The sequence below is a fragment of the Bufo gargarizans genome, chromosome 2 (assembly GCF_014858855.1).
Source record: "Bufo gargarizans isolate SCDJY-AF-19 chromosome 2, ASM1485885v1, whole genome shotgun sequence".
Classification (NCBI taxonomy): Eukaryota; Metazoa; Chordata; class Amphibia; order Anura; family Bufonidae; genus Bufo; species Bufo gargarizans.
This window is the reverse complement of record NC_058081.1, coordinates 523,515,421-523,566,314: the sequence shown is the minus strand read 5'-3', so window position 1 is coordinate 523,566,314 and position 50,894 is coordinate 523,515,421. Positions and strand designations below refer to the sequence as shown.

The following is a 50,894-nucleotide window of genomic DNA, read 5'->3' as shown; positions in this document are numbered from 1 at the left end:
CCTTCCCAGAGTGGGAGGGCTCTCTGAGTCGGTCCAGAGAACCCTGTTGCATTCCAGAGCAGAGTCTACGAAGAAGGCCTACTCCCGGATTATGAGGATCTTCACGTCATGGTGTAGTTCCAACCAGGTGGCGTCTGCAGATCCGCCCCTTCCTGCGATATTTCAGTTCCTTCAGGATGGACTAGATAAAGGTCTCTCCCCATCTACCCTGAAGGTTTAAGTCTTTGCCATCTCGGCCTGTCTCAACAGACCATACTCTCGGGACCCGCTCATCAAACACTTCCTTAAGGAAGCTGAAAGATTGAAGCCTACAATACTGAAACCCGTTCCCCAATGGGACCTATCAGTAGTTCTCAAGGTGTTAGCATCTCCCCCCTTCGAACCTTTGGAGGAGGCAAACTTTAAATTCTTAACTTTTAAAGTGGTCTTTCTTCTGGCTATAACCTCAGCCAAGAGAATCTCTGAGCTGCAAGCTTTTTCTGCAATGCATCCATATATCATTTTTCTACAGGACAGAGTCCTTCTGAAATTTCTACCTTATTTTAGACCTAAGGTTCCAACTTTTCAAAATGTTAACCAGGTAATCTCTCTACCTGTGTTATTCTCCGCCTCCTCCTCTGATGCTCCGGTTAGACATCCACTGGACATCTCAAGATGCCTCCAGAGGCTACCGGTTCCCTCCCAGACTCCGATGGAAGTTGCCGCCCCTGCTGACAGACCCAATCTATATGGATTGATCCAGGGAGTTCAGGATAGATGAGAACCTCTTCATCCTGTTTGCCGGTAAGTCTAAAGGCCGTAAAGCGTCTAAAGCTACTATTAGTCGCTGGGTCAGGGAAGCCATCAGGGAGGCTTTTATGTCCCAATCTTTAGATCCTTCTGGAGTTTGTGAAGGGCCCATTCTACTAGGGCCGTTGCAACCTCTGTTGCGGAGAGAAGCCTTTTCCTCTTAGAGTTGATCTGTAAGGCGGCTTCCTGGAGCTCTGAATCAACTTTCATCTCTCATTATACAGGGTGGGCTATTTATATGGATACACCTTAATAAAATGGGAATGGTTGGTGATATTAACTTCCTGTTTGTGGCACATTAGTATATGTGAGGGGGGGAACTTTTCAAGATGGGTGGTGACCATGGTGGCTATTTTGAATCCAACTTTAGTTTTTTCAATAGGAAGAGGGTCATGTGACAAATCAAACTTATTGGGAATTTCACAAGAAAAACAATGGTGTGCTTGGTTTTAATGTAACTTTATTCTTTCATGAGTTATTTGCACGTTTCTGACCACTTATAAAATGTGTTCAATGTGCTGCCCATTGTGTTGGATTGTCAATGCAACCCTTTTCTCCCACTCTTCACACACTGATGATGTGTTTCCATCTTTATGCTCTGAAGCTGGCACGTTCCCTGAGTTTTTCCAGCAAGATGGTGCACCACCACATTATAGGTGTCAGGTCCAAGCATTCCTAGATGAGCAGTTTCCTGGAAAGTGGATTGGTCGTCGTGGGCCAGTTGAATGGCCCCCAAGGTCTCCCGATCTGACCCCCTTAGACTTGTATCTTTGGGGTCATCTGAAGGCAATTGTCTATGCTGTGAAGATACGAGATGTGCAGCACCTGAAACTACGGATACTGGAAGCCTGTGCTAGCATTTCTCCTGCGGTGTTGCTATCAGTGTGTGAAGAGTGAAAGAAGAGGGTTGCATTGACAATCCAACACAATGGGCAGCACATTGAACACATTTTATAAGTGGTCAGAAACGTGTAAATAACTCATGAAAGAATAAAGTAACGTTAAAACCAAGCACACCATTGTTTTTCTTGTGAAATTCCCAATAAGTTTCATGTGTCACATGACCCTCTTCCTATTGAAAAAACAAAAGTTGGATTCAAAATGGCCAACTTCAAAATGGCCGCCATGGTCACCACCCATCTTGAAAAGTTTCCCCCCTCACATATACTAATGTGCCACAAACAGGAAGTTAATATCACCAACCATTCCTATTTTATTAAGGTGTATCCATATAAATGGCCCACCCTGTAGAATAGATGCTAAGGTAGCAGAGTTTTCGGCCTTCGGGCAGACAGTTCTTACTTCTGCCAGGCATGAGGACCCTCCCTAGGGGATTCTTCTTGCTATCTCCCCATCTGTGCTGCTGGTAGGACGTAAGGGAATCGTTAATTTCTAACGATAATTTGTTTTCCCTTAGTCCTAACAGCAGCACACAAATTTTCCCACCCTAAGTACATTCTTGTTATAGACACGGTGGGATGGGGGGTGATCCCCTCCCTTTATGGGAGCTGGAGTTTGTTCATTGGTTCTTTTGGGCTCATTAAAATTCCGCCGGCCCTACCAGTCCACAGGGGGCAGTTAACGCCATCTGTGCTGCTGTTAGGACTAGGGAAAACAAATTATCGTTAGAAATTAACGATTTTAAACCTCTTAAGAACACAGGAGTAGAGGTGGAGTATTCCTGAAACATCACATCCGGCAGAGCAGGTTGTATGGACTCCGTATTCTTAAATGTTTCCATGTAAAGGAACTTGTTTGTTTATTCAATAAAAAGCCAATGGGAGAGATTATTATTTTATTTTTTTCTCCACTGTCCCGAAAGCACCTAAAAGGGACAATGACAGGCCCTATAAACATATTTAGTTATTCCTATGCAGTCATAGATCTATTAAAGTGTATTCCAATGATATAAGAGTACCCCCTGTCCGCATTGTAAACCATGTAAAAATACATTTATATTCATCTGTCAATCACATTTCTTTATGCCCAAGGGGTGTTTTTTCTCATACCTTTGTGCCTTGCCGCACCTCAACTGTCAATTCCTACCGCCGCCCAGCTCATTATTAATCACTGTGCTGGGCGGCTCTTACATTCCTATGACTGCATAGGAATAACTAAATATGTTTATAGAGCCTGTCAGTGTCCCTTTAATCAGTGTGAGGAGACTTAAAATAAGCCTTGAGACACGACTTGGATATTAAATAAGCCAGCACCTCATCTGCAGACAGCTGTTTCGTGGTGATTGCTCCTCATCAGTGCATAGCAGAGAGCACTGGCTTAACTGAGTGAGAGGCCTGTGTCCGGGTCAGGGGGAACTAACTCTCCTTAGGGAGAGGCACCTTAATCAGTGTGAGGAGACTTATAGGCCATACATGCTCCTCTGGAATTCTGGGAGGGAAGGATGCAAATGAGCTCTTAACAAGCTCTGCCTCTAATGCCATCAGATGTAAGGGCCGCTTCACACGAGCGGATGCCGTGCGTGGCATCCGCTCCGTGAAAGAGTGCCAAGACCCGCTGCAGACTGCAGAGGCACGGAGCAGTAACATGACTGTTAATGCTCAGTGCCTCTCTGTGATCTCTTTACTTCGAAATCACAGTGACAACTGTGATTTCGTAGTAAAGAGATCACAGAGAGGCACGGAGCATTAACAGTCATGTTACTGCTCCGTGCCTCTGCAGTCTGCAGCGGGTCTTGGCACTCTTTCACGGAGCGGATGCCACGCACGGCATCCGCTCGTGTGAAGTGGCCCTAAGGCAGCTATCCTATAAGGCTCCTTTTACATCACCGTTTCTCCTTTCTGTTCTCCAGCTTCGTTGAGGAGCAGAACGGAAAGGATGAATTCTGCAGGTAACCGAGACCTAACTGAGCGTAACGGAGCCTAAAGACCCCATAGACTGTAATGGGGTCCATTCGGTGTCCACTCAGAATATGATTTTTGAGCCATGCCGGACTTTCATCTCCACTCAAAAATCATATTCTGAGCAGACACGAACAGACCCCATTATAGTCTATGGGGTCTTTAGGCTCCGTTACACTCAGTTATCTGTAAAATCCATACTTTCCATTCTCCAGCTCTTCAACAGAGCTGGACAACAGAAAGGAGAAACAGTGATGTGAAAGGAGCTTAAGTCAATGTTCAGCTCTTAAAATAAGCCTTGAGACATAGACATGACTTGGATATTAAATAAGCCAGCACCTCATCTGCAGACAGCACTTCAGGGTGATTGCTCCTCATCAGTGCATAGCAGAGAGTACTGGCTTAACTGAGTGAGAGGCCTGTGTCCAGGTCAGGGGGGGAACTCATTCTCCTTAGGGCTCATTCAGACGGCCGTATGCCGTCCGCAAAAATACTGAATGCTATCCGTTTTTTTGCGGATCCGCAAAAAAACGGATAGCATTCAGTATTTTTGCTGACCCATAGACTTCAATAGGGCCATGTCCTGATTTTCACGGACAAGTATAGGACATGTTTCATTTATTTTACGGAACCTTGGAATAGAAAAGGGCCCCATAGAAGTGAATAGGTCAGCATCTAATCCGCAAAAAAACAGATCCGCATTTTTGCGGATAGCATACGGCCATCTGAATGAGCCCTTAGGGAGAGGCACCTTAAGACAGTGTGAGGAGACTTATTGGCCATACATGCTCCTCTGGAATTCTGGGAGGGAAGGGATGCAAATGAGCTCTTAACAAGCTCTGCCTCTAATGCCACCAGATGTAAGGCAGCTATCCTATAAATCAATGTTCAGCTCTTAAAATAAGCCTTGAAACATGACTTGGATATTAAATAAGCCAGCACCTCATCTGCAGACAGCTGTTTTAGGGTGATTGCTTCTCTTCAGTGCAATGCAGAGAGTACTGGGTAAGAGGCCTGTGTTCAGGTCAGAGGGGAACTCACTCTCCTTAGGGAGAGAGCACCTTAATCAGTGTGAGTAGACTTATAGACCATTTATGCTCCACTGGAATTCTGGGAGAGAAGGGATGCAAACAAGCTCTTAACAAACTCTGCCTCCAATGCCACCAGATGTAAGGCAGCTATCCTATAAGTCAGTGGTTAGCTCTTAAAAGAAGCCTTGAGACATGACTTGGCTATTAAATAAGCCAGCACCTCATCTGCAGACAGCTGATTCAGAAGCATCAGAGTGATTGCCCCTCATCAGTGCAGAGCAGAGAGTACTGGCTTAACTGGGTGAGAGGCAAGTGTCCGTGAGGGGGGAACTAACTCTCCTTAGGGAGAGAACACCTTAATCAGTGTGAGGAGACTTATAGGCCATACATGCTCCTCTTGAATTCTGGCAGGGAAGTGATGCAAATGAGCTCTGAACAAGCTCTGCCTCTAATGCCACCAGATGTAAGGCAGCTATCCTATAAGTCAATGTTCAGCTCTTAAATTAAGCCTATATTGAAAGCACACTTCTTAAATTCCTCCCAGGTGGCAGCATTTTGTTCCACACCACCGCCTTCAACTTCATGCCTTTCTTTGATGCTAAGGATGTCGATCAAGTTTTCTCAACAGTATGGAGCTTTGTCAAGGACTTTATCTAATAGACATATAATGAAGGTTAATGGTGATTAATCATTACTGAGCCGGTAAGCTGCTCCACTGCCGCTTATCACATGCCCCTGCAAACACCTGGTCACAGAGATTACAACTTGTTTTCGTGAGGTTATAAAACCCAGGTCTCGGTGAGCATTATGACCAGTGGACTCTTCTAGCAAAAATGGTGGGGTATATTTTCCTATTGGCCTTGATCGGGGTCTGCAGGGGACAGTCACGATTGGGTGAGAACAGGATGCCTCTCTCTTTACGATGTGTTGCAAAGTGTTTTTCTTTGCTTTATGTTACATATTACTACGAGCTTATTGTGAATATCAGTCATAATATTTTATCCCGGAGCTATAATATCTCTGGTGAGGGGCTTTAGCGAGGGAACGGTCCACTTCCGTTCTGCAGGCCACTATATGGGGTGTACATAAATGTGATTTTCTATGTAATCTATACATTGGCTTTTGTGGGTGAAATACATGTAAACCTCTCCACCTTCCTCACTGCTATGACCCCCTATTCATCATTGGGCCAAAGTACATAAGTTACCCTAGGCCCAAACTTCTACTATGATTCTTATTAGAAAAGAGAAAATAAGTAAAAAAAAAAACTCACCTTGTCCATATTCTGCCATTGTTAGGATTTTCTGCTGAGGGCCCAGGTTTGCTGCATATAAGGCAATAGAGGAGGCTGAACTGCTGGAATATGAATTTGTGTTTCCATCTTATGGGCCAGAAATATGGCTCCATAATACAATGTTTGCATAACGGGCAAATGCAGAAAAGGCACACTTTTGCTGATTTGTTCCTTTCTAGTAGTAATAATAATGTTAATCATATTTTTTTTGTATTTTTCATAATTAACATTTTTGTTATTTATCTTGTCATTTTATTATTTGTATTATGTAGTATAATTTTATCTTACTGTATCATTTCCATTTTTATAAGGATTTTTATGATAGTATTTCTAGAATTTTTTGGGCATTGTTACCTGTATTTTATTTCTTTTTTACCATTATTAGTTGCAGTATATGCATTTTCTTATTCTTGTGGTGGCCTAGTTTATTATGATTTTGATTAATATTATATTTGTACTGATTTTATTGTAAACCACATTTCTGACTCTTTCCCACAGGCTCCTACAACCTGGAAAGTTCAGTGTCTGTTTCAGGTATATCCTCTGGGGCTTACATGGCCAACCAGTTCCATGTCTCACATTCTGGCAGAGTTGTGGGGGCAGCAATGTTTGCAGGAGGTAATGGGGCCGGCGGGCCCTTTTTATATTAAACATATTTAAAGGGGAACTTTGCATTGCAGTGCCATATGACACTTTACCATTCTTTGCTATTTCTTACAGGACCATATTACTGTGCCATTGGAAATGCACTGACAGCAACAAACGCTTGCATGAAATTTCCTTCCAGCATCAGCCTTCTCTCCCTAAAAGCCTATACCGACACCTGCGCCAGTACAGGGTTAATAGATCCTTTGTCAAATCTGGCACGTGGCCGAGTCTTTATCTTCTCGGGAACTCAAGACTCTGTTGTTGTCCAGGGTGAGATCCAAACCTATGATCTGTGTGCACTGCTGAATCTAAACCTACCATGTGTCATACTGTCTGCTTAGCCAGCGTATCTAAGCCTATCCTCAAATATAGCCGTAGGGCGCAGGTAGATGGGGTTTTATCCTCCGAAGTCTCAGTGCACTTCAAGCTACAGGAATGATATTAAAGTCAATCTTTATTTGGAAGTACCGGGGTAAGAAATACTTTGAAGTAAGTCACGTTGTTCAATAATTTACTCTGCAAGCAAATAGGCTAAGGGTACTCTCACACTTGCGGCAGAAGATTCTGGCAGGCAGTTCCGTCACCGGAACTGCCTGCCGGAACCGGCAATCCGGACGCAAACTGATGGCATTTGTCCGATGGATCCGGATGCGGATCCGTCTGACAAATGCATTAATATACCGGATCCGTCTCTCCAGTGTCATCCGGAAAAACGGATCCAGTATTATTTTTTTGCATTTTTAAAGGTCTGCGCATGTGCAGACCGGAAAGCCGGATCAATTTTGCCAGAACACTTAATGCCAGATCTGGCACGAATACACTTCAATGTAAATTTATTCTGGATCCGGCATTCCGGCAAATGATCAGTATTTTTGGCCAGACAGAAAACTGCAGCATACTGCAGTATTTTCTCCGTCCACAAAAACGTAAGAGGGACTGAACTGATGCATCCTGAACGGAATGCTCTACACTCTGAATGCATTAGGATAAAACTGATCCTTTTTTTTCCGGTATTGAGCCTCTGTGACGGAACTCAACGCCGGAAAACAAAAATGCTAGTGTGAAAGTACCCTTAGATTCAGAAAGAGCAGTGCCTCTAAGTGTAATGGCAACGCCCCTGTTGCTCCTAGAGGCTCATTTGCATTTATAAAAAAAATCTTTTTTTCCCCAGCAATGGGGGCACCTATGAACATGGGACCAACATAGATTCAGCTGCCAAGCGCACATGTAACAGGTCAGCCAGTGTCATAGGTACAAATCTGCTGACAGATGCCATTTTTAGCAATAAGGATGATGAAGGAAGTTACAGGATCAACCAGTGTAATCAGTAGAAATGTAATCAGAACCCTAATAGTAAGCGCTCATGGGAAAGGAATCGTACAATAATAAAGCTTAAAAGGGTTTTCGGAGATTTTTATACTGATGACCTATCGTCAGGAATAAACAAGCTGAAAAGGAATCTGGTGAGTGCCGCAAGTTTATTTCTTCTTTACATCGCATATGAACTTGGTCTGTTTTGCTGAGCACCACCTATGAATCACACGAGAAGCGCATGAACTCCAATTCCTAAGTATACCCCAAAAAGAGGCAGCAGTGCCGACGCCAAAATTACCCTTTAAAATACTATAATTAAAAATAGGAGGCATGAATGGGTAAGCGATGGAGGCAGAGGGAAGAATCTGAAAGAGAGAACTGGTAATAGGTGACAGAAAAGGGAGAAGCAGGGGACTGGATAAGGGAAGGGAGCAGGGTTAAGAGGGGCATACCTCCTCGATGCTGCCATATGCTGAACATATTAACTACTCTGAAATGAAAAAATAAATATGCATAAAATGATCAAGTGAGAAGATTTTACAGTTTAGTCCCATAGACGTTTCACTGCAATAAAGTGTTGTGGGATGGAAGCCACATCTGATAGTGGACTTGTGGCTTTATATACTGACACGGATATGCTGCGTAGTTCCCACTGGCGTAACTATATGGGTCGCGGTTGCGACCGGGTTCCTAAGCCAGGGGACGCTGCAGGAGGTCAGCTGACTGCAGCGCGGGCCCTGAGAAGAGAAGACAGCCAGGACAAGGAGAGTGGCGACAGGAGAGGTGAGTTACTTTATTATTTTACAGTCTGATCTGAGGTCTGATATGGAGGTCTAATGGGGGGGGGGGGGTCTGAAGAGGTCTAATGGGAGTCTGGAGTGGTCTATGGGGGGTCTGGAGGTCTGACTTGGGGTCTGAAATGGTCTAATGGAGGGTCTGGAGAGGTCTGACTGGGGGACAGGAGGTCTAATAGGGCTCTGATTGGGGGTCTGGAGGTCTGATTGAGAGTCTGGAGGTCTAATGGGGGTCAGACATGGGGGTTCTGGAGGTCTAGTGGGAAGTATAATCTAAGGTCTAAAACTGGGGTCTTATATGGGGTCTGACAGAGGTCTAAAGGGGGTTTGGTATGAGATGGAGGGATCTCATTTAGGGTTTCATATGGGGGTCTGATCTGAAAGGAAGGGGGTATTTTTTTGTACTAGTGCACAATATAAAGGGGTGTTTCTGTGTGGTACCAGTATTTTCAGGGGGACTGTTTCTGCAATTTGCATGTACATCAGAGAAGTCACTGGATGTAAGAGGTACATATGTGGCCAGGGGCGTAGCTAAAGGCTCATGGGCCCTGGTGCAAGAGTTAGGCTTGGGCCCCCCTTCCCTCAGTGCTTTGTGTGTCTTCTTATGCAGCACAAGGGTCTTTGGGCCCCCTCAGGCTCCTGGGCCCGGTAGCGACTGCTACCTCTGCACTCCCTATAGCTACGCCCCTGTATGTGGCGCTTTATTACCCTGTATGTTCTGTAGTGCTGTATGTAGTTTTCCCAAGTATGTCTTTAAAGGGGTTGTCTGCTTTTTGTTTGTTTTTGTTTGTATGAGCGCTGCCTTCTCTGCTCTGTTTACCTGCTCATCACTGCAAATGCTACGGCGAGCTGGTGAACAGAACAGAGTAAGCTGCTCTCATATGAGTGCTGCCCTCTCTTCAAATAGCTGATCGGGGGTGCCGGAGGACCCCGGTTGATCTGATATTGATGACCTATCCTGAGGATAGGTCATCAGTAGTAAAGAGAGAACAACCCCTTTAACAGTAGGAATGGGGGGGGGGGGGGGGGCATTTCAATATTTCTGCCTTGGGCAGCAGAAAAGCTAGGTGCACCAGCGCTGAGTGAAGGGGGGGGGGGCCTGGGCCCAAGCCCAAGCCCAAGCCCAAGCTGAACTCTTGCACCAGGGACCATGAGCCTTTAGCTACGCCCCTGGTAGTTCCCCTATGGAAATGTGTCCACATTTATGCCTCATGCACACAGCCGTGGTTTCTATGATGCCGTGCGCTTCATACATCCGCCGCTTCACTACAGTAATACACTCATATAGAGTAACCAATGACGCCGTGCGCTCCTGCTCTCAGCAGGATGATAGGCCGGGATACCGCGGACTGCTGACGGCCGTGTGCATGAGGCCTTAATGAGAGGCAACATTTGTGGATTCAGAGAAGATGTTTGCTGAATAAGATTTCCCACTGCATGGGAAGCGAATGTGACTCCCTTTATAATTAATCATGTGTGATGGTGTCTGAGGCATATCCCAGCTTATGTATATTGTGTCTACTGAGTATATAAGGCATTTGTGTCAGTAATCCAGTTTTTTTCATTCTGTTTTTTGCTTTCTCTTGTATTATAGGTGTATCTAAAAAACTGCAGGACTATTATGCCTCATATATTTCTTCTGGAGCAATTAAAACCGTATACACTGTCGCAGCAGAGCATTCGATGGTGAGTGGCGCTGGATCTACCTACTGACTGTAGAACACTGAGCAATCATATCTTCTACTCCAGTCACACACACAGCTACATTCAGAATTTAGCTATATCCCCATCCACACGGTCACCTCTCAGCTTACAGCTGTTGTCTGAAATCCCACAGTGCTCATTGCTACATAGAGCAGCAGCCCAGCTTTGGTTGTAACTGGAGATGTGAGATATCTCTAGATGATCAAAAGATAAGTAAAGCAAGCATTGAAGATTCAGATGTAAAGTGTACCTTAACCCCTTAAGGACCAGGCAATTTTTTGCAAATCTGACCAGTGTCACATTGTGTGAATAACTTTAAAACGCTTTTACTTATCCAGGCCATTGTGAGATAGTTTTTTTTCGTCATATAATGTACTTTATGATGTTACAAGGATTAGAAGTTTAGAAGAAAATTTTTCAGATATTTTTCAAAACCCACTTTTTAAGGACCAGTTCAGGTCTGACATCCCTTTGTGAGGCTTACATAATAGAAACCACCCAAAAATGACCCCAGTTTGGAAACTGCACCCCTCAAGGTATTAAAAACTGATTTTACAAACGTTGTTAACCCTTTAGGTGTTTCACAAGAATTAATGGAAAATGGAGATTAAATTTCAGAATTTAAATTTTTGGGCAGATTTTCCATTTTAATCTTTTTTTTTTCCGCTAACAAATCAAGGACTAACAGCCCAACTAAACTCAATATTTATTGCCCTGATTCTGTAGTTTACAGAAACACCCCATATGTGGTCGTAAACTGATGTATGGGCACACAGCAGGGCGCAGAAGGAAAGGAATGCATACGGTTTTTGGAAGGCAGATTTCACTGAGATAATTGCCATGTCCCATTTGAAGACCCCCCTGATACACCCCTAGAGTAGAAACTCCAAAAAAGTGACCCCATTTTGGAAACTATGGGATAAGGTTGCAGTTCTGTTGGTACTATTTTAGGGTACAGATGATTTTTGGTTGCTCTATATTACACTTTTTGTGAGGCAAGGTGACAAGAAAATAGCTGTTTTAGTACAGTTTATTTTTTATTTTTTGTTATTTACAACGTTCATCTGACAGGTTAGATCATGAGCTATTTTTATTGTTACGGACACGACAATACCAAATATGACTACTTTTTTGTTGTTTGTTTCAGTATTATAAAATAAAGCATTTAAAAAAAAAACAACTTTTTTTTTTGTCTCCATATTCTGAAAGTCATTTTTTTATTTTTTTGGCGACTGTCTTATGTAGGGGCTCTTTTTTTTTTTTTTTGTATGAGATGACAGTTTGATTAGTACTATGTTAGGGTGCATATGACTTTTTGATTGCTTGGTATTACACTTTTTGTGATGTAAAGTGACAAAAAAATGGCTTTTTTTACACAGTCTTTTTTTTATTATTATTTTACTTCACCTGAGTGGTTGGATCATGTGATATTTTTATAAAGAAGGTTTTTACGGACACGGCGATACCTAATATGTTTTACGATACCTAAATTCATGTTTTAGTGTCTCAATAGTCTGAGAGCCATAGTTTTTTTTGGGGGGGGGGGGGGGATTGTCCTATGTAGGGGCTCGTTTTTGTGGGATGAGGTGACGGTTAGATTGGTACTATTGGGGGGCATGCGCCATTTTGATTGCTTAGTGTTGCACTTTTAGAGATGTAAGGTGACAAAAAATAAAAAAATTATCGGATGGGGTGGACATGTGATATATTTATAGAGCCGGCCTTTACGGAAGCGGCAATATCTAATATATGTGTGTGTTTTTCTTTTTTTCTTTTTTCTATTTATTATAAAATTAGGGGAAAGGTGTGTTGTTGTTTTTTTTTTTCTTGAAACTTTTTTTTTATTAAACATATTTTTTTACTTAAAATTTTTTTTTTTAAACTTTATTACTTCAACTTTTGGGGTCTGATCCCCTCTGCAATGCATTACAATACATCTGTATTGTAATGCATTGCCTGTTAATGTATAACGCTGAGTCATACACTATTAGGTTGCCTAGGAGACGGGCCTGAGGCTGGATCTCCTCGGCTCCCGTAGAAGGCAGGTCCCGATGCCATGCAAGGCATTGGGCAGCCTCTGCACGGCATCGGGCTGCCTTGCCACACATCGATTCCCCGCCACAGCAGTGCGGGGACTCAATGCGATCACTCAACCACAAACAACTTCTATGTTGCGGTCAGCGCAGGCCGCAGCATAGAAGGGGTTAATCTGCAGCGATAGCCGATACAGGGGGGTTACAGGATCCCCCCTCGGCATTGTCACAGGGTGGTTGCTGAATTATTTCAGCAGGCACCCTGTTCCGATCACCGCCCACCGTGCGGCGGTGATCGGAAATCCACAGGGCATACCTGTACGTCCTGTGTCCTTAAGGACTCGGACATCAGGGTGTACAGGTACACCCTGTGTCCGCAAGAGGTTAAAGGGGTTGTCACGTCAGCTAATGGCATTTATCATGTACAGAAATGTAATACAAGCCACTTACTAATGTATTGTGATTAGACAGATTGCCTCCTTTGCTGGCTTGATAAAAAAAAAATTTCATCACATTATACACTGCTCATTTCCATGGTTACGACCATCTTGTAATCCAGAATTGGTCCTCGTGCTTGCACACTATAGGATAAAAGCAATGGCCTATGTGAGCTCCCATGGTCCCGTCCACCAGAAAGGCCAGTGCTTTTTCCTATTGTGTGCAAACAGGACCACAAATGATGGATAGCATGGTGGTCGTAACCATGTAAATGAGCAGTGTATCATGTGATGGAAAAATGAATCCAGCCAGCAAAGGCAGCAATATGGACAATCACAATACATTAGTAAGTGCCTTGTATTAACTTTCTCTACATGATAAATGCTGTTTGCTGAAGTGATACATCCCCTTTAAGCTCTTCTCTCCTCTCTTACTGCATTGACTAAATATGATCTGCGAGTCTCCGCCCGCGAGGAGCATTGGATAAAGGATTCAAAGTAGTCTAATCACTGATGTATGTCCCTTCACAGCCCACTGACAGCTATGGTGGAGCCTGCGGATCACTGAACAAAGAATATATTAACAACTGCAACTATAATGGGGCTTATGAAGCTCTGAACCACATCCATGGAGGTCTGCAGGTAAGAACTTGTGGACTGGGTGATGCTTGAATTCTCATACATTTATTAATGCTTTTAGGTAAAAATGTATAAATTTTTATTTTATTTTTTTAGAAACCAAGCAGCAATGCAGTGCAATCTGGACAGGTAGTATTATGAGGCTTTAAACGTTAAGTTCAATGCTAATGTATACCTTGTTTTCCAGAGAGGACATATGATCCATTAGGGGTCTGCTCTTCAACATTCTTGCCAACAGTTCTGTTTTTTGCAGGACTAAACTGCAAATTGGTTCACAAAAGGGGTGGGTTATGTAAACTGTAATGAAGAGTCGTTTCTGGTGGATTTATGGGTGTTCATGTGTAGATCAGGGTTATGGGCATGGCTTACAAATGTACTGTGATTTGTGATTCAAATGTTGGCCTGAGATTGCCGCTTCCTTGAGACTTCGCCTGCAGGGAAAACAAAACGTTGCAGGGCTTGCATTGACATCAATGCTTGTCGACCACAAATTTCTTCCCTGGTCCACTAGAGATTAAACTTTTAAGATCTCCGCTATCTGCTAGTGAACAGAAACCTGTATAGTTTGAATCCATAGGCTGTCTTTGTGAAGCTCTGTCGCTTTGACTCAATCAGGGTGGGTTTTTCAGCGTCTAGCTGTAAACAAGGAATGTTCTCATTTATTGACAGTAAGCTGTCAAGATCTTAAAAAAAAAAAAAGAAGAGTTTAAACCAAAAGTTATGTGTTGCTAATGAGCAAGTGAATAGGTACATTGCAGATCTCAAGGAGGCTGAACCCGGGGTCACCAATCTGTTGGTGCAGTAATGGTGGACATTTTGGTTGTTGTCAATCTTGACTTAAAATATGTCCTCTGCTTTGTTCTCAGCTGATTTTGTTTGATCAAACGGAATTCTTCAATTTGGCCCCTGCCATTACTTACGGAATGGATACCGCAGGCTACATATATGTTCCCACAGCTTGTAGGGATGGAGCGAGTAAGTGCCATAGTCATTGTGACAGATAAACATCATGTTAAAGGGATAGTCACCTTTAAATGTAAGAATGTTGTCCAAGATTAGGAAAACATGAATGCTTTCTTCTTGAAACCGCTCCACAACTGTCCATGGGATGTGTCTGGTATTCTAGGTCAGCCCCACTGAAGGGAATAGGGGCCGACCTACAATACCAGACTCAACCTGTGGACAGGTGTGGTGCTGTAATAAAAAAAAGTCATGTTTTTTAAATCTTGGACAACCCCCTTAGAAGTAACCAATTCCCTTTTAAGAAATTCCAATGTTTAATGAAATATTTTGTCTGTATAATTTACTTCATGTGATATCCATTGCAGGATGCAGGCTCCATATTGCATTCCATGGCTGTCTCCAGGGCAGGTAATATCCCCCTCTATGCTTTCAAACCTTAATATGAGAATGGGGGGGAGGGTCCTCAGAAACCAGAGAAACCTAATTTCCCTCATGTACCGTGACTGCTACCTCTGCACCCATGTATCTATACTGTTAACCAACAGTAATCATCAATGCACATGGTTTATACAACCATTTCCTATTTTCCTCCATTTCATCAAATGAAGCCTGGTTTAAGGGGAGGGGGAGGGGGGGGGGTCTGTTTTATGTTTCCATTTTAGTGAATAGGTTCAATAAGTCAAAAATTCTAATTTGAGAATACCTTGTGCTTGCTCTGGGGTTGTCATAGCAGCATCGGCATAGGCTTCTGTGTGTGAACTTCCTGTCATGTGACCTCCTTTCCGAAGAACACATTCATAAAGGTAGAGGTCATGTGACACAGGAGGTCCCTGCACAGATGTGTTATCATTACTGACTGCAGCAAGGAAAAGCAAAATAACCCTATTAACCAGTGTTCTAGAGTTCAGAGACACTGGTTCTTAAAGGGTTAAGATATCTGCAGTAGAATTCTTTCTCCACATGTACTGTAAGATTTTTCCCTTGTAACTGATGAAAGAGGTTTTCAGGATTAGAAAAACATGGCTGCTTTCATCCCCAAACGGTGCCCATCTGTGCTTAGGTTGTGCCTGTTATTGTAGCTGGGCTGCATTAACTTCTATATAACTGAGCTGCAATATAGAGCACAACCCATGGACTGGTGAGCTTCCCTGTTTCTAGAACCAAGCGGCCATGTTTTTCTAATCCTGGAGAAACCCCAAGGGATTGTCTGAGAGCTGAAGAAATAGGCTATCGGGAATATTATTAAATAAAAACATGATAAAAATTACTCCGCCTGTTAAGTCCATCACCAGTTGGAGCACCATCACCAGTGCTCCATTGGTCCCTACCAGTCCCATTATTCTGGTGCAACGATGTGTTGTAGAGGAACATGACTGCTGCAGCCAATTACAGACCTCAACAGGGATACAAGAGTGTATGGCACATCACCGCTGAGGCAAGCGATTGGCTGTAGTGGTTTTGTGAACAAAGACTGGAGGAGACCACTGGGGCATTGGCACTGATGCAGCAGGGGAAGTTTCCTGCAGCTACATTCATTTCTTCAACTACAGTATTTTCTCGCTCATATCATTGGGGGACACAGGACCGTGGGTATAGCTGCTTGTTGCCACTAGAAGGCGACACTAGACTAGAAAGTAATAGCTCCTCCCCTGCCAGCTATACCCTCCCCAGTCAGGAGAGAGCATATCAGTTTTTAGCTTAGTGTCATAGGAGGCAGACCTCCCTGCATATTTCAGGGCGGCTTTTCATATATTTATTTTTCTTTTTCTTTCTTCTCCTTGGGTGAAAAACAGAGTTACTTAGCCCCTCTGTTCTCCCGGGGTGTGTAACCAGTGTCTGTTTCCTTCACCGACCATCCTCCCCCTAAGAAATCAATGTGGACCAGGGCAGCCTCGCTCCCCTGCTTTACCCCAGCCTAAGGGTCACCCATATCTCCAAGCCCTCAGTTCCAGCTTCCTGCCACTTAGGTGCCAGTGGCTGAAGGGCCGCGGCTAAAATTTAGGCCCCTCAATTTAGGCAGCCGCACAGGCCGCAGGCTTCTCTCACTGCAGCCGCATCTCAGAGGAAGCACAGGACCTGGGTATCCTTGGTAACTGGTAGGTTGTATCCTTACACCCTCCCCAGCCCTGAGTTGGTCATTCAGCCCTAGTCAGCCATGTCTGATCCTACTAATGACCCCCGCCTGCCTATTGTTACGCACTTTGTATGTACTGTATGCAGTCTAAAGCTCCCTCATGGTCAGTCAGACCCTGTGTGCTCCGCATGCTCTCAGTCTTGGGTAACATTGCCCCCCCCCCCCCCAACCTATGTAGCCCCATGACCACTCTGATTCTGTGGCTCCCGGCTGGGCGCGTTCCCTATCCCGGGCGGTGGAGGACCTCGCTAAAATATCCCAATCCACCCTATCATTCATGGGTCGCTTGGTTGATAAGTCCCCACCAGAGCAGTCCTCGCCTTCCTTGGGTGAACCCCTCAGGAGCAGGTCGTCACAGAAGTGGACCAGAGCAGGATGCCATTCCTCCTTTGATGTCTCTGCTTCATCACCCCACCTTGAATCTCGCTCGGACATATCCTTTGTTCGTGGGGAAGCCCTGTCCGAAAGGGAGATTGTTCCGAATCTATGTCAGATAGTGAGTCACTAATCTTCTAAGATTGCTTCCATGGTGGATAGCCTAGTAACTGCAGTCCGGGACACCTTCCAGGTGAAAGTCGACCGTCCCTCAACTAGCCAGGGAGTGTCCTTCCTTCGCTCCAGACAAAATCCGAAGGAGTTTCACTTACATGACGACTTTACTGTTGTCATTGCCAAGGCCTGGGACCACCCAGATCATCACTTTGCTCCACATAAGCGACTTGATTTACTATATCGCTTCCCGGCGGAGTCTTTGGCAAAATGGGCTTCCCCTCCCAAGGTGGATCCTCCGGTGGCACGTCTGGCCAAAAATACCGCCATTCCGGTAGCCAACAGCTCCTCCCTCCCAGGATCCAATAGACCGTTGGATGGAGACTGTGACTAAGTGCCTGTTTGCCACTAGTGGCTCTGCCCTGCATCCCATTTTCGCCTCCGCTTGGGTGGCTAAGGCGGTCTCGGAATGGGCACTTAGTTTACATCGCGGTATGGCGTCAGACCTTCTACTGGCGGAGCTCCAGTCTCAGGCTTTGCTGATTGCTCAGGCAGGAAAGTACCTCTGTGAAGCGTACTTTGGTAGCCCACTCTTCAGCCCTCGCCATCACCTTGCGGTGGGAGCTCTGGCTCAAGGTATGGGCGGCAGATGCCTCTTCCAAATGCTCCCTTTCAGGCTTGCCCTGTGCTGGGTCCCGCTTGTTCGGTACCCGGCTGGATAAGATAATCTTAGAGGCCACGGGTGGGAAGAGTACACTCCTTCCCCAGACCAAGTCCAAGCGTGCCCCTCGTGCTAGGTCCTTGTTTGCATGGGGCCATTCCTTTGGCAGTGCCTCGGTACACGGCCAGTGTCAGGGGAGCCTCCTGCTGCTATCGCACAGGAACAGCAGAAAAGGCCGTTCTTTAAGTCTCAGTCGGCCTGGCGCCCTAAGTCCCAATCCTCCCATTCCTCGGCCACCAAACAGGCCCCTGCATGAAGTTGCACCCCCGCTTCTTCCGGTCCCAAGTTCCCAAAACAACGGACAAAACAATTTACAGGGTTTTATTCAAACCTGTTTGTAGTTCCAAAAAAGGAGGGTTCCATCTGGCCTATCTTGGACCTCAAATTGTTGAACCGGTTCCTCCGAGTTCAACACTTCCGGATGGAGTTCCTTCGGTTGCTCACTGGCCCAGAGAGAATTCCATTCCTCCATAGACATTCAGGACGCGTACCTACACGTCCCCATTGCCCAGGCGCACCAGCGCTTTCTCCGCTTCGCCTTAGGGCCCCATCACTTTCAGTTTGTCGCCCTCCCCTTTGGGCTGGCAACAGCACCTTGAGTCTTCACAAAGATCCTTGCTCCCCTACTTGCCCTACTTCTTTCCAGGGGCATCACTCTGATTCCCTACCTGGACGACATTCTGGTCAAGGTGGCAACCCTGGCCCAGAACGAGGCCAGCCTTCGTATCACTCTGGATACCCTAACTCAGTTCGGCTGGCTGGGGAATTTCCAGAAGTCCTCCCTGGCCCCGACCAGACGACTCACGTTCTTAGGGACACAGAGGAGGTGTTGGTCTGCCTCCCTGTGGACAAGCAGCTGGCACGCCAGAGGTTAGTTTGCCTACTTCTCCATCGCAGGCGCCCATCTATCCGTTGCTGTATGCAAGTCTTAGGGGCTCTGGTTGCTTCCTTCGAAGCGATTTCATTTGCACAATTCTACTCCCGCCTGTTCCAACGGGTGATCTTGACTCAGTTGGACAAATCTCCACTGTCCCTGGACCGTCACAGGAGTCTGCCCATACAGGTGCATCTAGCTTTCAGGTGGTGGATCCAGATGCCGACCTTGCAGTCGGGAAAGTCTTTTTTTCTCCCGGTCTTGTGGATGATCATTACCACCGACGCCAGCCTTCAAGGCTGGGGAGGAGTCTTCCCTCCCAGGACGGTCCAGGGCTTATGGTCTCAATTGGAGTCCAGACTGCCGAACAACATCTTGGAAATTCAGGCCATTCGGCTCTCCCTTCTCCATTCCCCTCTCCTGAAGGGCCGGCCAGTACGGATTGTATCCGACAATGCCACGGCAGTGACTTATATCAACCACCAGGGGGGTACCCGCAGCCCTGCGTTGATGAGGGAGTCGGCAAAAATCCTGAGGTGGGTGGAGTTACATGTCCCAGCTCTTTGTGGCAGATTTTCTCAGCCGGACGACTCTGGACCCCGGGGAATGGTCCCTGCACCCGGAGGTGTTCGAACAGATCTGTCTCCGGTAGGGTCGTCCAGAAGTGGACTTGATGGCGTCCATGTTCAACCACAAACTTTCCACCTTCTTCTCTCGCACAAGAGATCCCAAGGCGCACGCCGCAGACACTCTGGTAGCACAGTGGAACGAGTTCTCCCTAGTGTATGTGTTCCCGCCTCTTCCTCTACTGCCCCGTGTCCTGCGCAGGATCAAGACTGAGGGCATTCAGGCGATCCTCATTGCACCAGACTGGCCCCGCTGGGCGTGCTACTCCGATGTCATCCTCCTCCTAGCAGACTCACCATGGCCCCATCCTCTCAGGGCCGATCTGCTCTCTCAGGGACCTGCCTTCCATCAGCATTTAGATTCGCTTTGTTTGACGGCATGGCTGTTGAAACCGCCATTTTAAAACGGCGAGGTATCCCTGTTTATTCACACCATGATCAGAGCCAGGAAGACAGCCTCATCCAAAATCTCTGCTTCTGTGAGAAACGTAATCTCCCTCCTCTACGCTTCTCTTTCTAGGATTCTCTCCTTCCTACAATCCGGTCTGGAATTGGGACTAGCCCTTAGCTCCTTAAAGGGTCAGTGTTGGCGCTGTCTATGCTTCAGCGCCCTCTGGCCTCGAAAGGCCCGGTTAAAACCTTCCTCCAAGGGGTGGCTCATATTGTTCCACCCTATTGGCCTCCCGTGCCTTCCTGGGAACTGAACCTCATTCTACGTTTACTCCAATCGGCTCCGTTTAAACTGCTTTTTCTGGAAGGTGGCATTCCTGGTGGCTATCACATCCATCAGGCGTGTCTCAGAGTTGGCAGCCCTTTCCTGTAGGGAACCCTTTTTAGTCCTTCATCAGGATGCCTTCTTTTCAACCGAAGGTAGACTTGGCTTTCCACGTTAACGAGGACATGTCCTCCCTTCCTTTTCCCCAGCTCCCTCGCATCCTAGGGAGCATTCTCTTCACAAGCTGGACGTAGTTTGTGCTCTGACAATTTATCTGGCCGTCTCTAGCTCTTTCCGCCGCACGGATTCGTTATTCGTGCTTCCTGACGGTCCTAGTAAGGAATGCGCTGCTTCTAAGGTGATGATTGCCAGGTGGATACCTTTGGCAATCATGGAGGCATACCGTTCCCGGGGCAGGGCTCCGCCCCCTGAAATCACGGCCGAATCAACCAGAGCAGTTGGCGCTTCCTGGGCTCGCTTCAATCATGCATCAGCTGTCCAGTTGTGTAAGGTGGCAACATGGTCTTCCTTACACACGGTCACAAAATTCTTCCAGGTGCACTCCCTGGTGTTGGCAGATGCTGCCCTGGGCTGTAAAGTCTTGCAGGCAGCAGTGTCCTGAATGTCCACAAGGGTAGTTTTTCCATGGGCGAGTATTGTTTGTTCTCTCCCCGTGGAATGCTTTGGAACGTCCCATGGTCCTGTGTCCCCCAATGATATGAGTGAGAAAAGGCGATTTTTTTTTTTTTTTTTTTTTTTTTTGTGTGTGGACTCTCCTGTAAAATCTTTCTCGCTGAGTTCAATGGTGGACACAGCTCCCACCCATTGTTTTTTTCCATTGTTACTGCACATGGCGGTGATTGGTTATTTGTTGGGTTTCAGTTTTAGTTCATACCTACTGATGTAGGTAATGTTCTGACTGTTATCAGTTCTTTTTTGCAACTCCTACTGCTTGGGCACAAACTGATATGCTCTCTCCTGGGAGGGTATAGCTGGCAGGGAAGGAGCTATCACTTTCTAGCCTAGCATCCCCTCCTAGTGGCAGCAAGCAGCTATACCCACGGTCCTGTGTCCCCCAATGAACTCGGCGAGAGATTTTGCAGGGGAGTCCACAAAAATCTCCTTTTTAACTGTTGTTATTAGGGATGAGTGAATCGACTTCGGATGAAACATCCGAAGTTGATTTGCATAAAACTTTGTTCTAATACTGTACTGAGCATGAGCTCTGTACAGTATTAGAATGTATTCTAATATAATATATTCCAATGAGCCGAAGTTATTGTACTGTAAAAAATAAATTCCCAAACTCTGGTTCGGTTCTAAGTGGTACCTTGGAACCGAACCGGAGTTTGGGAAATGTTTTTTTTTTTTACAGTACAAATTAATTTAATTTATGAATTTATTGCGTGAAGTATCGCAAGACTTCGCAAAGCAATAACTTTGGCTCATCGGAACCAATACATTCTAATACTGTACAGTGCTCCTACTTCATACAGTATTGGAACAAGGTTTTATACGAATCGACTTCGGGTGTTTCATCCGTCGATGAAAAAAGTCGATTCGCTCATCCCTACTTGTGATCACAATGTTTAATCGGTGATGAACAAAACCTGTTAAGACCATAGAACATTTTGTGGTCACATCATCTCAACCTATCAACTAATTTCCTTTTGTTTCGTAGGGAGAAAATTGTAGACAAGTTTGCCCGATACGCTGGATACAACCAGGTGGCCGACCTCAATAACTTTATCATTCTGTATCCTCAAGCCAGAACTATCATCACTAACCCCAATGGATGCTGGGACTGGTAAGTCCATTGTATGCCAAATAGTATGTTAGACCTGGGGTAGGCAGACTTCGAACCCTGATGGCAGCCTCATTTTCAGTTTTCTCATCACCTTCCTCATGACTTACATTCCTTATTTTTTTTCTTCAGCGCCTTGTTTTTCCTCCTCACTTCCTTTTTCCACCTTGTCTTCCTCCTCCTCGTCTTCCATCTTCTCCTTGTCTTCATGTTCTTTCTCATTGTCTTCTATCTTCTTAAAATCCTTCCTTTTTTTTGTCTTCTGCTTCTTTTAATAGTCTTCTTCCTCATCGTCTTTTTGACTGTCTTTTCTCTTTTTTTTTCTGTTGGCTTCTGGGTATTCTTTCATATTTCTTGGTGCCTATGGCCACCTGGAAGGATTGTTCCACAAGTTGCTCTTGTTAAAATTTAAAATTGAAGGTTGATTAGCGACTTAAGTAAAAATGTGCTTTTTTTTTTTTTTTTAATTCTTAGGTGGGGATACACTGGTTTGGCCTACGGTAAGATGACAGATTATACTCTCTATTTTAGTGACTACTAAGAAAAGATAGATATGGGATAAATATCAGATAGATGGGCAGATATGAGATACCATACAGAGATGGATACGATACATCCTGTTAAGTAATTGGGAATAATCTAGGTGTTCTTATATATTTTATAATTGTATACATTTCTGCCATGTTTTTCTCCAGCCACCAAGAATTCCTTCCAGGTGTCAGGGGTGCAAAGAATGATGCTAAGAGCTATGGGGCAATATTGAGGAACCAACGCTATGACCTCATTGGGATAAAAAAAAGAACATAACACCTGATTGTAAAATCTACGTGTCATATGACTGTAGAGAATCTGTGATTGCTTTTTTGATCTAACTTAATGTATTTTATGTCCATGTACATTTATTGCTGTAATATGCTTAGATAATAATGTCCCTAATCTGGACCTATCCTGCATCTGTACGATAGCTCTCATTTACCATGACGTCTTTGCTGTAAGCACTTTACTTACTTTTTTTTGTACTTTACAACAATAAAATGCTCATACCCTGATATGTACAGAGTCATTCATGAAATATGTACACTCTAAAAAAACATTAAATTCTAGGATTCGGGGTCGTGCACATAATAATTTTCCAGAGTTTGTCCTGTATTTGATCTTATTGATACCTGCTATCTACCAGAAGTTATTGAAAGAACATTTTCATCCAGACATTACTGCTTTACCTGCATGTTGGTGTGATATCACGCTCCATCTGCATCATTTCATGTTTTGTACATTAAACATCGCATGCAATAAAATATACATAATTCGAAATGGTGTCAAAATTTTTGGAGTGATGTTGTTGCTGTTTTCATTTATCCCAATCATGCATCATACATTGCAGAAATTAGTATTTAATGGTAGTAGAATCATAGAGGATTTAGCCACTGAAGGAGCAAGTCAAAAGCTCCGAAATGCATCTGGTCTGGATTATCTCTATGCACAAGTACCCCAGTTTGGACTTTTAAACAAGTTAATGTATGGAGCGCTCCAAAATTATCCAGGTTATCTAAAGAAACGCAGCTGAGAGGATAAGGTAAAGGATCCACTAAACACTTTGGACGCCGACCTCACCCCTGTACCACATACAAGATGCTGACCTCACTCCTGCACTACACACTAAATAACCGCAACGCCGCAGTACTCGATGATCAGAGGAGACACGGGAGTAAGAACTATTTGTGCTGAATACCACATGGGACGCCACGGTAGGCACTCCACTACGTTCCCGTACATCAAACAGTGAGTAACTGGCAGATACACTGCGCAATTGTGTGTAAGTTTACAGGGCACATTACAAGTCCGGCACCCATATATTTGTGGACACCTAAACAGCGTGTATTTATCCACCCAACAGCGATAACATTGGGATAACTAACAATAGATGCGCATGGCTATGAACAGAGATTGCACAATCCGAAGTAAACGTACATAATCTATATTGGTGTTTGTTCTCCACACTATCATTATTGGGACATTATTTAAGATATCCTATATATTAAGCTACTATGGTACAAAAACTGTGATTTAGTATATCAAGTTATCAGTGATAAATGAGAAAAGGTGGACATAACAGTGGATTAGATATATTTTAAGTGTTTGTCACCGTACAATTTGAGAATATGTGGATTAAGCATGTGTTGGTAGTCTCTCAAGAGAAATATTGTTGCAACTAGCTACAAGTTGGGTGTGAAATCACCCCTATAGATGTGACCGTACCCAAAGAGTAGACTTCCAATCACATGCGATCAATAATTTTTAGGGGTTTAATTTTTTTTATATAATTGTATATTTATTAAAGATTATAAAATGACAAAGCACATCTACAATAGATTCATGCACATTAGTACAAAGGAAAGGGTAAAACATGTAAAGCATCACATTGACTGAGCACCAATGACATTTAATAATACAAAGTGAAAAGTCGAGTAACAATATAACAATAAATTTTACAGAGACAAACTGCGTTTGTCTTTAATCAGTCCAATATAGGACCACTGAGCAGCATATCCTAGAACAGAGAGACATCAAGTAGTAGGGGGGGCACCTCAGGGACGCGAGAGCCCAGTGCCTCTCAAGAAGAAATGCTTCATCAAACTAATATCAAAGAGGCAACACAAATAACAAAGAGAGTGACACAATGGGGGGGGGGGGGAGACACATCATTCTCACAAGATCGTTAAGGCTGCCTCGTAGCTCAATAATCCTCCCAGGAGTCCCATATGGCGTTGAAGAGTACAATTTTGTCCTGAAACATAGCTGTGGAGTATTCCAGGGTTTGGACCTCCGTCATCCTAGCATACAAATTGGAAACCCCTGGCGGTTCTGGCTTTTCGCCGTTAGTATCAATAGTAATAACTTAAGTAAGTGTTTTTTAACTTGAATGGGGACCACATTAAGCAGGAAGGACAGAGGGTCGGTTTGGATTTCCACTGCAAAAATATCACTCAGGAGGGTGCCTACTCCAGTCCAGTAGGGGCGTATCTTGGGGCAGTCCCAGAAGATATGAAGCAATGTACTCCTATGAAACCTGCACCTTCAGCACTCTCCCGGGACTACTGGGTTCATTCTATGGAGGAGGTCAGGAGGGTGATACCAGTAACATAACATTTTTATATTGGTTCTCCTGGTATATTACCGACATAGAGGATTTTGCTGCCCTCCTCCATATAAGGCGCCAAAGTGCATCCAGTAAGGCCTTCCCTAAGTATTCCTCCCACCGTACCATGTAGGAATGCCTTTGGACCCGATCAGGGAAGGGGGTCAGCAATATGGAGTAGATCTCAGAAATTAGACCCTTCGCGTGTACCCCTTCCCTACAAAGGCATTCAAAGGCAGTCGGGAGGGAGAGGGGGTTTAATTTTAATTAAATTTTATTGTATTTACGTGTATGACATGTTTTAATAAAAGTGTATGTTCATAGTGGTTCCAGATGAAGAGTGCCTATCATTTATGGTGAATTAGAAGACCACCTATGCTTCTATTCAGTAGGTGCTTTTCTAATGAAGGGAAATTTATTTGTAGTTCTAATATTTTGTCATGTGTAAAGACAGTCTGCAGGATTTATTAAAGCCAGATAAATATTCTATAGAAAATGACAAAACAAGGCAAGAGAGCTGCTGTTTTTCCCTCAGAGAAGTAATCGCATCTAATGGGATCCATGTATATTGAAGCGGATTTGTTATATAAAAGTCTTATACCCAGGGGCAGACTGGCCATAGACTCTACAGGGAGATTTCCCAGCCCTCCTCATGGCCATCGTTTGGGTACATAACAATCTGATGCTCTCAACATTCATTAATGCAGTGGCCGCAGATCCTCCCCCTGAATTCAACTGTATCACTGTCCTCAGTATGACAATACAGTGGAATATTGCAGCGGAGGTGGCAATATTTTGTGCTGCACTGTGGTATTTGGTTTTGTTGGGGCAGTATTTTGAATTGCACTATGGTATTGCTGGTCCCATCTACTTTTGTTGTCCCTACTTACTTGTCTTGTGCACTTTCTGTAAAGTTGGACCTTCCTACAACAAGGGGCCACTTTAATTTTTTTTTTTTCCAGGGCCACTTTAAGTACCCAGTGCACCCTTGCTTATACCTCACCTTTGGTGGCCAGTAAAAACCTCCCTGAATGCTTTTCTAAGACAAGGGTACTGCGAATCTGTCTGAGCTAATTGTGTTAAACTGTGTAACAGGGGTGTCTAGGGGGATTCTACAGAACCTACCCTTGCAGAAGTCCGCACTTAAGTTCCTCTGTGGTGTTCCTATGGTCATTAAGAAACTTCTGAATTCTTGTCAGAGTAGCTATTAAGGGTACATGGAGGATAACATACAATGGGGTATTTTACTCAGCTATGTGATGATGGCATTACTTTTCTCAGGGGGGAGTGTCCCTTGAAACATTTTGGATAGCAAGGGTGGTATGCTGCTCTGAACGCTCGTGAATTTCTCAACCTATAGGACAAGCTGAGTGCATGGTGGACGTTGACTGCTTGACGAAGCGATCCATATGGTCTTCAATCATTCTACTAATGTAAGATCTCTTTTACTATTGTTTATGGTGACTGTATTTTTCACAACACCTAGTGAATAAAGATGGAAGAATATATGTTCTGTGTGAACACAGCTGATTAATGGACTGCTGATGTATGGTACCATCCAAGACTCATTTCTGAAACCTGCTGCGGGACCCAGGTACAGAGAATTTCTTCCAGATTACTTTTTCCCCCAAACAATCAGGAATCCAGTTCTTCAGCTACTCAAGGGATTGTTGGAAAAGGCAATATTAGAAGAAGTGCCATCTTCAGAAAATCCAAAATGAGGCCTATTCATTCAGTCTTCAGTTTTCTGGCCACAGTATATCTCATGGATGTATACTTGCACATTCTCATATTGCATGCTTAATCTGCAATTCACTTGTCTTTTACTCTTCAGCATTTCTTCAACCAGGGTGTTTCCATGAGCGCAGTCTTTGTGACAGGCTCCCAAAGGATGCAAGGTGTGAATGACATCCCCTGCTTAGATGATTGGCAGGTAAGGCATCCTCCATCAACAGCTTCTGAGGGATTTGCACATGACAATGCAGCTGTTACAAGATAATGGCTCCCTGATCAATTACAGGGAGTCACAGCAAGTCCCATCTTAGGAGCTGAAAAACCTGGTTTCATCATAAACTCTCCTCAGCAAATGATAAACGTTTTCAGAGATGAGAGACACAAGCATGAAGTGGACAAATCACCTCTTTCCTCACCCCAAAGTATCCATTTGCTATCTCATAAAAGTGTTGCATCTCCTTTCTTTAGAGATTTAATATTAGGGGCTATATCTCATGTCCAATTCCCCAAGTCATATACACTCTTGGAACAGATGTCACAGGAGCCTAGTTAAGGAAACTTTGGCTGTATCCTTTAATTTACCAAGGGCCAAAGTGGAGGCTAAAACCCAAGCATCCTCTAAGTGGCAATTTCCTTATTCCCTAGCCTCAGCAAAGTCCTCACTAAGGATTCATCCACCTGTGACTCCAGTACACATGGTAACAGATTGTGAGTCCACAAAATGTGGCATAAGAAGAAGTTGTCATCCAACTGGAAATATCTCAGGGCTGTCAGACTAGACTTCTCACTTCCAACTAACCCTTACAACCACCAAATGCTTGTTCAGTGAAGCTAATTTACTAAATGGTTTATAACTGTAAACAAGCTGCATAGAGCTTTATTCAGAAGAGTGGAACCTCAGGGCTACAATCTTCTCTCAGATAGTGAAGAAGTTGGATAAAAAAGGCAAATGATTTATCAAGCAGCTGGGAGAAAAAGTGGGTGTATATAGGAAAAGTCAGGAGAAGCAAACAGAAGGCATAGCCAGTTTCCCATGATGGCCTTGCATGGTCTGGTTCCCGTTTTTGTGGTCACACTCAAAGAACAATTACAGAAACCATCAGACATTTTGGACCTTATCTTCCAAAATCTCAGGGTGTGGACACTGGCAAGGACAACCTGTTATACCTAGAATTTCCGCTGAGGTTGTTAACACTATGTTAGATGCCTAAAGGCTCAGGATATTTTTGTATCATTTTTTTTTTTTTTAATCACTCAGAATGCAATTCACCATCATCAAGATGCTTTAAAAGCAAGGTTTATAACTGCCATCTTGTCAAGTTTTTTTCTCCCATTTCTCCCATGTGACGTTTTCACATCCCAGATACCTTCCACATCCCAAATACTGTACGTGTGACATACTTTCAAGCATATATAAAATTTAATATAAAGAAGGCGAGCAGTAAGGGACAGGCAAGTGGCTGTGATCCTGATGGTGCACGCAGAGGCCGTGGCCCTGGGTGCGTTGAAACTGTGCCTGCTGCCAGAGCACAAGATCATCAAGAACAATCATCCACGATTCCTAGCTTCATGTCCCAGTTTGCAGGGCAGCGCAGGACAACGCTATCGAAGTCAGACCACTGCGACTAGGTGGTCGGTTGTATTGCAACAGATAATGCTTCCAGTCGGCTAAGCACCACCCTGTCTTCCACCAAGTCCAGTCTCAGTAGCCAAGAGTCTGGTCAACACAATCCTCACCCTGATCCTCCTTCCTCCCACCATGGAGAGTCTTGCCAAATAAGTGATCCCACACTCGGATATTCCGAGGAGCTCTTTTCAGCACCATTCCTTAATTTAGGCCTCTAAACAAGCCCGCTTGAGGAGGGACATGAGATCTGGTGCCCTGATTCCCAAACTATTGAGCATCCACAGTCACCAGAACATGACAGTGGGGAATGGAAATTAGTGTTTCACGAGGTGGATGATGATGATGAGACACAGTTGCCAATAAGTCAATGGCAATTGGTGTCTCAAGAGGTTGATGATGAGGATGAGACACAGTTGTCAATAACTGAGGTTGTTGTTAGGTCAACAAGTCAGAAGGATGAGCAGAGTGAGGAAGCGGAAGAGGAGGTGGTGGACGATGAAGCCACTGACCCAACCTGGGAAGGTGGAAAGCCGAGCGAGAACAGCAGTACAGAGGGGGAGGGATCCGCAGCACTGCAACAGGCTGGAAGAGGCAGTGGGGTGGCAGAAGGGAGAAGGTGGGTCACACCAAACAGGCCCGCAACTGTTCCCCGGAGCACACCCTTGCGGAATTCTCCCTTGCCAAGGGGTAGGTGTTCCGCAGTCTGGCACTTTTTTGAGGAAAGTGCAGACGACAAAAGAATTGCAATTTGCAACCTGTTCCATACAAAAATGAGCAGGGGCATGAACACTAGCAAACTCGCCACCACCAGCATTATCCTCCACATGGCATCAAAGCACCGTAATAGATGGGCCGAACGCCTGGGTCCACAATCTGTGTCTACGGATCACACCACTGCCTCCTCTTCCCCTGTGTTACGTGCTGGCTAATCCCCTGTCGAAGGCTCAGGCCAGGATGCCTCCAGCCCTGCAAGCACCATCAGCGACCACATCGACTTCCGTGTACCAGCGCAGCGTACAAATGTCTTTACCCCAGGCATTTGAACGCAAGTACAAATACCCAGCCACCCACCCACAGGCCATAGCACTAAATGCACAACTTTCCAAATTAATGGCCCTGGAAATGTTGCCATTTAGGCTTGAGGATACTTAGGTCTTCCGCAGCCTGATGTCGGCGGCCGTCCCTCATTACGCAGACCCCAGCCACCGCTATTTTTCACGGTGTGCCGTGCCCGCCTTACACCAGCATGTGTCCTGTAACATCACCCGTGCCCTGACCAATGCAGTTACTGGGAAGGTCCACTTAACCACGGACACATGGACAAGTGCTTTCAGCCAGGGATGCTACATTTTCCTGACAGCACACTGGGTGAGCGTTGTGGAGGCCGAAAGCGATTCGTACCCTGGCATAGCACAGGTGCTACCGACGCCAAGGATTGCGGGCCCTAATTCCATCAGGGTTTCCGCCACCACCTATGTTAGTGGCTCCAACCCCCACTTTTCCTCCTCCTCCTCCTCCTCCACTTCCACCTCAGAATTATCCTCTTGCAGCACAAGTCAGCCATCAGTAGGTAGATGGAAGCAGTGTAGCACTGCAGTGGGGAAGCGTCAACAGGCTGCGCTAAAGCTGATCTGCTTAGGTGACAAACAGCACCCTGCTGGAGAGCTGTGGCAGGGGATAAGAGACCAGACTGAACAGTGGCTCTCGCCACTCAACCTAGAAATAGGCATGGTTGTGTCTGAAAATGGCCGTAACTTGGTGGGGGCTTTGGAGCTTGGGAAGCTCACACACATCCCATTCCTAGCCCACGGCTTCAACTTAGTTGTTTAGCGGTTTCTCAAAACCTACCCCAATTTGCCTGAGCTACTGGTGTGTGCCCATTTCCGCAAGTTATCGACAGCTTCCGCCGGTCTGTCAACTCTGCAGCAGCGCTTACAATTGCCAGCTCACTGACTGTTGTGCGACGTTAGCACGCGCTGGAACTCGACGTTCCACATGTCGGCCAGGCTTTGTGAGCTGCAGAGGGCAGTAGTGGAATACCAGCTGCAACATGGTTGTCGCCTTTCCAGTCAGCTTCCACTATTCACAAGCGAGGAGTGGGCATGGATGTCTGACCTCTGTGAGGTTTTAAGAAACTTTGAGGAATCAACACAGATGGTGAGCAGCGATAATGCTATTATCAGCGTCACCATCCCACTTCTGTGTCTACTCAAACGCTCGCTGCTCACAATTAAGGCCGACATTTTGCATGTGGAAGAGGTGGAAATGGGGGAAGACATTACACAGGGTGATAGCTAGACAACCCTTAGTTCGTCTTCCCAGATTGAGAGTCATCCTCCTGATGACGACAGCAGTCTTGCCCGTTGGGACTCTGGCACACATAGCTGACTTTATGTTAGGCTGCCTTTCCAGTGACCCAGGCGTTTTACGCATTTTGGACAACACCGATTACTGGTTGTTCACCCTTCTCGACCGCCGCTACAAAGAACTTCTCATCTCTCATTTCTGTGGTGGAGAGGATGAGTAAAATGGTGCAATACCAGAAGGTCCTTATGGAAAAATTGCCCCAAAAATTTCCAGCTAACAATGCTGGCAGCAGAGTACGTAGTTTCTTTGGGCAAACGAGGATGGGAGACGAGGGGAACACACAGCAGTTCCAACAGAGGCAAGGCAACACTCTCCAAGGCCTGGGACAGTTTCAGCACCCTGATGCGCGGCCTAGTGTCACAAGGAGAGAAAAGTTTTGGAAGATGATGAAGGAGTACGGAGCAGACCGTGTCAGCGTCCTCAATAATCCCTCTGTGCCTTACAACTACTGGGTGTCCAAGCTGGACACGTGGCACAAACTGGCGCTCTACGCCTTGGAGGTGCTGGCCTGCCCTGCCACCAGCATTTTTTCAGAGCGGGTATTTAGTGCTGCTGGGGGCATAATAACTGATAAGCGCATCTGCCTGTCAACTGAAAATGATGACAGGTTGACTCTTATAAAATTTAGGAAGGCCTGGATTGCCCCTGACTTCTCTACTCCACCAGAGGTAAGGGGCTGAACATAAAGGCACTTTAAATATGTTTTTTATAATGTACTGAATACACTGTATTCCCATGCACCCCTTCCACCACAGAAAATGGTATATGGTTCAATCTTCCTTTTCTCGTCCTCCTCCTCTTCCATCATATCAACATGCTTATTAGTCTTCCCTCGCTCCTAATGTTGTAGAGGGTCAGCTCCCCTGCAGGCCCTTGCATGTAATGTTTTAGAGGGTCAGCTCACCAGCAGGCCCTCACCTACAATCTTTTAGAGGGTCAGCTCACCTGCAGGCCCTTGCATATAATGTTTTAGAGGGTCAGATCACCAGCAGGCCCTCACCTACAATCTTTTAGAGGGTCAAATCACCTGCAGGCCCTCGCATATAATGTTTTAGAGGGTCAGCTCCCCTGCAGGCCCTCGCATGTAATGTTTTAGAGAGTCAGCTCACCAGCACGCCCTCACCTATAATCTTTTAGAGGGACAGCTCACCTGCAGGCCCTCGCATATAATGTTTTATAGGGTCAGCTTACCAGCAGGCCCTCTCCTACAATCTTTTAGAGGGTCAGCTCACCTGCAGTCCCTCACATATAATGTTTTAGAGGGTCAGATCACCAGGAGGCCCTCACCTACAATCTTTAGAGGGTCAGCTCACCTGCAGGCCCTCACATGTAATGTTTTAGAGGGTCATTTCACCTGCAGGCCCTTGCATATAATGTTTTAGAGGGTCAGCTCACCAGCAGGCCCTCACATATAATGTTTTAGTGGGTCAGCTCAACAGCAGGCCCTCGCCTACAATATTTTAGAGGGTCAGCTCACCTGCAGGCCCTCGCATATAATATTTTCGAGGGTCAGCTCACCGGCAGGCCCTCACCTACAATCTTTTAGAGGGTCAGCTCACCTGCAGGCCCTCGCATGTTATCTTTTAGAGGGTCAGTTCACCAGCAGGCCCTCACCTACAATCATTCAGATGGTCAGCTCACCTTCAGGCCCTCGCATATAATGTTTTAGAGGGTCAGATCACCAGCAGGCCCTCACCTACAATCTTTTTAAGGGTCAGCTCACCTGCAGGCCATCGCATGTAATGTTCTCCTACAATCTTTTAGAGGGTCAGTTCACCAGCAGGCCCTCACCTACAATCATTCAGAGGGTCAGCTCACCTGCAGGCCCTCGCATATAATGTTTTAGAGGGTCAGATCACCAGCAGGCCCTCACCTACAATCTTTTTCAGGGTCAGCTCACCTGCAGGCCCTTGCATGTAATGTTTTATAGGGTCAGCTCACCAGCAGGCCCTCTCCTACAATCTTTTAGAGGGTCAGCTCATCTGCAGGCCCTCGTATATAATGTTTTAGAGGGTCATCTCACCAACAGGCCCTCACCTACAATCTTTTAGAGAGTCAAATCTCCTGCAGGCCCTCGCATATAATGTTTTAGAGGGTCAGCTCACCAGCAGGCCCTCACCTACAATCTCTTAGTGGGTCAGCTCATCTGCAGGCCCTCGTATGCAATGTTTTAGAGGGTCAGCTCACCAACAGGTCCTCACCTACAATCTTTTAGAGAGTCAAATCTCCTGCAGGCCCTCGCATATAATGTTTTTAGAGGGTCAGCTCACCAGCAGGCCCTCACCTACAATCTTTTAGAGGGACAGCTCACCAGCAGGCCCTCGCATATAACGTTTTAGAGGGTCAGCTCACCAGAAGGCCTTCAACCATAATGTTTTAGTGGGTCAGCTCACCTGCAGGCCCTTGCCCATAATTTTTTCAATGGTCAGCTCAGCAGCAGGCACTCGCCCATAATTTTTTCAATGCTCAGATCAGCAGCAGGCACTCGCCCCTAATGTTTTAGGGAGTCAGCTCTGTAGCAGACCCTCACCCCTAATGTTTTAGATGGTCAGCTCAGCAGCAGGCCCTCACCTACAATCTCTTAGAGGGTCAGCTCACCTGCAGGCCCTTGCATGTTATATTTTAGAAGGTCAGTTCACCAGCAGGCCCTTACCTACAATCATTCAGAGGGTCAGCTCACCTGCAGGTCTTCGCATATAATGTTTTAGAGGGTCAGATCATTAGCAGGCCCTCACCTACAATCTTTTCAAGGGTCAGCTCACCTGCAGTCCCTCGCATGTAATGTTTTATAGAGTCAGCTCACCAGCAGGCCCTCTCCTACATACTTTTAGAGGGTCAGCTCACCTGCAGTCCCTCATATATAATGTTTTAGAGGGTCAGATCACCAACTGGCCCTCACCTACAATATTTTAGTGGGTCAGCTCATCTGCAGGCCGAAGTATGCAATGTTTTAGAGGGTCAGCTCACCAACAGGTCCTCACCTACAATCTTTTAGAGAGTCAAATCTCCTGCAGGCCCTCGCATATAATGTTTTTAGAGGGTCAGCTCACCGGCAGGCCCTCACCTACAATCTTTTAGAGGGACAGCTCACCAGCAGGCCCTCGCATATAACGTTTTAGAGGGTCAGCTCAACAGCAGGCCCTCACCTACAATCTTTTAGAGGGTGAAATCACCTGCAGGCCCTCTCATGTAATGTTTTAGAGGGTCAGCTCACCAGCAGGCCTTCAACCATAATGTTTTAGAGGGTCAGCTCACCTGCAGGCCCTCGCCCATAATTTTTTCAATGGTCAGCTCAGCAGCAGGCACTCGCCCATAATTTTTTCAATGCTCAGATCAGCAGCAGGCACTCTCCCCTAATGTTTTAGGGAGTCAGCTCTGTAGCAGACCCTCACCCCTAATGTTTTAGATGGTCAGCTCAGCAGCAGGCCCTCACCTACAATCTCTTAGAGGGTCAGCTCACCTGCAGGCCCTTGCATGTTATATTTTAGAGGGTCAGTTCACCAGCAGGCCCTTACCTACAATCATTCAGAGGGTCAGCTCACCTGCAGGTCTTTGCATATAATGTTTTAGAGGGTCAGATCACCAGCAGGCCCTCACCTACAATCTTTTTGAGAGTCAGCTCACCTGCAGGCCCTTGCATGTAATGTTTTATAGAGTCAGCTCACCAGAAGGCCCTCTCCTACAATGTTTTAGAGGGTCAGCTCACCTGCAGGCCCTCACATGCTATGTTTTAGAGGGTCAGTTCACCAGCAGACCCTTACCTACAATCATTCAGAGGGTCAGCTCACCTGCAGGTCTTCGCATATAATCTTTTCGAGGGTCAGCTCACCTGCAGGCCCTCGCATGTAATGTTTTATAGAGTCAGCTCACCAGCAGGCCCTCTCCTACAATGTTTTAGAGGGTCAGATCACCAACAGGCCCTCACCTACAATATTTTAGAGGGTCAGCTCATCTGCAGGCCCTCGTATGCAATATTTTAGAGGGTCAGCTCACCAACAGGCCCTCACCTACAATCTTTTAGAGAGTCAAATCTCCTGCAGCTCTGTAGCAGACCCTCACCCCTAATGTTTTATATCGTCAGCTCAGCAGCAGGCCCTCACCTGTAATGTTTTAGAGGGTCACCAGCAGGCCCTTGCTCCTAATGTTTTTGAGGGTCACCAGCAGGCCATCAATCATAATTTTTCAAGCGTGTATGATGCCCTACTTTATGTGTAGTAAAGTGTGTATTGGAGTGCCGATTCCTTGTAATTTATGAAAGTAAATATACAGGAAATAATGTTTCCTAACAATTTTTCCTCTAAAATCGATTTTATCTTTGGTTTTGTGAATATTAGTGTCAGTCTGTAAAAGTGGCGAGTCCAAGATGCATCCAAACATCCTCCCGATGCTTTTCCTGAACCATTTTGGTGGTGTTTCCATCAATTTCTGACCTTTACCTATGAACCAGACACCCTACCCTCTTCACAGCAGGGGGTGCCTGGTTTAATGCTTGGGTTCTCCCATTGACTTCCATTGTGCTCGGGTGCTCAGTAGAGTATCCCAAGGTGTTCTATCTAAGCACCCGAACACCCGAGCACTTTGGTGTAATGTTTTAGAGGGTCAGATCACCAGCAGGCCCTCACCTACAATCTTTTTAAGGGTCAGCTCACCTGCAGGCCATCGCATGTAATGTTCTCCTACAATCTTTTAGAGGGTCAGTTCACCAGCAGGCCCTCACCTACAATCATTCAGAGGGTCAGCTCACCTGCAGGCCCTCGCATATAATGTTTTAGAGGGTCAGATCACCAGCAGGCCCTCACCTACAATCTTTTTCAGGGTCAGCTCACCTGCAGGCCCTTGCATGTAATGTTTTATAGGGTCAGCTCACCAGCAGGCCCTCTCCTACAATCTTTTAGAGGGTCAGCTCATCTGCAGGCCCTCGTATATAATGTTTTAGAGGGTCATCTCACCAACAGGCCCTCACCTACAATCTTTTAGAGAGTCAAATCTCCTGCAGGCCCTCGCATATAATGTTTTAGAGGGTCAGCTCACCAGCAGGCCCTCACCTACAATCTGTTAGTGGGTCAGCTCATCTGCAGGCCCTCGTATGCAATGTTTTAGAGGGTCAGCTCACCAACAGGTCCTCACCTACAATCTTTTAGAGAGTCAAATCTCCTGCAGGCCCTCGCATATAATGTTTTTAGAGGGTCAGCTCACCAGCAGGCCCTCACCTACAATCTTTTAGAGGGACAGCTCACCAGCAGGCCCTCGCATATAACGTTTTAGAGGGTCAGCTCACCAGCAGGCCTTCAACCATAATGTTTTAGTGGGTCAGCTCACCTGCAGGCCCTTGCCCATAATTTTTTCAATGGTCAGCTCAGCAGCAGGCACTCGCCCATAATTTTTTCAATGCTCAGATCAGCAGCAGGCACTCGCCCCTAATGTTTTAGGGAGTCAGCTCTGTAGCAGACCCTCACCCCTAATGTTTTAGATGGTCAGCTCAGCAGCAGGCCCTCACCTACAATCTCTTAGAGGGTCAGCTCACCTGCAGGCCCTTGCATGTTATATTTTAGAAGGTCAGTTCACCAGCAGGCCCTTACCTACAATCATTCAGAGGGTCAGCTCACCTGCAGGTCTTCGCATATAATGTTTTAGAGGGTCAGATCATTAGCAGGCCCTCACCTACAATCTTTTCAAGGGTCAGCTCACCTGCAGTCCCTCGCATGTAATGTTTTATAGAGTCAGCTCACCAGCAGGCCCTCTCCTACATACTTTTAGAGGGTCAGCTCACCTGCAGTCCCTCATATATAATGTTTTAGAGGGTCAGATCACCAACTGGCCCTCACCTACAATATTTTAGTGGGTCAGCTCATCTGCAGGCCGAAGTATGCAATGTTTTAGAGGGTCAGCTCACCAACAGGTCCTCACCTACAATCTTTTAGAGAGTCAAATCTCCTGCAGGCCCTCGCATATAATGTTTTTAGAGGGTCAGCTCACCAGCAGGCCCTCACCTACAATCTTTTAGAGGGACAGCTCACCAGCAGGCCCTCGCATATAACGTTTTAGAGGGTCAGCTCAACAGCAGGCCCTCACCTACAATCTTTTAGAGGGTGAAATCACCTGCAGGCCCTCTCATGTAATGTTTTAGAGGGTCAGCTCACCAGCAGGCCTTCAACCATAATGTTTTAGAGGGTCAGCTCACCTGCAGGCCCTCGCCCATAATTTTTTCAATGGTCAGCTCAGCAGCAGGCACTCGCCCATAATTTTTTCAATGCTCAGATCAGCAGCAGGCACTCTCCCCTAATGTTTTAGGGAGTCAGCTCTGTAGCAGACCCTCACCCCTAATGTTTTAGATGGTCAGCTCAGCAGCAGGCCCTCACCTACAATCTCTTAGAGGGTCAGCTCACCTGCAGGCCCTTGCATGTTATATTTTAGAGGGTCAGTTCACCAGCAGGCCCTTACCTACAATCATTCAGAGGGTCAGCTCACCTGCAGGTCTTTGCATATAATGTTTTAGAGGGTCAGATCACCAGCAGGCCCTCACCTACAATCTTTTTGAGGGTCAGCTCACCTGCAGGCCCTTGCATGTAATGTTTTATAGAGTCAGCTCACCAGAAGGCCCTCTCCTACAATGTTTTAGAGGGTCAGCTCACCTGCAGGCCCTCACATGCTATGTTTTAGAGGGTCAGTTCACCAGCAGACCCTTACCTACAATCATTCAGAGGGTCAGCTCACCTGCAGGTCTTCGCATATAATCTTTTCGAGGGTCAGCTCACCTGCAGGCCCTCGCATGTAATGTTTTATAGAGTCAGCTCACCAGCAGGCCCTCTCCTACAATGTTTTAGAGGGTCAGATCACCAACAGGCCCTCACCTACAATATTTTAGAGGGTCAGCTCATCTGCAGGCCCTCGTATGCAATATTTTAGAGGGTCAGCTCACCAACAGGCCCTCACCTACAATCTTTTAGAGAGTCAAATCTCCTGCAGCTCTGTAGCAGACCCTCACCCCTAATGTTTTATATCGTCAGCTCAGCAGCAGGCCCTCACCTGTAATGTTTTAGAGGGTCACCAGCAGGCCCTTGCTCCTAATGTTTTTGAGGGTCACCAGCAGGCCATCAATCATAATTTTTCAAGCGTGTATGATGCCCTACTTTATGTGTAGTAAAGTGTGTATTGGAGTGCCGATTCCTTGTAATTTATGAAAGTAAATATACAGGAAATAATGTTTCCTAACAATTTTTCCTCTAAAATCGATTTTATCTTTGGTTTTGTGAATATTAGTGTCAGTCTGTAAAAGTGGCGAGTCCAAGATGCATCCAAACATCCTCCCGATGCTTTTCCTGAACCATTTTGGTGGTGTTTCCATCAATTTCTGACCTTTACCTATGAACCAGACACCCTACCCTCTTCACAGCAGGGGGTGCCTGGTTTAATGCTTGGGTTCTCCCATTGACTTCCATTGTGCTCGGGTGCTCAGTAGAGTATCCCAAGGTGTTCTATCTAAGCACCCGAACACCCGAGCACTTTGGTGCTCGATCAACACTAGTCATTACCTCTACAAGGCATATTGGTGATCTACAGGGTTTGTCATACAAGGGACCTCAGAGATCTGATATCTCAGAGACCTAAGATCCACAAGGTAAGGAAAAGAGAAATGGCACAGCCTTGATGTCAGAAGGACTGTTAATATACATCCAAAGGTCAGATATCTGCAGCCCTGTTTCTTCAGCATCGAGGTCCCAATAAGGGTCAGAGTGGTGAATCAGGAGAGCTATTGAGAAGTGCTACCGGTTTCATCAGTCACTCCACTCCATTGCCATCTCCTGCACTGAATTGGGGCCCATATCACTGGAACAAATCTGCAATGGTCAACATTTTCACTCTTAATGAGAAATTATAGGCTAGACATTCTTACTCCATAAACCTCTATTTACACAAGAATATTTGAATGTAACCTTTTGTCCCACCCACTTGATCACTGCTTTCTAAATCCCATTCGTTACTGTGCCCGGAAACGAAAATGTATTTACCTGAAATTTTAATTTCCTGTAGTCCGTAGACAGCACAGCTTTCCCTTCTTTTTAATAAATGTAATATTGCTTTATATACATACACTGGCACTGGTTAATGGATCATTATTGCTTACTAACCTGTATTAATCTGTGCTGCCTACAGGAAATAAAAATTTCAGGTAAATACATTTTCGTTTTATCCAACTACAGAAGATTTCTCATTATCGTAATATGCACAAATTCAGACATTCTTTATCTGCAATTCATTTGCCTGACCTTTGGCTTTTCATCTGCTCCCAGAGTTTTTCCCAAGATTACAGGAATTCTAACAGGGTCCCTAAGGATGCCAGGTGTGACTGTCATCTATGCTTCAACGGTTAGTGGTTAAAGTTGTTCTCCAAACGACAACTTCTAATGGAACTGCAGGAAACTATGCAGCTGTTATAAGATCAAGGTTTCCACTGTCAGTGACAGCCGGGGACCGAAGACAAGACAGAAGTGTTTTATTATGGCTTCTGCCTTCTCCTCACATTAGATGTATAGTGCTCAATGAACACTATGCCACTTCCTGTGGTGGACATGCTGATAACATGATTACCTGGTGTTTTGGGAGCACAGCAGAGATGCAGAGTCTTACCGGACCCTGATCAGCTCTGCCTGTGTATAGTGTCCCCACAGGGGGCTGTTTTCTCCTGTAACTGGGGCTCCTTCGGATGCCCCAGTTACAGTGGAAATAGTGCACTTTTTTTTTTTTTTTATGTTTGCTGTCCCCAAGAGGTCATTTAAAGGGCTTCTGTCACCCCACTAAACTCTTTTTTTTATTTTTTTTTGTGTAGTTATAATCCCTATCCTGCAATATTGCCATACATTATGTTATTAATAATTTTCGTTCAGTAGATTTAGCAAAAAACATACTTTTAAGATATGCTAATTACCTGTCTACCAGCAAGTAGGGCGTTTACTTGCTGGTTGCAGCCACAGAAAACCGCCCCCTCCTTCTGTTGATTGACAGGGCCAGCCGCGATCTCCTCCTCCGGCCGGCCCTGTCAGCATTTCAAAAATCGCGCGCCTGTGTTGATTCGGCGCAGGCGCTCTGAGATAAGCAGGCTCGCCTCCTCAGCACTCCCTCAGTGCGCCTGCGCCGATGATGTCTTCTCTTTTGGTGACGTCATCGGCGCAGGCGCACTGAGGGAGTGCTGAGGAGGCGAGCCTCCTTATCTCAGAGCACCTGCGCCGAATCAACACAGGCGCGCGATTTTTGAAATGCAGACAGGGCCAGCCGGAGGAGGAGATCGCCCTGTCAATCAACAGAAGGAAGGGCGGTTTTCTGCGGCTGCTACCAGCAAGTAGACGCCCTACTTGCTGGTAGACAGGTAATTAGCATATTATAAAAGTACGTTTTTTGCTAAATCTACTGAACGAAAATTATTAATAACATAATGTATGGCAATATCGCAGTATAGGGATTATAAGTACAGAAAAAAAAATAATAGTTTAGTGGGGTGACAGAAGCCCTTTAATGCGAAGCTTATTAATGAGTTACATGCTTTCTTTCAAACATGCAGACTTGTGTCTTCTTTTTATCTCTTTGTGCCGATATTGTATGTAAGTGAGCAATAGAAGTCATACTCACAAGTTGCTGGTGCAAAACTTTTTGTTTCTTTTTATTTCTTGGAAACAAACAAAAGATTTTGTACCAGCAACCTGTGACTATGACTTCTATTGCTCACTCACATACAATATTGGCATAATGAGGTAAAACTAAGAAACAAGTCTGCATGTTTCAACGACAGTGCCAGTGTTGGGTTAAGCATAGCTCCCGCTGTGGACTTGTAGTTGCTACAGGTGGCTGAAGTGCTTCATATTATATGAGCTACATGCTTTGTCATACAAGGAACCTAATCTCAGAGATCTAAGGGATTGTCTAATTTTTTATAAACTATGCCTGGTTTCCTCCCTAAAGCTACATGAACTAAGAACATTACCCAGAAGATTTCTGTTTTTGTTTCTAGATCCACAAGCTCAGGAACAGGATGAATGGCACTCTCTTTATGTCAGAAAGCCTGTCTTAACATACGGTACTTCCAAAAGAGAGATACCTTCAGAAAATCAAGAGAACTGTTCAGTAGCACTACGATGCTAGTCATCTTTAGTTTCCTCTTCTTGTAAAAACCTGTTCCATTGCCACTTCCTTGGCCGAACTGGGCCATATGCCACTAGAACAAATTTGAAGGCAGGACTTTTTTTCCTTCTAAGATAATGGATCTCAGACAGAAAAGGCTAAAATGGATGCCAAATGGGCATGAATGAGCATAATGGATGCTTAAAATACAGGATTTGTTTTTTCTTTATTTTTCAGTTCTTCTGACAGATTAGAAGAATGGAAAAACAAATGGTGAAGTAAACCTAGCCTAATCCGTAGGCAGCACATCTTTCCCTCCCTTTAATAAATTAAATTTTGCTGCAAAAAAATATATACTGGCTCCTTCTTTCTGTTCAGCTGTATAGGTTTCAAGGAGATCAGTGATTAGATTTGTCTTTACTGCTTATGAACATGTCTGGATATAACTAGAGGCTTTAACTCGTTTGTTCTTGTGATGTCTACAGACCAGGGCCAGCCTCAGGGCTTTGCAATCTGTGCCACCACACAGGGCTCACTATCCTGGACTCCTAAATGGGGTGCCAGATGGTCCCCTTTGCCAGTCACTGTCAGGATCAGGGACTTAGATTAAGGACGGGAGCCTACAGAGTCACACTGGACCCCCCTCTGTCAGTACTCCGTCATCAGAAACTAATTAATCTTAGCTGCCACCACTCATCATATCAGGCTGACGAAACACCTTGCATTAAATAACGCCCCAGTACACTCTACAGTTCACTATATGGGCTAGCATTCACAGGTTACTAAAGCAATATAGGTAACACAAGGTAACAAGGTCATGGAATCATTATAACACAAGAAAGCTCTTATTAAAGTTAAGTTTTAATATAAAAAAAGGACAGTACTTACAAATAATGGTGTTATCATAGAAAATAAAACATCAAATATACAGACATAAACACACTAGTGCAAAATAAAAGTTTGTAAAATAAAAGGTATAAAAAACAGAACTTAATACGTGATGTGACAGTTAAGTCCGGTTGCCTGTGGAAGCAGAAATATTGGTCAGTCCATCAAGCTAGTGATCCCCAAAGAAATGACAGCTTGCTTTTCTCCATGCATGTGTTAAAAAGGGTCGGTATCTTCCACCCTTAACCCCCTCGCCCCGGCCTGTGATGTCACAGGAGGCCAGGGAGTATAGTAATGTCCTTTTTATGACAGTTTTTACTACCACTTGCTGGAAACCAGGTCTGCCTCAAAATTGTATTGAAATATATTTTTGGGTATTCACCTTAGCAATTTCATATTACCTTTGGGTAGGGGACATGGACGAGGTTATGACCCAATCCTGGAATGTCATCATTGGGATGATCCACACAGTTTCCAGATGCCCTTGTATTCAAATGTATCTGCATCCACAGGAGGCAGGTACAGTCAGTGGCGGATCCAGAGCCTGGACTCGGGAGGGGCACTTCCAGATTATTTTCTGTCTGCTGCCACAAAACAATGGTGCTTATAGAACAGACTACACAGTGTAGAGGTATACTGTATATTGTGTGGCACAGTATATGCTATATGTGTATAACAAACATATTTCACATGAAAACTTACAGTTACTTTGCTTGGCCCTTGGGGATCTTGGACGCCACTTCCACACTTTGGCCGGGGGCTCGGTGGAGCTGGTGTTTTATTCTAATGAGAAAGATTTCATAATAAGGATTTGTAGAAGGGGCAGAGGAATAGTAGAGCAGGGAGAGGTTGGTGCTGCTACTAAGGGGTCATACCATGGGGGAGTAATAAAGCCCACTATAATGCCCCCCCCCCCCCCCCGTAGAAATAATTCTCATTATAATGTGACTGTGCAAAAAATACCCCCTTGTAATGCCCCCAGGTGAGCTAATGTCCCCATCGGGCCCCCATAATGTGCCAGTATAAAATACCCCTATAAAGTGCCCCCAGTAAATACCCCCATAGTGCTCCTCTCCCCCTTCCCTATAGTGCCCCCTATAATGTACCAGTATAAAATGCCCCATATATAGTGCCCCAGTAGATGCCCTCTGTGTCCCTCATAATTTGCAAGTATAAAATGCCCCTTCTTAGTGCCTCCCATAGATGTACTCCTCTCCCCCCCTTCCTCATAGTACCCACCATAATGTGTCCCAGTATAAAATGCTACTGTACAGAGCCCCCCATATAAAACACCTCTTTTTAGTGGCCTCAGTAGATGCCCCTATAGTGCCCACCAATGAAGTGCCAGTAATAAGTGCCCCCAATAATGTGCCAGTAAAATGTGCCTCCAATCATGTGCCAGTAAAATATGCCCCCATAGATGCCCCCGATCATGTGCCAGTAATAGGAGCCCCCATCATGTGCCAGTAATAAGAGGCCCCCCATCATGTGCCAGTAATAAGAGCCCCCCATCATGTGCCAGTAATAAGAGGCCCCTCTATTATGTTCCAGTAACAAGAGCCCCCCAATGTGCACCCAATGTGCCAGTAACAAGAGTCCCCCCAATGTGCCCCCAATGTGCCAGTAACAAGAGGCCCCCCCAATGTGCCAGCAAAAAGAGACCCCCCCAAGGTGCCAGTAACAAGAGGCCCCCCAATGTGCCAGTAACAAGAGACCCCCCAATGTGCCAGTAACAAGAGACCCCCCCATGTGCCAGTAACAAGAGGTTCCCCCAATGTGCCAGTAAAACTATTGTACATATAAAAAATAAATAAAAACCACTTATACTTACCTCCATGTCAGCGATGCGATGCAGGCCTCTTCTGGCCTGTGTCCCGCGCTGTACGGCTCTGATAAGCTGATGGCCTAGTGCCTGCAGTCTATCAGAGGTAGGGGAACGGACACACCTCTCCCTCCCCTGCCTCAGCACAGCCATCTGTATCGCTGTCCTGAGGACGGCGATACAGATGACTATGGAGATGAGCGCTTCCACAATGGAAGCGTTCATCGCCCTGTGCCCTGCCGCCCCCCCCCCCACGTCGGTTTCCTATAAAGGTCCGTAGAGACCCGCCGATCCCCTTCCTTACTGATCAAAATATCAAGAAACTCTATCCTTGTTTGGCTATAATGCCATGTCAGTCTGTTGTTAAGGGTATTATCATTAAGTCACTGGAGGAAGGCAAGGAGCTGCCGTTCCGTGCCCTGCCAGATGAACAAAACATTGTCAATATACCGCGACCACGAGACCACAGAGCTATAGTCAGGAAGATTCTGGACTATTTCCCTCTCCCACAGCCCCAGGAACAGATTAGCGTAAGAGGGCGCACAAGTCGCCCCCATCGCTGTTCACCAAAGCTGTAGGAAGAGGCGGTCCTTAAATATATAGTAATTGTGTCGCAAAATAAAGTCCAGAAACTCAATAACAAAATCAACCACATCTGCATCCAAATTTGCCATCTGCATAAAATACTGGAAAGCTCTGGTCTCGTGGTCATGGCATATTGACGTGTAAAGGGCCTCCACGTCACAAGAGACAAACCACATGTCCCCCTCCAGCGAAACCCCATTGAACTTCCTCAACACATCAGAAGTATCTCTAATATAGAATGGTAGCGTCTCCTCGCACCCCCTGAAGGTAGAAATCAACTTACCTACTCACACGTTCACACAAGCTTCCTACCCCAGACACTATGGGGTGCCCCGGGGGGGCTAGTGAGCTGTTTGTGAACTTTAGGCAGGGTGATCAACCATCAAGCCCTCCTTGAGTCGTGGTCAGAGTATATGTCTTTCAACCCCAGATTCCAAAATCTGATCAAGTTCTATTTTAAACCTAACGATGGGATTGCTCTCTAAGCGTCTATAGCATTCCTTATGACCCAATTGTCTAAATGCTTCCTTCTCATACATCTGTGCAGGCCAAATCACAACATTCCCCCCCTTATCCGCTGGTTTTATAACGACATCCTTCAAACCACAGAATACTTTAATCGCCTGGTATTGGTCCCTGGTCAAATTATTATGGCCAGATTTTCCCGCCAGTTTTTCAAAATCATGTTTGACTAACTTAATAAAGATGTCTACATTTGGACAAAGATTTTTAGGGGGGAAATGTTGTGATCAGCGGCACAGAATCAAGTGCAACCTACTGCAGGATGATGATGCCTCCTGTTCATCAAGAAGGACCTGTAAATCCTCAAGTGCCTGTCTCTCTGCTATGGTAGTAAAACAAGATTCAGTAGAGCCCCTCCCCAAAAACTTTTTGAGGAGGAGCTTTCTGCCGAAAAGCTCTAAATCCTTAACAGCCGTAAAGAAGTTAAACTTGCCCGATGCAAATGTGAGGCCTTTTTGGAGGACTTCAACCTGTGTGTTGGTCAATGTGTGTGAGGATAAATTGATTACCTTTAATTCCTCCTGTATCGTTTGCCGGTCACCTCCATGTTTCTGATTCTCCTTTTTGGTCTGGGGATGCTCAGTATATGTTGTTGTCCGGCTCTGTCTGTACCGCCCTCTAGCACCCCCCACGTTCCTATAAAAGGCTCTCCACATGTTTCATCAGATGCCAGTGATATACCTGATAAGGACGCTGTTACCGAGCCACTTCTATAGCGTTTTTGTTGCCACCTATAAACTCTATTAGACTGGAAATCCGTCAAATCCATTTGAAACTTCTTGGACTTCTGCTCCTGGATATTTTTTTCCCAGGTTTCCAATTCTTCCCCCAATTTAGAATCAAAAATGTCAAAGTCCTCCTTAGTAAGGGTTTCCTGTAACTTTTATTTGACATTATCAATGTCTTTCTCTATCTGCTCAAGCGACTCACGATCCAGTCCAATCAGGAGCTCAATCAGAGTCCTGGAGCACTTATTGAGGGAATCTTCCCATCTATGCTCTGAGTGGCCCACAATATAAGAATTGTGGGGAAATATCCTTATTTAAAAATTAGCTTTTATACGATATACATTAAAATATACACCTAAGGATGTATCACAAAACAAAACATGTAATCAAGGGGTTCTATGGTGTCGACCCCACTGCTGGCAGAAAAGAAAAGGTACTCGTTTACACTAATGCACCTGTGAGTGCACTAAAGTGTTACCCAGCTAACACACACAAACGACAATGTATTGAGGTTCAATGGTAGGTACCCCACTTCTGGTTGAACAAGAATAAATGTTACTGCTGCGCCACTATGGACGCAAGCAGTCTTACCTTACCCACCAGGTAACAAGGATCAGCGCAGCAATGGACCAGGCCTGATGGAGGGGAGTGTAGACAGGAGATGTAGTCATGAAAATATCAGTTCTGTGCCCTATAACACCCTATATTCTTGGTAGGAGTGGGGGCCTATTTTCATGCTACCTGTCTATACAGAGCACTCGCCCTAAGAAGGGCGACCCCGTCCGGATGCCTGTCCCTAGTTCGGACCTGAACCCTATAATACAAAGCAAAACAAAAATAGATACTGTAGTGACTACAAGCCTCCCGACGTGGCACGTTTCTGTCGTGTCGACTCCTCAGGGGGATTTAGAACAAGTAGAGACAAAAAAGCAAAAAACCGGGCTATGACCACAGGTAACAGGTGAGTATACACTGCGGTTATGCGGTTAAATGAAATACTAGACTAACACAATATTGATAGAGGTCAAAGTCTAGGGGCAGGCATCCGTGGTGCTGGATCGCCATGCTGCAGAGAAATAGATGCTTCTCCGCTTCTTAGTGTGCGAGGATATGGTGGTCCTCAGTACGGTGGTGTCCCTATCATTAAGGGGGTTCCTCAACCTATACCAGCCACCCTGACACATACCTTAGTGGGATTTAAATACATCCCCAGCGCGCCTCTTCTTGTGAGACCGCCCTGTCAGCACCTGCGTCGGCGTGTGACGTCACGCGCATGCGCCACGACGCACAACACGCCGCTGCCTATGCCACATGATTACGGCGGCCAATCAGATCCGGAGGCGGAACGGGATGGCGGTTACCTAGGAGAGTATGTCAACAGGAAGTAACCTCACAGTACGTCCCCTGATGGAGGCGTCCGTGACAGCGCTGCGATATAAAGTCGCAACAAAGTAAGACCGATATTTCTTGCACAATACCAGTGACATGAATACAACACAGAGAACTGGACACGAAACAAAGCATTTTATAAGTATTTTGGAGTGGAAAAACGTCTCATATATTAGCATATTATCCAAGGGGAGAAAATGCCATCAATGATGTAGGCACAGACTCCAGTGGAGGAGAATATAGATTGCCATCACCACTGTGGGAATAATCACTTATTGTTGGAAAGAATATTCCACACATTTATATAAAGCACCCAAAATCCAGCCTTTCATTTAGGCCTAAGGGTGCAGATGTTTTGAGTTGGAAAATCCATCGAGATTCCTGTTGCAGCAGGCACCTGTCCCAATTGCCCCCTCTCACAGGCGGTTTGACCAGGTCAAAACCCAAAAATTTCAAGGAGGCTTTACCATTGTGTACAGTATGTACATGTTTCGAGATTGGGGTATCTCGTTTATGAGAGATATCCCCCAAATGCTCCCCTATCCGCCTCCTGAATTCACGTATTGTTTTACCAACATATTCAATCCCACATTCACACCGGATCCGATAGATGACCCCTCTAGATTTGCAATTAATGAAATGTGGGATTGAATATGTTTTGTTGGTGACATTGCTCACAAACGTCTTGGTGACGTCTATACGTTTGCATGCAATACAGTTTCCACATCTATAGCATCCCACACTCCTAGATCGCAACCAGGTGGTGTTGGTGCGACCCGGTGCGTAGTGACTATGTACTAACTTATCGCGTATGTTCGATCCTCTACGGTAAGTGATTTGTGGTTGGTCACCCAGGACGTCTTGTAGGTCAGGATCCATTTTGAGAATTTGCCAATGGCGTCCTAAAATCTGTCTCACTTGTTTGGACCCCCTATCGAAATTGGCAATCATTCTCATGACCCTAGTTGGTGGAACAGAGGTTTGATTAGGAGTGAGCAATGGGCCTCTTGGTCGGGACAGGGCTGTCTGATATGCCGATCTCAAAACATGGTCAGGGTATCCCCTGGACAAGAATCTACTCCTCATATCCGCTGCTTGAATGACAAAATCACGTTTATCAGAGCAATTTCGTCTAAGACGCAGGTATTGGCCTCTAGGAATTCCTGTCCTGAGTGGGAGAGGGTGGTTGCTCTCCCATCTCAGGAGGGAATTCGTAGAGGTGGCCTTCCTGTAAATAGAGGTGTCTAGCTCCCCCCTCCCGTTCTTAGAGATTTTTATATCAAGGAATGGTAGAGTGGTGGGGTGGGACTCACTAGTGAAGCACATACCAATATTGTTACGATTGAGATGCTGGACAAAGGCTTCAAAAGTCCCCCGATCACCATTCCAAAGAATGAAAATGTCGTCGATGTATCGCGCCCACAGACCAATCTCGTAGGTGTCCAGAGCTTCATCCTCCTTAAATACGATGGTCTCCTCCCACCAGCCCAGGAATAGGTTAGCATACGATGGGGCACAAGGGCTCCCCATCGCTGTACCCCTGAGCTGGTGGTAGGTCCTCCCATCGAAGGTGAAAAAATTACGTGTGAGCGTAAACTCAAGTAGACGCAGGACAAATTGGCTGTGGGCGCGATACTGACAACCCCGTGATCGGAGAAAGTGTTCAACTGCGTTGAGACCCAAATTGTGTGGTATAGATGAATAGAGGGCCTCAACGTCAATACTGGACAAAAGACATGTCTCCTCCAATGTCAGCCCCTCAATACGCTTGAGGAGATCAGTGGTATCTCTGACATGGGAGGGGAGAGCCGTGACAAACGGTGCCAATACCCGGTCAATATAAATTCCCAAATTCTGGTTAAGGTTGTCCACCCCCGATACAATGGGTCTCCCCTTTAGGGGACTAACCCCCTTATGCACCTTGGGGAGACTATAGAAGGTAGATTTCCGAGGATGCAGAGGGAAAAGAAAGGCAAATTCCTCAGCGGAAATGATATTATTGGTTTTCGCTTCTTCCAAAATATTTTTAAGTTCACGCCTATAACCCTCAGTGGGGTCACTATATAGTACTTCATACGTTCCTGAGTCAGATAGTATATTCCTACACATATTCACATACTGTTCCGAGTCCATGACCACGACATTCCCCCCTTTGTCAGCGGGTTTGATGACGATTTGGTGGTCGTCGGCTAGTGATGAAATAGCAGTGGTCACAGAAGTGGGGTACCTACCATTGAACCTCAATACATTGTCGTTTGTGTGTGTTAGCTGGGTAACACTTTAGTGCACTCACAGGTGCATTAGTGTAAACGAGTACCTTTTCTTTTCTGCCAGCAGTGGGGTCGACACCATAGAACCCCTTGATTACATGTTTTGTTTTGTGATACATCCTTAGGTGTATATTTTAATGTATATCGTATAAAAGCTAATTTTTAAATAAGGATATTTCCCCACAATTCTTATATTGTGGGCCACTCAGAGCTTTGTTAACCTTGAAATATCAGTGGGACTGTTTCCACCAATAGTCTCAATCAGATATTATTTTTTCCTACTGATATGGCAGGATTCCTGGCGACGGGATTTGATGCAGAGAGCTGGTTGCACGAGGCCAAGGATATATTTTCAGATAAACAATTTACCCAAAAAAAGTACTTACCTTCTTTCCAAACCGCCTTTGTAGACCTTACTCAGGTCTACAAAGAACAGATTACGTCCTGGTGGGAAGTGCAAAGTTTAGACAACTATATTAAAAATAACATTGTCCCAAGGGGGCTGCGTATCTCTCTCCTCCCAGCGGCACGCTTACGACAACACCCTGGCTTTCTAACCAAATGGGAGCAAGAAGCCACTAGTAGTTCCCTCAGGTTGATGAGGCTTCTGTTGGATGAGGAGAGAGCTAACCTAGCCACCCTTAGTCAGAAACTCACAGAACACACAGAGGTAGTGCAGACTTTTTCACAAGAAGCGGAATTTCAGAACAAAGAAAAGCAGCTCCATCTCACTTTAGAAAAATACCAATACCACCTTAAAGAAAGGAAACATCGACAGTTTATTAGAGATCTCTCAGACTTCAAAGAAAACCGTATATATTCCTCTCTTGGTAACACCAGAAGAGACACTGTACCAAGCAACTCTGAGAGATCCTCTACTGAAACTGATTTATCCGACTCTGAGAGAGAAACTGCCCCTAAAACGAGTCAACACCCCAATAGGGGTAGGTATAGGAGGGGTAGAGGTCGGGGCGCTTATAGAGGCCAGGATAATCGTTTTTTAGGCCAGTTCAACCAGAACGTGGAGTATCCACTACGCAATCGCATACAGAAACCTCCGAATTAGTCTTGGGACCACAAATCCTAAATCTTTCCTCACGTGTCCTCAACACTGATGAGATTAAAGCTCTTGAATTAGGTCTGAGCTTTGTGCCTACCCCAAAATTTGATAGATTTTCGTCTGTTAAAGACGTCAATCTATTTATTCGCAAATTAAGGTGGCACAAACACTTTAGACTGATGGACCGTCGCCAATGCCTTGAGTTAGGGATCCCGATTGAACTACTTAGGGATGTAGAACTTCTGCAGTCCCTAGATTCCAATAGGGACAACCCTCAGGGTAACGGTCCCTTTACAAACTTAAAAGTAAAGAGTACAAAGATGCCACCCACTGCGAATGAACTTTCATGCTTAGATGTATTCCTTAATATGGTCACTAAGGACCTGGAGGATCTCCAGGTGTCCACACATCATTCCAACTGCGCCGAGTCTGTGACCACTGCTATTTCATCACTAGCCGACGACCACCAAATCGTCATCAAACCCGCTGACAAAGGGGGGAATGTCGTGGTCATGGACTCGGAACAGTATGTGAATATGTGTAGGAATATACTATCTGACTCAGGAACGTATGAAGTACTATATAGTGACCCCACTGAGGGTTATAGGCGTGAACTTAAAAATATTTTGGAAGAAGCGAAAACCAATAATATCATTTCCGCTGAGGAATTTGCCTTTCTTTTCCCTCTGCATCCTCGGAAATCTACCTTCTATAGTCTCCCCAAGGTGCATAAGGGGGTTAGTCCCCTAAAGGGGAGACCCATTGTATCGGGGGTGGACAACC

The 50,894-nt window shown here is 45.4% G+C and overlaps 1 protein-coding gene across 1 annotated transcript; it reads left to right on the top strand.

Annotated features, from left to right (window-relative positions):
• The first annotated feature begins 5,518 nt into the window (after positions 1 to 5,518).
• LOC122926597 lies at positions 5,519 to 22,826 on the top strand. The gene is made up of 11 exons (XM_044278016.1): positions 5,519 to 5,572; positions 6,471 to 6,590; positions 6,693 to 6,890; positions 10,323 to 10,414; positions 13,434 to 13,544; positions 13,638 to 13,670; positions 14,408 to 14,516; positions 14,870 to 14,912; positions 21,745 to 21,870; positions 22,342 to 22,367; positions 22,563 to 22,826. The coding sequence occupies exons 2-11, from the start codon at positions 6,527 to 6,529 to the stop codon at positions 22,628 to 22,630; spliced, it is 870 nt and encodes a 289-aa protein (XP_044133951.1). The 5' UTR covers positions 5,519 to 5,572; positions 6,471 to 6,526; the 3' UTR covers positions 22,631 to 22,826.
• The last annotated feature ends 28,068 nt before the right edge of the window (positions 22,827 to 50,894 follow it).

Bases quoted from the DNA above. Each gene is read 5' to 3' on its own strand.
- LOC122926597 (XM_044278016.1), top strand. From the start codon at position 6,527: ATGGCCAACCAGTTCCATGTCTCACATTCTGGCAGAGTTGTGGGGGCA. The intron at 10,415-13,433 runs GTGAGTGGCGCT...GTCCCTTCACAG, and splicing joins TCGCAGCAGAGCATTCGATG to CCCACTGACAGCTATGGTGG. The intron at 22,368-22,562 runs GTAAGATGACAG...GTTTTTCTCCAG, and splicing joins ATACACTGGTTTGGCCTACG to CCACCAAGAATTCCTTCCAG.